General features: G+C 43.4%; 2 long non-coding RNA genes across 2 annotated transcripts in view; one reads left to right on the plus strand and one right to left on the minus strand.

The window, feature by feature from the left end:
* LOC134945001 (uncharacterized) overlaps positions 1-317 on the plus strand; it is an 8,827-nt gene extending 8,510 nt beyond the window's left edge. The window contains exon 3 of the long non-coding RNA XR_010182014.1: positions 234-317. This is a non-coding gene — a long non-coding RNA (uncharacterized LOC134945001). The remainder of the gene's footprint in view (positions 1-233) is intronic.
* A 21,144-nt stretch (positions 318-21,461) lies between these two features.
* On the minus strand, positions 21,462-47,099 carry LOC134943542 (uncharacterized). The gene is made up of 4 exons (XR_010181600.1): positions 46,930-47,099; positions 22,444-22,879; positions 21,889-21,972; positions 21,462-21,563 (listed from the first exon to the last, which is right to left on the minus strand). It is a non-coding gene; the product is annotated as an uncharacterized LOC134943542 (long non-coding RNA).
* Between the last annotated feature and the right edge of the window lie 24,990 nt (positions 47,100-72,089).

Here is a 72,089-nt window from a genome sequence, read left to right on the forward strand (position 1 = left end):
GAAGCAGTCCAAGGTTGATATATTCTATAACTGAGACAGTATAACTGTAGCATGTAACAACTCGGAAACCATGGGCCCCAACAGTGCACGAATGTTTGTATAAACACCCGGGTCGATCTCATTTTTAAAAGATCTGATATGGTACCAGAGGTATTTTTTTTGTACTGCATGCGAATACATTGTATAGGACGGGGAGAGTATAGTGATTAACTTGTGTAATAATTATTTTATAGGTGGGAATGTTTGTTGGAACGGTCTAAAGAATTTATTGACGCTGATAACCCAACTATAGTTGTACAATAAAGCTGTTATACTTACCACTGCCTGACTCTTTTGCTAGGGGACCCGACAGGCCTAATGGAGAGAAAACAGGTAAATGAATTATTGGATTGTGTGTAATGCATTATCTATACACATAGGCGCATACACATTAGATACGGCTTACCCAAACAAGCCGGGTGATATAACACAATAGTTAAAAGTTTGGGTGGAGGCACAAAGGTAGTTGATAGTAACTCTCTCGAACAGCTACCCCAGAGCAGAGCAAGGGGGTTACATATATATATATATATATATCCCACAGAAAAGGCGGCACTCAGAGACTTAGTGAATAACAGAAATTCTTTAGTGAACAAACTGCATGGTTACATCATCAACGTTTCTGGGCGTGTAGCCCCTTCATCAGGTACACCCCACACTGCAAATCAACAAACATTTATAGGTGCACTCACCCCTCAAAGCTGTCCCCCACTGGCTGCCGCCGCCGCCATGTCCCAGGCCCGGGGTCCGTCCCCACGAGCAGAACACTTCCGCCGGAAGTGACGTCGCGGGTCCCGGTCACATTGCCGCGGCAACCTAACAAACCAAAACAAACAACATGTACGTATGAGCGCTCCGATCTGTCAGTTCCCATACATATTACACTGAAACTGTGCCACGTTTCAAGTCCCCTCTCTCCAATGTATCCCTAAAGTGCAACGTGCAAAACATACTTTACTAAAAAACAGTTCGTTTTTTAGTAAAGTATGTTTTGCACGTTGCACTTTAGGGATACATTGGAGAGAGGAGACTTGAAACGTGGCACAGTTTCAGTGTAATATGTGTGGGAACTGACAAATCAGAGCGCTCATACGTACATGTTGTTTGTTTTGGTTTGTTAGGTTGCCGCGGCAACGTGACCGGGACCCGCGACGTCACTTCCGGCGGAAGTGTTCTGCTCGTGGGGACGGACGCCGGGCCTGGGACACGGCGGCGGCGGCAGCCAGTGGGGGACAGCTTTGAGGGGTGGGTGCACCTATAAATGTTTGTTGATTTGCAGTGTGGGGTTATCCTGATGAAGGGGCTACACGCCCCGAAACGTTGATGATGTAACCATGCAGTTTGTTCACTAAAGAATTTCTGTTATTCACTAAGTCTCTGAGTGCCGCCTTTTCTGTGGGATATGAATAGAGGTGAAACCTCAGAGGATGGCACCTGAGCCAGAAAGCCCACGGAGGCCTTCCGAGTGCCGGCCACTTCATGGACATTTATATATATATATATATATATATATATAAGATGGCATTTATAGCGCTGGTTATTATAACATGGAGTATTAGCACATAAAATGTATATATATATATATATATATATATCAGAGTGGAATCACAGCAACTTAATTGGCGCTTGTAAGCACTAGATCCTCCTTGGATAATTCGGGATCTCTGCTCCCCTTCAATCAGTCCGAATTCCCACGGAGGTAAGTATCTATCAATAAAGCATATATACAGTGGGGATCGAAAGTTTGGGCACCCCAGGCAAAAATTCATTTTAATGTGCAAAAAGAAGCCAAGGAAAGATGGAAATATCTCCAAAAGGCATCAAATTACAGATTAGACATTCTTATAACATGTCAAAAAAAGTTTGATTTTATTTCCATCATTTACACTATCAAAAGAACAGAAAACAAAAAATGGCGTCTGCAAAAGTTTGGGCACCCTGCAGAGTTCTGGTTTTTGGACAAATGCTTGCCATAGCATCCTAGTGGTTCTGGTTTTTAGATCCCTTCACAGGTTATCATGTCATCATCATCGCCACCGGGAGCTCTGTTATTCATCGATCTCAAACAACACTTAGCTATAATGATGAACAAGCTAATCAGATCCTGTTTGGTGAAGACCTCAGCGTCAAACCTGAACCATCTTCTACGGACGAGATCTACCAAACACTCCTTAAATTACGTAACAAAGAGACCGATTACCTCCTACACGGAACATCACTATCGGATTATTTCCGTGCTAAAATGATACCACGCGGCTATAGAATAAAAAACATGCCAACCATTGGCCGCAACAGTGCGGACTTTTGCCGGAAATGGGTATCCATACTCAATAAGTGCAGCTCAGATTTGATGCTGCTGGTGATCGAAGAGGCAAGAACAATACTATCTGACACCAGGTCAAAACTTTCGGCAGCCACTTTAAAATTTAAAACCCAATTAGATGACAAAAGGCTTTAAGCACAATGGGACCGGTTGGACCAACACTGCAACACATACAGACAAGACCTTTTAAAATTTAAACAAAAAAAATTAGTTACTGTACAATCCAACTACGAAGACCAGAGGGTGTACCGGTGGCTGAATGTAACAGAATCATCGTTCCGTTCTAGATCCCGAATCACCTGGAAGGATAGGAACCCACCACCCAGGAGGAATCGCTCGCAGTCTAACAGCGATAGTGATTGCCAGAACCAAAAACCAGAACCACCCTCATTGATCATATCAACAGCGAGGATTCCCCCATTAAATTTACGCATCAGATCAGCACCACAAGTATTAACTATTTGGACGTCACCATTGAGATCAAACAGAACCTTATACACACCAAGCTCTTTTCAAAGCCCACAGACTGCAATACGTTGCTCCACCATAGCAGCTGTCATCCTCCTGCACTAATACGTGGGTTACCCAGATCACAAATGCTCAGGGCAGCCCGCATTTCGAGTGACCAAACCACCCTAGCAACCACGTTGGATCAAATGATCCACAAGTTTGCACACAGAGGTTATAGATTACGTGACTAAATGAACTCTAGGGACGAAGTATTAAAAATTACTAGAGAACAGCTGTTATACAACATGCCTCGACAACCGTTGAAATCACGGATCCCCTTTGTGACCCGGTACACGACTGCTAGCAAAGTTATCCCACGTGCAACAAAAGGCCTGTGGCCCATTGTCTCTGGTGACAAAGAGTTACCTTGCTTTAAAAACACTTCCCTGATGCCCAGTTAAAAGAGGGGACCCAACCTAAGGGACTTTTTGGTGAAAACTAACATCACTCCAACCTTACATGCTCCTTCTACACAAGTCAAAAAACCCGGGTGCTATAGGTGTGCTTCCTGCACCACATGTAAATATTTATAAACTGGCCATAACTTCAATAATCCACATAGCGGTGAGCAATACAAAATCTGACATGTGCTGACGTGCACTACATCATTCATAGTGTACATAATTATCTGCCCATGTGGCTTACTGTACCTGGGACAGACCATTAGAAACCTCAGGGATCGGATGGCGTTACATCGATCGGCCATCAAAGCATCACTTGAAGGCAAACCGGTAGATCAACCGGTAGCACGCCATTTTAAACAAAGTGGTCACCCGCTATCCAACCTCCGGTATAAGATTATCAACCACATCCCGAGCCCAGTGAGAGGTGGAGAATGACATAGAGCCATATCCAAATGTGAATACAAATGGATTTTCTTTTAAGATGCATTGTCACCTAAAGGACTTAATGAAGTATTCACCTGGAATGTATTTCTCTAATATCTGCCACTACATTAGCTGCCTTTGTTCTATCTTTTGAGCTTGTTTTCCCCTGCGTCTCCCCTCCCCCCCTTTCCCCTCCCCCCTCCCCCATTTTCCCCTTTTCCCCCTTCTTTTAATCCCTCCCCTCCTCCCCCCCCCCCCCTCCTGTTTTGATTAGATGTACCTGTTTGGGAATTAATCAATACCCAGCCATTATGTTTAAGCCAATTCATTGATCAGGCCATATGCTGTATACTTTTTGCACAATACCTAGTTATCACTTTTTAGCCAACTATTTGATCTGGCTTTATGCTGTACATTTCTTGCACGATGCTATGGCAAGCATTTGGCTTTGTCTACCACATTGGATATACTTCAGCTGTATATAAGTAATTTTTTATTTATTTTTTTTAATCATTTCGTTTTCCACTTTATACACTAGTCGCCCGCTTTCTTGGGTGTCGTTGCATGTACTCTGCATGCCTTATCACACAGTGTCTTAACATCTACACACCTTAATTGACAGGTCTCCCCGGCGCCTGCTTTGTTAGCGCAGCCGTTGCTAAGCAACAGATACGTCACCCATGCGCCGCTCGCGTGATGTACCCGGAAGTCTCGGGCACAGACACCGGGAACACCTGCTTCTGCACGCTTCTTAAATGGTGAGTGTTTCATGCTCCGGTTTGGTTCTTTTATCACTTATGTTTTCACTACACATGGGTATTCTTACCTGAGGAAAAGGCTTTTATGCCTTGAAACGTCGTAAGCAACCTGCCATGTTTTCTTTGCTGTTATGAACACGTTTGTTCTTTTTTCACAATGATTTGAATACAAGCTTCTACAAGTCCTTGGAGTGCAGCCTCTTTTTCCTTTGCTGCATACACCTGAGCCACAGGTGGGGAAGGATATGCCATTGTATCATCATCAGGAGAGCACCCAGGCATTTATTCCTTATTATTGAGTGCCGGATGTGTGCACCAGGATATATATATACGTGGCGGATCTGGGGGGGGGCACTCGGGCCCGTACCCCCCCTGTCATTTGTGACCTTCTGTCCCCCGTCCCCCCACCCCACCGGCGCCGCACAGGGAGATGACGGGCGCACGCTGAGATTGTGTTACCAGCGGGCGCCCGTCTCCCTGCACAGCGGCAGCCGGAGGCAAGAGCTCAGTACTGAGCTCCTGCCTCCGGCGCTGTCACTGTGCGCCGTGCGCTATGGGAGAGACGTCAGTCATGACGTCTCTCTCATAGTGCTGACTGAGGAGCGGACGCCCAGGGAGGAGGACTGCAGCGGTCTGGAAGCGGGAACGGGGCTCGGTAAGTATGTTTTTTTCTTCCTTAATGCAGCGGGGGCATCTACTGGGGGCAATCTACGGGGGACATTACTACTGGGGGGGCATCAATAAGGGGCATTACTACTGGGGGGCATTATAACTGGCGGGAATCACTACTGAGGGGTCATCTATTGGGGGCAGCTACTGGGGGACATTTTTACTGGGGGCCATCTACTGGGGGCATTACTACAGGGGGGTCATCTATTGGGGCAAACTCATAGGGGGCATTATTACTGGGGGGTCATCTATTGGGGGCAGCTACTGGGGCATTATTACTGGGGGGCATCTACTGGGGGCATTACTACTGGGGGGTCATCTTTTGGGGGCAGCTACTGGGGGACATTTTACTGGGGGACATCTACTTGGGGCATTATTACTTGGGGGCATCTACTGGGGGCATTACTACTGGGGGGTCATCTATTGGGGGCAAACTCCTAGGGGGTATTACTACTGGGGGCAAACTACTGGAGGACATTATTACTGGGGGGCATCTACAGGGGGCAAACTGCTGGGGGACATTATTACTGGGGGGCATCTACTGGGGGCAAACTGCTGGGGGACATTATTACTGGGGTGCATCTACTGGGGGCAAACTACTGGGGAACATTATTACTGGGGGGCATCTACTGGGGGCAAACTGCTGGGGGACATTATTACTGGGTGGCATCTACTGGGGGCAAACTACTGGGGGACAATTACTGGGGGCCAACTACAAAGGTGCTAACTACTGGCGGCGTAACTACAGGCGCATTACTACTGGCGGCTTAACTACAGGGGCATTACTACTTGGGGGCTAAACTACAGGGGGGCCAAACTACTGGGGGCTTAACTACAGGGGCCAAACTACTGGGGGATAACTACAGGGGCCAAACTACTGGGGGCATTACTACTGAAGGCTAAGCTACAAGGGGGCATAACTACAGGGGCTAAACTACAATGGGGCAAACTACAGGGGGGCATTACTACTGGTGGCTAAACTACTGGGGGCATTACCACTGGGAGGCTAAACTAAAGGGGGGGGGGTAAACTACTGGGGTCATAACTGCAGGGGAATTACCACTGGGGGCATAATGACTGGGGGCATTACTACAGGCAACATTACTACTGGGGGCAATATGGGCATTGCAAAAGGGGCACCACTACTATGGGGTCTATATAAGGGGCACAACCAGTACAGTGGACATTGCATAATGAGCGCTACAACTGTGGGCATTGTATAAGAAGTGCCACCTCACATGCACCGAAGCCGCACGCAAATGTACTTACCCCTTCCATGGTGCCCCCCCTATCATTTTCTTCTGGATCCACGTGTGTGTGTGTGTGTGTGTGTGTGTGTGTGTGTGTGTGTGTGTGTGTGTGTGTGTGTGTGTGTGTGTGTGTGTGCTTGGCTGCCATGGGTTAGGGAGGCTGCTGCCGGTGTCAGCATTATCCTCTGCCTGCAGGTAGGGGGAACATTTGCACTGATAATAATAAAAATGAATTATGCGCAATCCGTGCATTGAGGACATAGTTGTGTCAGATGCAACGTGCCCCACCGGCAGCTGCTGAAAGGCCTTATCTTGTGTTTTTTTGTGGGAACTATGCTAAAATGCTGCATCTCTACTTTTTTTTAGATAAAAATAAAATAAACATGTCCCTAAAATGTACTTGGTTGAAATTATATAGATTTGCTCGATATACAGTAGATGTATAGGGCTGCCTATTTCAAAAATGCACACATTATATCTAAGTTCCCTATTAATTGAGGGTATCAAATACCTCAAGAACTAGAGCCAATTTGAAAAACAAAACTTCTTTCATTTTTGAATTCAGCAGCCAAAAAAATTCCCTAAATTAATTCAAATATCCTTAGCAACTAAACAATTTATTTTCCCCTTGGATGGGGGATGTGTTATTAATTGACCAAAAAGGAGATTTTAGGGAGGAGTTAAATGAGGGTTGGAAATGGGGAGAGGAAGCATTACAAAAGATTATCAACATTTATAGGAAATATGTATGCGGCACAACAACCACCCCCAAGTGTTTTGGTTCGAATTTGGTTTTTGGTCCTGCTAAAAATCATCAATCATTGCTAAAAATCGATAAAAACAGCTAAAATCAATCTAATCCAAAAATCGAAATTCGGATTTAAAATCTGAATTCTGAACCTCAGGAAGATCGGAACTGGAACTTGGATCAGATCTTCTCGGGAGATACAGACTGGTTTTTGGTTCAGTTCGGATTCACATAATTCAGATGGATACAAATTTCTGGAGAACCAAACCACACAACTCCAATTTAGAGCATAGTGGCTGGTCCCAATTCACAGTTTCAGGATTACTGCTCTAGACTGTAAATTTGTATCTTTTTTTTTTTTACCAGTGATTTATATAGTGCACATATTCTGCAGCACTTCACAGAGAATATTTGTCCATTCACAAATGTTCCTGCCCTATTGGAGTGTACATACACATACAGTATACACTAGGGTTGATTTTTTCAGAAAGCAATCAACCTACTGGTATGTTTTTTGAGAGTGGGAAGAAGCCAGAATACCTGGAGGAAACTCACACAAGCATGTGGAGAACATTAAAACTTTACAAGGTTAGGGTCTTGTGGAAATTGGACCCAAGACAGCAGTGCTATGAGGCAGTCTTGTTAACCATTACATCCTTTGTGCTGCCCATAAGTACTGGGCACTTCCTAACCTTTGCCACATGTCTGTACCTCTTTTTTCAGCCTAATCCCTACTTGTTCTTGATTTATGTAAATTTGTATTTTGTACAATTTTTCATTCTGACTGCAGAATTTAGCACTTTAATAGTTTACAATGTAGTTACTTAAAAACTATTATTTTTAAATTTGCATGTACAGTATTATTTTGTTTGACTTTATCATGGGAGTTGGATTAAGACATCATATGGGAAAAAAATGTAGAAATATGTGGTAGCTTTAGGAGTAGCGCCCCTTGGCATATCCTCTCTCTCCAGGGTTCCTGTTGGATCTGCTGCAGTGCTCTTTCCCTCTCGGTCACATGATCTCCAGCTGCCGCCACTCAGCCAATCAGGTCCCTGTGGGAGGGTCTAAGAACATTGCAAAGGGGCAATATGAATATCCCCTCAGCAGCTGCCTCCCAATGCTATGACCAGGGCCACTGCTGAGCCCCTCCAACAAGTTCATGCCAGATAACTTATCTGCCACCCCCCACCCAGAGACCTGTTATAAGCACAAACATGTTCACCAAACGTCTATTACTGTACATTCACTGTGAGGGGCACTGCTAGACAATGTATTAAGGAGGCAAATGTCATATACTGTACAAACATGTTAAAAGCTGAGTATCCCATATCCAAAATGCTTGGGACCAGAAGTATTTTGGATATTGGATTAGTCCATATTTTGGAGCATTTGCATACCATACTGAGTTATCTTGGGGATGGGACCCAAGTCTAAACATGTAATGCATTTATGTTTCAGGCACAAATTAAACACAAAGCCTGAAGGTAATTTTATACAATATATTTTATAATTTAGTGCATGAAGCAAAGTTTGTGTACATACACAAAATTTATTTATGTTTCATATGCATTTTATAATCACGGCGCCCTAAAGTGTCATAATGTTTTTCACGGCACCCCTAGGCTAAAAGTTTCTTATTGAGAAATTTAGAAAGAAATATCAAATTAAGTAAATTGTGTTTATATCTAATCCTTAGGTTCAATTGTGTGATGAGGGAAAATATTTGCTTCTGTTTGTCCATATATTTTATGATTAGCAGCCACCAGCACTGGTTTTGTCTATTATATTGAGCATAAATTATTGGAATTGGTCCTGGACCACCAATTCAAAGCACCCCTGCAAGTGTCTCGAGGTACCCCAGGGTGCCAAAGCACACAGTTTGAGAACCATTGTTAGAAACACATCTTGAAGGTAACTTTATACAATATTTTTATTAATTGTGTGCATTAAATAAAGTTTGTGCACATTCAACCATCAGAAAGCAAAGATTTTAGTATCTCAGTCATGCACAATAAATTCTGCATAGCTGTCCTCTACTTTACACCAAAAGGATTAAAGAACAAATAATTTTGCTCACAGGGAATAGAGTTTTTTTAATAAGAATTTAGAAAATATTTAACCTATCATATACAATGGCAAACATCCCTGCTAGTTGGCTTGAAACCGTCCTTATTGATTTGCATATACCATTGTTTTACATGTAAAGAATAAGGACCGAGCGATCGGATGAGTTTCCCACCCTCCCGACCCTTAGTTAAGCTTAGTAGCTTTATTGTGGTGGGAAAGAACGGCAGTTTCACCAGTCCATGTGCAATTGGTGATCTGAGGTGCGCTCCCCTCGTGACTGTAAGTTAGCTGCACCACTCTGACGGGGGGCAGTATCCCCAACTGACAGGTGGGTAGTCAAGTTGAGGCTGAGTCGACACCTTCTGATTTATGGTACTGGTGATGGTACCATTGTTATATGGGCACACTGGGCGATCTACGCGTGCAATGCTTGTTTTGTTGTTGTGGATTGAGCATTGCAGACTGGGGATTTCTGGCCATCCTTTCTTTGCCACCTTACATTTTTAATACAGCTTTATACCATTAATAATTATGCCTTAAATAAATTTGCTAACAGTTTCTCTGCCAAATCTATGTCTCCGTGTCTTCTTTTACGAGAGTTTGGTTTAAGTGATTGTATGCACCAATGATACACATCAGCCGATAGAAAGTTTATAGCACCACAAAACAATTCTACAGTGTTCACCTAAAGCTTACTATCACTAAGGGGCATTTTCATTATCACTTAAATTCTACAAAGTAGCTAAAAATGAACACATTTTGGGGTCATTCATCATGAGGATAACGCAGGAGATATCACATATATCTACTGCTTACCTTCTCTCCTGAGCTTGCTCAGAGGCCAGCTGTCTCCACACTGGAGCAGTGATGTATTGCTGTGGATCTCACAGCGAGTGAGAATATTTATGTTTGTGTGCGGCCCGATAAGTAACATGATGTATTTGCCCCTAAAAGATGCCACGTACATTCCTATGCTCCAGTGGTGGCATTAGTAATTCATTTACCTTTCTGTAGAAATAGTAATCTAGAGTACATCTCTATTTTTTAGCTAAAGTATCATATAGGTCACCTACCAGGCAGAGGTGCACGCTTGATCAACCCGCACGCTGGATGCGCACTTTCAGTGAAACGGGGCATGGCAGTGTATAGAGTAGGTGTGGCCAAATAGAGGAGGTATGGCCTCACAGGGATCAAGAATTCATCACTAGGGCAGTACGGATGGTGTAATGGTTAGCATTACTGCCTCACAGCGCTGAGGTCATGGGTTCGAGTCCCACCATGGCCCTAACTGTGCGGAGTTTGTATATTCTCCACGTACTTGCGTGGGTTTCCTCCGGGTACTCCGGTTTCCTCCCACAATCCAAAAATATACTGGTAGGTTAATTGACTCCCAACAAAATTAACCCTAGCGTGAATGTGTCTTTGTGTGCATGTGATAGGGAATATAGATTGAAAGCTCCACTGGGGCAGGGACTGATGTGAATGGGCAAATATTCTCTGTACAGCGCTGCGGAATATGTGTGCGCTATATAAATAACTGGTAATAATAATAATCATCACTTCGGGGGCGTGTCCAGCATCTACGGAGATACTGGGCTGACCATGGAGACAGTCTTCCTGCACTGTCGCCTCCTCTTCTATGACAGGAACCAGGTGCTCTAGTAGACTTTCAGCACCCAGCTACTGTCACTGTGGAGGAGCTGACATTTTGGTGTCACCTTTTCCAGGGGTGACACCCGGGTGCGGGCCGCACCCCCCGAATCCCCTTTGTGACACCACTGCTAACAGGATAGGTTTCTGAAACATAGGTTTAACAGGATCCCCAGGAAAGTAATGTGACTTCACCTCTCTGCACCGACAACAACCAGAAATTGTTGTTATAAATGTTTGTTAAGGCAAAAAGAACATAAATAGAATAGACTTTGACAGGCGAATGCAGCAGTTTTATGTTGTCTAATCGATGTCTCCATATGGTAACATGACAGCTTTTAGTAGAAATTCTTTTGAAATATGATGAAAGCCAAAAGCATTGTAAAAATGTTTGGTATAAATATTTGTAACTCTCTTTATTTTCATGTTTCATAATTAGTTTTCTGAGAAAAAAAATTGCTTAGTAGCATAGAAGAAAATGTTAGTCAGAAAGTCAGCTGTATGATACCAACTCTTCAATACTTAATATATACGACAATAAAGTCGTATGCCCAAAGAAACTTGGTTTTCTCAAATCTTTTATTGCATAATATACAAATCATAAACTTACAATAGAAGTGTCACAAAGAAGATTGCAAAATTAAATGTAATTTACTATATACTGTATATATACACATATAATAAAATATTTTAATTGTATTTATGCTATTCCTTTAACCTTAACCTATCAGGCCACATTATGGATCATACCAGCGTTGGGTTTGTAGTTGTACAATAGTTTATGTCGCAGCATCAGCAGCTATAATACAGGATCTAAACAGCAGCAGTCACCTCGTTTCCAGCCAGGTAAAAAATCAGTGGAATAAAGAAAAACGAAACGTATTTCACATCTCTAGACCCAGTAGATACTGTAATGTACACAGTTTAAAAGGGCATAATGCATCTATTTATGAAGCAGTGAAACAGAAACTTTCCACAGGCTTATTTTGGCAGAGAAAGAGGGTGTCACTGCTTCATCATACTGTATCTAAGATGATGGATACTGCAGAGAAATCATTGGTTTCTCCTGTGGGGTTTTCGATGTTTGTTAGTTACAACATCATCATACAATGGGACTGTGGTGTCTGCCCATCTTAACAAACAGTGGTAAGCATTGCTTTTGAGTTGGTGTTAGAGTACCCACACTACAGTATATCCGGCAATGGGTAACCCTGAAACTGGATTCCCTCCAGGTCAAATGTACAGGTATATGTGAATATGCAATCACCTGCCACCCCTGTGCATTTTACTGGAGCCCTTTGTCGGCAGTGCTGTGCTGCTGGTGAAGGGAGAAAACTAGGAGACAAGGATTGCTAAATTGTTATAAAAAAAAAAAAGACATTCCAAATTAGGGCTTTATGTGGAATATTAATTTTCACCAATTTTCATAAATAAACATCTAAGCAAAGTCACATTTTTTTATTTTTTTATGGAAGTGATTCAGACCTGATCGCATGCGGGCAATTTTTTGCAGTGCTGTGATCAGGTAGTTGCCGCCTACAGGGGTAGGGGGTAATCGCAAACAAAACAAAAAACAAAACAGCTTTTGGATTTTTTTAAAGTTTTGCTTATATTCCAAAGGAAGCAAGTACAGTAACAGAACATCTAAATCATTAGCAAACTGTGGTGGCAGATGTATTAACCTGGAGAAGGCATAAAGAAGTGATAAACCAGTGATATATGCAAGGTGATAAAGGCACCAGCCAATCCGCTCCAAGATGTAAATTAACAGTTGGGAGCTGATTGGCTGGTGTGTTTATCACCTTGCACATATCACTGGTTTATCACTTCCTTATGCCTTCTCCAGGTTAATACATCTGCCTCTTTGTGTGGCAGATGACTTCATTTTGTGAACTACTGCAGTTTTGTTATTATTGGAGCAACAGTTATACAAGAAAGACTTTATGGGGGAGATTCAAATGTTTGAAAATTCAGTTGGGAGTCTGTTTTTTTCCTAACTAATAGACAGGAAAAAACAGACACCCAACTGACTTTTCAAACATTTGAATCTCACCCCATTGACTTTATATTGACTGAATCTACATAAACATAAATGTATAAATAAGGTGCTACCACAGTAATATATTTTCATACTCATGCACGTATTGTGCGATGCTGTGGGTGAAGGTGGTACTAGAGATGTGCACTTGAAATTTTTCGGGTTTTGTGTTTTTGTTTTGGGTTCGGTTCCGCGGCCGTGTTTTGGGTTCGACCGCGTTTTGGCAAAACCTCACCGAATTTTTTTTGTCGGATTCGGGTGTGTTTTGGATTCGGGTGTTTTTTTCAAAAAACACTAAAAAACAGCTTAAATCATAGAATTTGGGGGTCATTTTGATCCCAAAGTATTATTAACCTCAAAAACCATAATTTCCACTCATTTTCAGTCTATTCTGAATACCTCACACCTCACAATATTATTTTTAGTCCTAAAATTTGCACCGAGGTCGCTGGATGACTAAGCTAAGCGACCCTAGTGGCCGACACAAACACCGGGCCCATCTAGGAGTGGCACTGCAGTGTCACGCAGGATGTCCCTTCCAAAAAACCCTCCTTAAACAGCACATGACGCAAAGAAAAAAAGAGGCGCAATGAGGTAGCTGTGTGAGTAAGATAAGCGACCCTAGTGGCCGACACAAACACCGGGCCCATCTAGGAGTGGCACTGCAGTGTCACGCAGGATGTCCCTTCCAAAAAACCCTCCCCAAACAGCACATGACGCAAAGAAAAAAAGAGGCGCAATGAGGTAGCTGTGTGAGTAAGATAAGCGACCCTAGTGGCCGACACAAACACCGGGCCCATCTAGGAGTGGCACTGCAGTGTCACGCAGGATGTTCCTTCCAAAAAACCCTCCCCAAACAGCACATGACGCAAAGAAAAAAAAGAGGCGCAATGAGGTAGCTGTGTGAGTAAGATAAGCGACCCTAGTGGCCGACACAAACACCGGGCCCATCTAGGAGTGGCACTGCAGTGTCACGCAGGATGTCCCTTCCAAAAAACCCTCCCCAAACAGCACATGACGCAAAGAAAAAAAGAGGCGCAATGAGGTAGCTGTGTGAGTAAGATAAGCGACCCTAGTGGCCGACACAAACAACGGGCCCATCTAGGAGTGGCACTGCAGTGTCACGCAGGATGTCCCTTCCAAAAAACCCTCCCCAAACAGCACATGACGCAAAGAAAAAAAGAGGCGCAATGAGGTAGCTGTGTGAGTAAGATAAGCGACCCTAGTGGCCGACACAAACACCGGGCCCATCTAGGAGTGGCACTGCAGTGTCACGCAGGATGTCCCTTCCAAAAAACCCTCCCCAAACAGCACATGACGCAAAGAAAAAAAGAGGCGCAATGAGGTAGCTGTGTGAGTAAGATAAGCGACCCTAGTGGCCGACACAAACACCGGGCCCATCTAGGAGTGGCACTGCAGTGTCACGCAGGATGGCCCTTCCAAAAAACACTCCCCAAACAGCACATGACGCAAATAAAAATGAAAGAAAAAAGAGGTGCAAGATGGAATTGTCCTTGGGCCCTCCCACCCACCCTTATGTTGTATAAACAGGACATGCACACTTTAACCAACCCATCATTTCAGTGACAGGGTCTGCCACACGACTGTGACTGAAATGACGGGTTGGTTTGGACCCCCACCTAAAAAGAAGCAATTAATCTCTCCTTGCACAAACTGGCTCTACAGAGGCAAGATGTCCACCTCATCATCATCCTCCGATATATCACCGTGTACATCCCCCTCCTCACAGATTATCAATTCGTCCCCACTGGAATCCACCATCTCAGCTCCCTGTGTACTTTGTGGAGGCAATTGCTGCTGGTCAATGTCTCCACGGAGGAATTGATTATAATTCATTTTAATGAACATCATCTTCTCCACATTTTCTGGATGTAACCTCGTACGCCGATTGCTGACAAGGTGAGCGGCGGCACTAAACACTCTTTCGGAGTACACACTTGTGGGAGGGCAACTTAGGTAGAATAAAGCCAGTTTGTGCAAGGGCCTCCAAATTGCCTCTTTTTCCTGCCAGTATAAGTACGGACTGTGTGACGTGCCTACTTGGATGCGGTCACTCATATAATCCGCCACCATTCTTTCAATGGTGAGAGAATCATATGCAGTGACAGTAGACGACATGTCCGTAATCGTTGTCAGGTCCTTCAGTCCGGACCAGATGTCAGCATCAGCAGTCGCTCCAGACTGCCCTGCATCATCGCCAGCGGGTGGGCTCGGAATTCTGAGCCTTTTCCTCGCACCTCCAGTTGCGGGAGAATGTGAAGGAGGAGATGTTGACAGGTCGCGTTCCGCTTGACTTGACAATTTTCTCACCAGCAGGTCTTTGAACCCCAGCAGACTTGTGTCTGCCGGAAAGAGAGATCCAAGGTAGGCTTTAAATCTAGGATCGAGCATGGTGGCCAAAATGTAGTGCTCTGATTTCAACAGATTGACCACCCGTGAATCCTTGTTAAGCAAATTAAGGGCTCCATCCACAAGTCCCACATGCCTAGCGGAATCGCTCTGTGTTAGCTCCTCCTTCAATGTCTCCAGCTTCTTCTGCAAAAGCCTGATGAGGGGAATGACCTGACTCAGGCTGGCAGTGTCTGAACTGACTTCACGTGTGGCAAGTTCAAAGGGCATCAGATCCTTGCACAATGTTGAAATCATTCTCCACTGCGCTTGAGACAGGTGCATTCCACCTCCTATATCGTGCTGAATTGTATAGGCTTGAATGGCCTTTTGCTGCTCCTCCAACCTCTGAAGCATATAGAGGGTTGAATTCCACCTCGTTACCACTTCTTGCTTCAGATGATGGCAGGGCAGGTTCAGTTGTTTTTGGTGGTGCTCCAGTCTTCTGTACGTGGTGCCTGTACGCCGAAAGTGTCCCGCAATTCTTCTGGCCACCGACAGCATCTCTTGCACACCCCTGTCGTTTTTTAAAAAATTCTGCACCACCAAATTCAAGGTATGTGCAAAACATGGGACGTGCTGGAATTTGCCCATATTTAATGCACACACAATATTGCTGGCGTTGTCCGATGCCACAAATCCACAGAATAGTCCAATTGGGGTAAGCCATTCCGCGATGATCTTCCTCAGTTGCCGTAAGAGGTTTTCAGCTGTGTGCGTATTCTGGAAAGCGGTGATACAAAGCGTAGCCTGCCTAGGAAAGAGTTGGCGTTTGCGAGATGCTGCTACTGGTGCCGCCGCTGCTGTTCTTGCGGCGGGAGTCCATACATCTACCCAGTGGGCTGTCACAGTCATATAGTCCTGACCCTGCTCTGCTCCACTTGTCCACATGTCCGTGGTTAAGTGGACATTGGGTACAACTGCATTTTTTAGGACACTGGTGAGTCTTTTTCTGACGTCCGTGTACATTCTCGGTATCGCCTGCCTAGAGAAGTGGAACCTAGATGGTATTTGGTAACGGGGGCACACTGCCTCAATAAATTGTCTAGTTCCCTGTGAACTAACGGCGGATACCGGACGCACGTCTAACACCAACATAGTTGTCAAGGCCTCAGTTATCCGCTTTGCAGCAGGATGACTGCTGTGATATTTCATCTTCCTCGCAAAGGACTGTTGGACAGTCAATTGCTTACTGGAAGTAGTACAAGTGGGCTTACGACTTCCCCTCTGGGATGACGATCGACTCCCAGCAGCAACAACAGCAGCGCCAGCAGCAGTAGGCATTACACTCAAGGATGCATCGGAGGAATCCCAGGCAGGAGAGGACTCGTCAGAATTGCCAGTGACATGGACTGCAGGACTATTGGCATTCCTGGGGAAGGAGGAAATTGACACTGAGGGAGTTGGTGGGGTGGTTTGCGTGAGCTTGGTTACAAGAGGAAGGGATTTACTGGTCAGTGGACTGCTTCCGCTGTCGCCCAAAGTTTTTGAACTTGTCACTGACTTATTATGAATGCGCTGCAGGTGACGTATAAGGGAGGATGTTCCGAGGTGGTTAACGTCCTTACCCCTACTTATTACAGCTTGACAAAGGCAACACACGGCTTGACAAATGTTGTCCGCATTTCTGGTGAAATACTTCCACACCGAAGAGCTGATTTTTTTGGTATTTTCACCAGGCATGTCAACGGCCCTATTCCTCCCACGGACAACAGGTGTCTCCCCGGGTGCCTGACTTAAACAAACCACCTCACCATCAGAATCCTCCTGGTCAATTTCCTCCCCAGCGCCAGCAACACCCATATCCTCCTCATCCTGGTGTACTTCAACACTGACATCTTCAATCTGACTATCAGGAAATGGACTGCGGGTGCTCCTTCCAGCACTTGCAGGGGGCGTGCAAATGGTGGAAGGCGCATGCTCTTCACGTCCAGTGTTGGGAAGGTCAGGCATCGCAACCGACACAATTGGACTCTCCTTGTGGATTTGGGATTTCGAAGAACGCACAGTTCTTTGCGGTGCTTTTGCCAGCTTGAGTCTTTTCATTTTTCTAGCGAGAGGCTGAGTGCTTCCATCCTCATGTGAAGTTGAACCACTAGCCATGAACATAGGCCAGGGCCTCAGCCGTTCCTTGCCACTCCGTGTGGTAAATGGCATATTGGCAAGTTTACGCTTCTCCTCCGACAATTTTATTTTAGGTTTTGGAGTCCTTTTTTTACTGATATTTGGTGTTTTGGATTTTACATGCTCTGTACTATGACATTGGGCATCGGCCTTGGCAGACGACGTTGCTGGCATTTCATCGTCTCGGCCATGACTAGTGGCAGCAGCTTCAGCACGAGGTGGAAGTGGATCTTGATCTTTCCCTAATTTTGTAACCTCAACATTTTTGTTCTCCATATTTTAATAGGCACAACTAAAAGGCACCTTAGGTAAACAATGGAGATGGATGGATACTAGTATACTTATGGATGGACTGCCGAGTGCCAACACAGAGGTAGCTACAGCCGTGGACTACCGTACTGTGTCTGCTGCTAATATAGACTGGATGATAATGAGATGAAATCAATATATATGTATATATAATATCACTAGTACTGCAGCCGGACAAGTATATATATTTATTATGTAATGACTGATGACGGACCTGCTGGACACTGTCAGCTCAGCAGCACCGCAGACTGCTACAGTAAGCTACTATAGTAGTATGTATAAAGAAGAAATAAAAAAAAAACAACCACGGGTAGGTGGTATACAATTATGGATGGACTGCCGAGTGCCGACACAGAGGTAGCTACAGCCGTGGACTAACGTACTGTGTCTGCTGATAATATAGACTGGATGATAATGAGATGAAATCAATATATATGTATATATAATATCACTAGTACTGCAGCCGGAAAGGTATATATATTTATTATGTAATGACTGATGACGGACCTGCTGGACACTGTCAGCTCAGCAGCACCGCAGACTGCTACAGTAAGCTACTATAGTAGTATGTATAAAGAAGAATGAAAAAAACAACAACCACGGGTAGGTGGTATACAATTATGGATGGACTGCCGAGTGCCGACACAGAGGTAGCTACAACCGTGGACTAACGTACTGTGTCTGCTGATAATATAGACTGGATGATAATGAGATGAAATCAATATATATGTATATATAATATCACTAGTACTGCAGCCGGACAGGTATATATTATATATTTATTATGTAATGACTGATGACGGACCTGCTGGACACTGTCAGCTCAGCAGCACCGCAGACTGCTACAGTAAGCTACTATAGTAGTATGTATAAAGAAGAAAGAAAAAAAAAACAACCACGGGTAGGTGGTATACAATTATGGATGGACTGCCGAGTGCCGACACAGAGGTAGCTACAACCGTGGACTAACGTACTGTGTCTGCTGATAATATAGACTGGATGATAATGAGATGAAATCAATATATATGTATATATAATATCACTAGTACTGCAGCCGGACAGGTATATATTATATATTTATTATGTAATGACTGATGACGGACCTGCTGGACACTGTCAGCTCAGCAGCACCGCAGACTGCTACAGTAAGCTACTATAGTAGTATGTATAAAGAAGAAAGAAAAAAAAAACAACCACGGGTAGGTGGTATACAATTATGGATGGACTGCCGAGTGCCGACACAGAGGTAGCTACAGCCGTGGACTAACGTACTGTGTCTGCTGATAATATAGACTGGATGATAATGAGATGAAATCAATATATATGTATATATAATATCACTAGTACTGCAGCCGGACAGGTATATATATTATATATTTATTATGTAATGACTGATGACGGACCTGCTGGACACTGTCAGCTCAGCAGCACCGCAGACTGCTACAGTAAGCTACTATAGTAGTATGTATAAAGAAGAATGAAAAAAACAACAACCACGGGTAGGTGGTATACAATTATGGATGGACTGCCGAGTGCCGACACAGAGGTAGCTACAACCGTGGACTAACGTACTGTGTCTGCTGATAATATAGACTGGATGATAATGAGATGAAATCAATATATATGTATATATAATATCACTAGTACTGCAGCCGGACAGGTATATATATTATATATTTATTATGTAATGACTGATGACGGACCTGCTGGACACTGTCAGCTCAGCAGCACCGCAGACTGCTACAGTAAGCTACTATAGTAGTATGTATAAAGAAGAAAGAAAAAAAAAAACACGGGTAGGTGCTAGGTGGTATACAATATTATATATATATTATATACAATTATATATATATATATATATATAATATATATTAAACTCATAAACTGGTGGTGATTATTAAACTGGTGGTCAGGTCACTGGTCACACTATCAGCAACTTGCAAGTAGTACTCCTGAGTCCTAAGCAGACAATCACAATATATATTATACTGGTGGTCAGTGTGGTCACAAACAATGGCAATGTGGCTGGCACTCTGGCAGCAAAAGTGTGCACTGTACGTTATATTATGTACTCCTGAGTCCTGAGTCCTGCTCTCAGACTCTAACTGCTCCCCACTGTCAGTGTCTCCCCCACAAGTCCGATAATACAGTCACACTATCTCTCTCTATCACTTCAGCAAGTACTAGTAGTAGTAGTACTCCTCCTAATGCTCCCCAAATTACTACTGTGTCTCTCTCTGTCTCACTCTCTTCTCGAATCTCTATAAACGGAGAGGACGCCAGCCACGTCCTCTCCCTATGAATCTCAATGCACGTGTGAAAAATGGCGGCGACGCGCGGCTCCTTATATAGAATCCGAGTCTCGCGAGAATCCGACAGCGTGATGATGACGTTCGGGCGCGCTCGGGTTAACCGAGCAAGGCGGGAAGATCCGAGTCGCTCGGACCCGTGTAAAAAACCGAACCCGCTCATCTCTAGGTGGTACCACATTAATATTTTTTCATACTCATACACATATTGGTCCTAATTCAGACCTGATCGCTGTTCAATGCGCACGCAAGCAGTGGTCGCAAGTGTGCGAACGCAATGCAAGAGTGCAATCAGACAGAAAATCACGCTTACCACGCATGAGTGCACAAAAATGTGCAGCAGTGTACAAAAGGGGTGTTTACTGTTTTGCTTCGCACGGGAGCGATGCGTAGTCAAAGGTTGCTATTCGCATCGCTTGTAACATGGAGCTTGTCGTACATGTGCGTTGGATTCGCTAGCTTGCAAATAATCGCACAATAGTTTTTTTTTATTTAAGAAAACAATTACCCTAAGGAATTGTAATGTGATTGAGCAATTAAGTGATCAAACACTGCAAAATGAAGAGTTTGACAACCTAATTGCCCAATAACATTCAGCAATTAAGACAACAAAGATATCAGTTTAACATTTGTTGTCCTATTTGCACAATACCCAGAAATTTTGAGTTTTATTTTTAATTAAAAAAAACAAAACAATATGGCATTTTTTCTGAGATTGATTTAACCGTGAATGTATGACCAGTAGCGGATCTTGTCACGGACAAGCAGGACTTTTGCCCGGGGGGCCGCCTTCCGGAGGGCGCCGACGCCATCCGGAGGGCGCCGCACCATGGCAAGATCTGCTGCTGCTGTGCCCCCCGCTGCCTGCTTTGTCCTCTGCCGCTGCCCGCTGTCCTGCTGCCGCTGCCCGCTACGCGTCTAGTTTCCCTTCGTGGAGAGGACCTTTACTGTAATGATGTGCGGTGCGCGTTGACGTCATCGCGCACCATACATCATTTCAGTGGTGCTACTACTGTACAGGGGGCATAACTGACCACGCCCCCTGTATGAAGCCACGCCCCTATTTCCGCCAGGGGCGCAAAAATCCCCTGAACCGGCCCTGTGTATGACATACATTATATACACATTAATTACTTTTGTATATATGCTTCATCTTTTTGTAAGTGATGAAAAGGGGAGGGATAAAGTAGCATACATTCTGCTCCTGTCTGCCATGTCACAGTATGTATTTAAAATGGCATTTTGAAGTTTTTTTTATACAACTTTAGCACTCTTCATTTTAACACTTACAAAGTGATGTTTCATCTCAACATATATGATATGCCTTTTAAAAAAAACACAACACAATATTTTGTTTAATTCATTTTTACTTGTAATCTAACTTAAATTACAAATAATTTAGTATTAACAAAAAAAATCAACACAAAATATTTAACAAAAAATAAATTTTGTCAAGGATGCTTCTAACATGATGCTCCATCCTGCGCAGGGACAAAAGTATTGGAGGATTTGGATCTCCAACCTCAGCATCTGCAATTTTTGAACAATTATTATAATTTTATTCAGACATTATGCAATACAGAAGCAATGTACAAAACACACTTCAACAGCTCACTGCGTAGGTCAGGGATGGTGATCCTTTGGCTATCCAGCTGTTGTTGAACTACACATACCAGCATGCCCTGCAACAGATTTATCATGCCTTAATAGAAAAACTGTTGCAGGACATGCTGGGATGTGTAGTTCCACAGCAGCAGGATTGGCGCAGTTTGAAGACACAAGTTGTAGTATATTGATATTTTTTTTATAAAAAAATAAAACATTCTATGAAGTAAAACTAAAAAAAAAAACTTACTCTCCTCCATAGGGCAATACTCCTCTTCATCACCACTGGGGGATGTTGGCGGTATGTCCGCATGGCAAACTTCAACCTCAGCATCTGAAAAAGATGTTTACTAATTTAGCATAAACAATTTCAGTCATTATGCAATACAGAAGCAATGTACAAAGCACACTTTAACAGCTTACTCTCTAGGTCAGACATGGTGAACCTTTGGCTATCCAGCTGACATGGAACTACACAGCCCAGCATGCCCTTCAAGAGTCCAGCAATTTGGCCATGCAAAAGCTGTAGCAGGGTATTCTAGGATGTGTCCTTCAACAACAGCTTGAGGACCAGTTTCCCCATCCCTGGTCTAGGTCCAGGGTCAGCAAACTGCATCTCTCCATATTTTGTTGAACTGCACATCCCAGCATGCCCTGCAAAAGTTTACACATTCCCAAATTGCACAACTGTTGCAGGGCATGCTGGGCTGTGTAGTTTCACAGCAGTTGGATAGCCGCAGGTTGAAGACACATGTTGTAGTATCTTTTTAAAGGCCAAACAAAAACAACAACAAAAAAAACATACTTCCACTCCTCCATAGGCCCAGACTCCTCCTCCTCTTCTTCCCCACTAGGGGGTTGGTTCTTGGATGGGGGAAGGGACTTGAATGGGGCAGGAGGTTGAGGGGTAGAGGGAGGTTGATTGGGGGCGGGAGGTTGAGGGGAAGAGGGAGGTTGAATGGTGGCAGGAGGTTGAGGGGAAGAGGGAGGTTGAATGGGGGTGGGAGGTTGAGGGGGAGAGGGTCGTTGAATGGGGGCGTGAGGTTGATGGGGAGAGGAAGGTTGAATGAGGGATGGTTGCTGAGGGGGAGAGAGAGGTTGAGAGGGAGAGGGAGGTTGAGTGGGCAAGGGAGGTTGAATGGGGGATGGTTGCTGAGGGGGAGAGGGAGGATGAGAGGGAGAGGGATATTGAATGGGGGAGGGAGGTTGTGGGTGGTGGCCACTTCTTCTTTCTGCTCTTTCTAAGGAGAGGAGAGAGGAACACAGTGTGTTGTTTTTTAAAAAAAATCTTAAAAAAAAACCTGCTTAATAATCAACATGAAACGTACTTTTTTTTTTGCATTTAAAAAACAAAATAAAACATTATTATTCTACAAATAAACAGACACTTATTGCTGGTATGCAAAAGAGTACATGTTATTATGTCAGATCTAATGTTTGTACAGTACTCATCATACAACCCACACACATACTCTATACATCCATACAAACATTTATGCATACCAACATACATTTGTCCAGATCTACAGGCTAAACAACATATATACACTTATGAATGCAAATATTACAAAACCTTAAACTGCAAATACACACATGCGCACACAAATGCTAAAGTATGCATTACTTACGGTTGCGAATTTTGTCGTAACTTCGCCAGCAACCATGGCTGTCTTTGGCGCAGGTCGTACCACCATCTTTCTAATTGAATGATTGTCCGCCTGGTGCGGGGCTTCACCCGCAGCTTTTGGCGGACCTCTGCATAGGCCGCACGCTTACGGGTGGTTGACACATAAGGGCCCAGGTGGCCCACGCGGTGGTCCATAACTGAGGTAAGGAGCCACACCTCCCTCACATGCGGCAGCTTGCATGGAGCCAATTGCGTATTAAACATAATTGCAAATATTTATACTGTCTGGCTGTTGTTGATTGGTCGACAGCTGTGATGCTCAGAAATACAAATAAGCTTTTTTACTATTAAGGTACATTAACAGTGTGGTCTGTGTTCTCAGTTGCAAACGCAATTGTGAGTGTATGCTACTGTAAGTAGTGTATTCGCAAATTACTTACCAAACGTCTGTTCCTCACTCAACTATACTTTGCAGGATTTTTGTGTTTGTTTCATTATATATTTTCCAAAAAAATAGGGATAAAAATAAATAAATTACAAACAAACAAACAACACATATGCAACATAGTTTAAACACAATTAAAAGTATTTGAAATTGCTTAAAAAATACATAGCTTCATTGTTCATTAAAAGAACATCTACAGTATGATGCCTACAAAACAATACTTGTACAGTAATGGTGTTCATGGACTAGTGAAATGATTAATTACAACCCCCCCCCCCCAAAAAAAAAAAAAAAAAAAAAAACAAGTTAGCTACTGTACAGCAACTCACTTTGTTGTAAATAGGAATATTTTAGACACAAATGCAGTAATAATGTTTTGAACAAACTTACAATCTACCATGAATATTGTATGGTTTTTTTTTAAGAGTAGATAAATATTCAAATAACACAAAATTCAAATGTGGATTTAACTACACTAATAAACACTTGTCTGATGTGCTCTTAATACCTGAAATATTGAGCCACTATTCTGTCCCTAAGGGCACGGGCGCATTGGTTTTCGGAGCTGCGCCTCCATGTATGGCCAACCCCTGGCTCCTCATCCTCTTGTCCCAAAATATGGTTTTGGACCAGCTCCACACGCTCCTTACAGCAATATTGTGCAGTATTGCATACAGGACCACTATCTTACTAACCATTTTTGGGTGCTCCACCAGTGCGGTGGTCATAGGTTTGCGCAGGGGGGGTGCCTGGTGCGCACAGACACCCCCTAATATCTGGCACCCCGATCTCACATTCCTGATGCAGTGATCGCCAAGCAGGCTGATTACTGTCCCCTCTGCGTTGCACCCTGTCAGGACTGCATTACTGACCAGACGCCTGGGTTAATCAAGGGTGCCACTGCCACCGGCTTTCAAACTCCCGGCTCCATCTCCATGTACAAAAACTGCGTGATGTGACGTGATGACGTCATGCTGCTCGCACGCCCACCTGTCACACCCGCCACATACACACATCTCTCCTTCTATGCTATGCCAACGCCAGCCACTGATGAGGAGCAGCATGCAGCCAGCGTTCCTCTTAGGAAGACAAATTCAATACTGGCAGGCGGTTTGCAGCAGCATTGACACGTCACTCGTTTTTCCAGCAGCAGCAGTACTAGTCTGCGACTGTCAGTGAGTTACTGACTTGTAAGTAAGCTGCTGGAGCTTGCAGGGGAAAGAGAGGGGGAGCCAGACCAGGCTGAGGAGGAGCAGTGTAATTGCAGTGAGCCCCAGCAGGGGTGTTTGTTTGGTGCACACCACAACATCTGACAATGCATCTGCATTATTAGGATTGGTACAAGGGTGGATATTTTATATTGCGTTGACCGTCAATAGATTCTGCTAGACATGCCCAAAAGGCTAGACACACCCCTCCAATTGTGCACCCCCAAATAAAATGTGCTGCGCACGCCTATGGCGGTGGTGCACCTGAAAACATCCTTTTAGGAGCCAATCATGCGCTCCACCACCTGTCTGGTGGCAGTAAGGGCGGAGTTAAATTCTGATTCTGGTCCTGGTGTTGGTGTGCTGTAAGGAGTCATGAGCCAGGGGGTGCAAGAATAGCTATAATCTCCTGCAAAAACACGTAATAAAAAAACACATAAATATGTTTTGCAATTATACAACACAACTGAAACTTTACTACATGATGTGGCTCAAAGTCACCCAAGATCCACACATCTTGGCCTTCCAACATGCTTAATTTTGCCATATCCCTGATTCCCGAATCACGTGGGAATCATGGGCACTTCCTGGGTACTGGGCATTCAGGGAAAGGATCTGAAGGGATGGGCCACAAACAACCATCACATTCAAAGAGTGTAACATTTTTCTGTTCCTAAAGAATATTTCATTATGTGATAGTTCCACAAGTGGAACATGTGTACTATCCACTACCCCAATAACGTGTGGGAATCCACCACCTTTACGGGACTGGCGCTTCAACACAGCTAGGGACTCCACATCCAATGGCATTGATATGAACTGCTTAGTTCTTTTGAGAAACGCAGCAATGACGCGCCTAAGGATCCTTGAGAATGAGGCCTGGGAGACGCCTCCCAGGAATCCAGCTACATGCTGGTAGGGCCCTGAAGTGCAAAAATGTAAGACAATAATAAATTGTGTCAGTGGTGGAATTGCTGTAGGAGTGCGAATTGTACTCTCTAGATCACTCTCTATTATTGAGAGTTTCTAGGATGACATAAGGGGGCAGCTTATAGCGCTGCACCACCACATCATCTGGCATTCCAACAAAGTTGACACGGGTTCGAAAGATACTAGGCCTTGCACACCTCCTTAGCCTTTTAAGGATGCAGAGCAGGTTGGGGTTGGCCGTAAAAGGCATACAGGTATGCTGCCGTTGTCAACTGAAATACACATTTAACAGAGTGTTAATTCATAAACCAATGACCGGTACCAAACATTTTTGACAACCAATTTTAATTAAAAAAAAAAACAATTACAGGTGTGGTGTAATCCAGCTCTAAATTGTGCACAACAGAAGGAAAGGAAAATGTAATACATTTACAAATAAATACAATACAAGTAAAGAACAAAATAAACCACACACAACACACCAACACAGTGAGCATGCATATACTTACCAGACAAAAACACCAGATAAAAAAATAGCAAAAGGCTGCTAATAACTTAAAAGGCCTACTTTGGCCAAAAAAACGTAAAAAAAAAAGAAGGTCCCTTGAGAAGAAAAGAGAAACAAACACTTAACAAGCACACTAAGAGAAAACAACACCACACCAATCAACACACACCTATGAACATGCATATACTTACCTGCAGATGAGTAGACAAATCAAAAGAAAAAGGCAAAAGGCCAGAACAAACAAAGAAAAAGGGCTACGTTGCCAAAAGTCAAAAATAAAATGCTGTTCCCTTCTGGAAAGAGAGAAATAAGCATCATAAGCACACAAAACAACTCCCCAACACCCAACACACACCTATGAACATGTATATATACTTACCCGCAGATGAGTAGACAATTCAAAAGAAAAAGGCAAAAGGCCAGAACAAAGAAAAAGGGCTACTTTGCCAAAAGTCAAAAATAAAATGCTGCTCCCTTCATGAAAGAGAGCAATAAGCATCATAAGCACACTAACAGAAAACAACACCCCAACTCTCAACACACACCTATGAACATGCATATACTTACCCACAGATGGTTAGACAAATCAAAAGAAAAAGGCAAAAGGCCAGAACAAACAAAGAAAAAGGGCTACTTTGCCAAAAGTCAAAAATAAAATGCTGCTCCCTTCATGAAAGAGAGAAATAAGCATCATAAGCACACTAACAGAAAACAACACCCCAACACCCAACACACACCTAGGAACTAGAGATGAGCGTGTTCGGTTTTACTCTGATTTACTCGGATTTACTCAGTTCTCTAAACGGCATCTTATTGACTCATGGATGTCTCTTGTTTTGGATAGCCAATAAGATGCCATTATGAGAACCGAGTAAATCCGAGTAAAACCGAGTAAAACCCGAACCCACTCATCTTTACTAGGAACATGCATATACTTACCTACAGATATATATATTGCTCAAAAAAGCTTAAATAAACTGTTGTTTCCTTGGAATTAAATGACAAATGAGAAATAAAAAAAAAACACATCAGTCAAAAAAGCACACTACAAACATCCTTAAATACAAACATAAAAAGCCATTAACAAAAACAAATACAACATACATTGTTTGTTCTACACGCTGTACAACCGCAAAACACCACATAACCACACCGTATCCCAAAACACACTACAAAAGGCCATGTTGTAAACACGTGTTGAGTCACACGACCATCACCATACCACATACTTAACAGAAGAATGAAAAAAATTAGCACAACCAGCACAACTTTGCATAACACATTACTCCAAGGAAATTTGTAAAAAAACCCTACATGTTTCATTTATTAATTTCATAAAAAAGACCTCACCTCTAAAGACCTCTCAACAACGCACACCTTGACACTCAGCTTCTTCTCCTCCATACACCTACAAACCACGGATGGCTAGAACATGCTTAAATAGTATAGGCAATCACAGCAAATGTACCAATTGTGTATGCATCACCTGTGTGAAGTTACGCTAAGCATGCATACGCAGGAATAAAGCATCACCCACCCGAACCATACGCACATGCTACCAGCATCATAGACTCAGATACTGAGATAACACTTCAAATGAAAAGATTAAAAGCACAATATGCAACCTTTAGCCAAAGACAAAGAGAAAGGACAGAAAGACTAAACCAAATGATACAGCAACAACCACCTGGCTGTGCAGAGGAGAGAGGAGCAGGACCCCGTAGTGAAGTACCCCCATCTACTGGGCAAACACAACAAGAAGCTGGCCTCAGTTCCCTGGCTGAGGAAGATGTGGGGCAAACTGAGGAAGATTCTGTGCCCACTACCCAAACGCAAAAATCTAGCCCACAAACTGAAGAGGAAGGTGTGGCAAGTTCACCGGCTACTGCATTGCAGCCAGGGAAAGAAAAGAGAAGACGCCAACCCTCATTTGGCAGGAGGGAGTTGGACAGTCTTGTCCCACAATCCATTGACAAAATCTATGTTAGAAATAAGAACATGGGAGCTGTGACTAAGGAACTTATCGTGAGAGAAATCACAGACGCTGTGAATGATGTGGCCCCAATTATCCGGAAACCCCAGGAAGTAAGGAGACGGTAAGTACATACTTCATCACACTCAAAAACACTATTGTGTGCATTAACTAAGATGGTATTTCATTTTTAGATGTGATGTTGCCTGTAGCAACCAAGACTATTACATATATAACCTTCTAGAAGGTGTCTGAAAAATGAACAGATTAATGTTTGTTTGCTGTGTGCAAAATTATATATTGAAGTAAAAATATAATCTTACAATATTTACTGCTATGTATGTGTACAAGTAGAAGTTTGCCTAAGTAATTTAGGTTATGATATTTGTGATTGATGTATACAATTGCACCAAAAGCTTAAAAAACAAACAAAACATAGATGGACAGAATCTTAAAAAAGTTAAGTGTAAAAAATGAAAATAATGTAGTAATGTAAATGTTTTATGCATTTTATTTCACCCCAAAACATTTTTAGTTGGGCTGACTTCAAGTGCCGGCTGAAAAACAAGATGTCTGTGCGGTGGAAATATGCAAGGAAGACAGGGGGAGGGATAATCCCTGAGAGTCTGGAAAACACCTCCTTGGAGGAGCAAGCCTTGGTCTGTGTGGCGGATGAGGAGGTGGCAGGTGTGTCCGAAATGGACACAGACATGCCTGTCCTTGAATCTCCACATGCCTTGCCAGGTAAATGTTGAAAAATATTTGTGAATTTTTAAATTCAAACCAAGAAATGGGTTTACTAATTTTTTTGTCTCCTTTTTCAATCACAGCACAGGAGGTGCAGCTCACTGAGGCTGGGGAGGGTGCTAATGATAACAGCTCCAGTGTGGGCCCAGAAAGCCCACCATCACACTGAGGCACCCCCCCCAACCCAGTCTCCAGAAGCTTCTGGTGCAAAGTGAGCACCAAGAGAGAAACAACTCTGCCTTTCAAGACCAGATGCCCCTGGAGGTCCATGAGCTTACATCCATTGTGCGACATGCAGCATGTATGAGATCTCCTCTACTGCCGAAGCCATGCGTGACATATCTGCCTCTATTGGCCAAGGTATAAAAACAATCACAGTCCTCCATGGCCAGACTCTCAGGGAGGTCACAACACCTGCCCCATCCCCTGGCTCTGCCCAGGAACAAGATTTCACTTGGCAAGCCCCTCGCAGAACCACGTGCAGAGCCAACTCTGAAGAACAACCCTTTCAGCCGGCCAAAAAAAGGGGTAGACAGTGATTTGTCTCCAGATGAGGCCCTTGGTTCCAGCACCCATATTCTTATTTCCAAAATGAATTTTGTCAATGCCTTGTTCCCAACAATGTGCAACTCCCTCCTGCCAAACGGGGGTTGGTGTCTTCTCTTTTCTTTCCCTGGTTGTGCTGCAGTAGCCTATGAACTTGCCCCACCTTCCTCTTAAGTTTGTGGGACTGATTGTTATGTTTGGGTACTGGGACCAGTTTCTTTGTCTGTTTGCCTCACATATTCCTCAGCCAGGGTACTGAGACCAGCTTTTTGTTGTGTTTGTTGAAGACTGCAGAGATGGGGGTAACTGACTACTGGGTACTGTAATCCTTTTTTGTGCACAGCCAGGTGCTTGATGCTGTGCCATATGGCATAGCCTTCATTTTTGTTCTCTTTGTCTTTATGTTATGATTTCTAAATTTATGATTTATGATTTGTCCAAAAATAGTGTTGATTTGATTGTGATGCATGGTAATGGCTGTTTTTTTTTGTTACTAAATACTGTATAATGCTATGATTATTTTTTATGAGTTTAAAAAAAAGCCACAATATTAAACTAGTACCTGAAGCATCATTTCTGAACATTATATGTAAATGTGCAGTATGGTGGAAATGTTGTAATATGAGCCACACAACAAATGTATTCCTCCAGAAATCATGGCATGTACTGTATGTGGATGTGATCTATACAGTATGTGTATTTTGTTAGCACAATAAACAGCTTAAAGCAATGTGAACACAAGAAAGAGGGCCTTTAAACTGAGTTAATGTGTTGTGTGTATGGTATACAATTGTTTGTCAAATAACACATGTAGTACATGTGCAGTACACATTTTATATTTATAAAACTAACCAGTGGCATAACTAGAAATTTTTCTCCCCCAAGCCAAAAAATTCTCCGGCGCCCCCCATCCCCCATAATTGGCACTAGCAAAGGGATAAACATGCGCACAAAAAAGGGGCGTGGTTTCACTGAAATGGGTGTGGCTTCACATAAAGGGGCGTGTCATTGCAGGAAAAGACTACCTTATACCCCAGTTTTGCAACCTGCACGCCCAGACGTTGGCCACCACAGGAAAGATAAATAATCCTGATTCATGCCCCTTACATTATTTGTCATTTTTCCTCCTTAGTAATGCCCAGTATACATTATGCCACATACTGCAATGGCCCTTAGACATTATGCCACACACAATAATGCATATGACACAATATGCACACACCATAATGCCCCCGACACATTATGCCACACACCGTAATGCCTGTGACACATTATGACAGGAATCGCAATGCCCGTTATACATTATGCTACACACTGCAATGCCCCTGATACATTATAGCACATACAATGTCTGTGACACATTATTACACACACCACAATGACTCTGAGACATTATACCACATACCACAATGCCCGAGATATAGTATACAACACACCGTAATGCCTGACACATTATGACACATACCGCAATGTCCGTGATACATTATGCTTAATGGGGTCATACAGTTTATTAAACTACCATCCTGTCTACCACTGCAGTGTCATTTGATTTCCTAGATGTGCCATGTTGGAAGTTTAAGAGCCACATGTTTGTGCCGCCCACTGCTGTCGCTTAGCTTAGTCATCCAACTACCTTGCTGCAGCCTTTAGGCCTAAAGTAGATAAAAACAATATTGTGAGCTGTGAGGTGGTCAAAATTGACTGGAAATGAATGGGCATTAATGCCATTGATGTTAATAATACTCTAGGAACAAAAACAGATGATTTTAGCTGTTTTTATGAATTAAAAAAAATACAGCTCCAAAACACAAAGGAGATACAGATCCAAAACCAACACACACACACACACGTGTGTGTGTGTGTGTGTGTGTGTGTGTGCGTATATATATATATATATATATATATATATATATATATACTAGCTGGAGTACCTGGCATTGCCTGGGAATTTAAGTATGTTTGTTACAAAAATCAATGTAAACATTAAACACACAGGTTGCCGCTAACATTTTATTTCCACCATTTGTAGCTGTTTTCTTTGGTGGATTTTTATTGTTTTTAACTTCAAAACAATAGAACATTTTGTAAATCACTGACATATTATGCATGCCTTGAAATAGTCTGTGCTGCTGGTCCCCCCCTAGGGGTGTGTTACCCCCACAGTGTTTGTTCCCAGAGTCCCAGAGTCATATGTGTACCAAGTTTGTTGTAAATTGCGGCAGGCATTCCAGAGTTATGCTGTCTGCTGAAATACACAGTGCTGGTGCCTCACCACTGGGTATAGTATGTGATGCCGGCAGACGGGTTCCTGGCGGCCAGCATACTGGCGCCGGAATCCTGACTGCTGGCATACGGACCGCTGGACAAGTGCAAATGAGCTGCGCTCGCCACACTGTGCTCGCCACGCTGTGCTCGCCACGCTGTGCTCGCCACGCTGCGGGCACGGTGGAGTGCTACGTGTGCCACGCTATCTATTCTTCCTCCAGGGGGGTCGTGGACCCCAAAGAGGGAGAAAAGCTGTCAATATGCTGGTGGTCAGGATTCCGGCGCTGGTATGATGGTCATCGGGAGCCCGGCCACCAGCAACCTGAAGACTATTCCTCACCACTAGGAGTGCAAGGGGTGTTTTCCCCCCACAGTGTTTGTTCCCAGAGTGTAAGTCATATGTGTACCAAGTTTGTTGTAAATTGCTGCAGGCATTCCAGAGTTATGCTGTCTGCTGAAATACTCAGTGCTGCTGCCTCACCCCTAGAGGTGCTAGGGGTGTTTTTTTCCCCCACAGTGTTTGTTCCCAGACTGTGAGGCATATGTGTACCAATTTGTGAGTACATGGCTCCAGCAATTCCGGAGTTATGCTGTCTCCTGATACACTGTGTACTGCTTTCTCCCCCCTAGGGGTGCTAGGGATTTCTAATTTTTTTAGTTGCCTCTGCTGTGTTTTAATATGCTTGTATTTCAAATTTCACGCTCTTCATTTGTAAACTGTGGATTTGTATAGCAAAACAGAGAGAAAATTTTTCACTTATATATATATATATATATATATATATATATAATAAGGTGACAACAGGCGCTGAACCTTCCCTCTGAATGTATAATGAATATTAGTCTTAATGTAGTCTTTAAGTACACTCCCCTTTATGTTCTCTTCCTTATTCTTTTCCGGGGTGGCTGCCATTTCTTTGATGGTCTGCTGTTCCATCAAGCCTAATAATCTGAAATAACAAATGAGAATGGTCACCTCCTAGTGTATTACCATAACAGTTTGTTACCCTCCATCACTCTTATCACCCTATAAGTGGGAGGTGTACAGTTTAATGTGGAATTCCAACCACCTTTAGACCAAGCATGTGCCGTAAATCACAAATCACATTCCCAGTGCTCGTTCCAGCATCAAAGGATTCTACTTTGATGCTGGAACGAGCACTGGGAACGTGATTTGTGATTTACGGTACATGCTTGGTCTAAAGGTGGTTGGAATTCCACCTTAAACGTTACACCTCCCACATAAAGGGTGATGAGAGTGGTGGAGGGTACCAAACTGTTACGGTAATAAACTAGCAGGTGCCCATTCTCATTATTTTCTGTACTATATTATGCTATGTATCTGTTAAGCGCCTTGAGTCCTATTGGAGAAAGAGCACTATATAAATACATTTTTTATTATTATTATTATTATTATTATTATCTAAAGTGTCAGTTCATAAGCAGCACATGGTGTATTGTGTGACTCACTGTCAGAAGTTCTTCTATTGTTCGCACTGTTTGGTGCACATTACCCTAGTGCGCTTTGTTCACATGCATATATAAGCTCTGTGCCTCCACACAAGTTGACTTAAGCTGCAAGTTGAAAAATAGAAAAGAATATAGATCTATTGTTTGTACTGATTGGTGCGCTTTACCAGAGTGCACATTTAGCCAAGTGCTTGGTTTGTTAAACTGTGCATGTCCTTTTTAATATCAAACATAAAACTGGGTGGGAAGAAACAAGGACAATTCCATCTTACACCACTTTTCAAAATGGTCTGTAATTTTGGGGGGCATTAGAGATGGACTTTTATGCATAGATATTTTTATTGGTTATATGTTGCTCTATTTTCTTTATGGGCTTTATTTTGGGGGGCATTAGCGACTGTCTTACTCTTTTATTGTCTCACAGAGAATATGGACCATACATTTGCCAGTGCCTACCACAATCAATCAATCAATCAATCATTCTTTGTTTAGTCTTGATTTGCTGCTAGGCCTCTCAGAGAATAGTTAATTCACATCAGTGTCTTTCTTAGTGGACAATGCAGTTGCCAATGCCTACCACAAGCAATCAATCAATATTTTTTTATTTATTCTTCTTTTATTATTGACATAATAAATATAAGTGGGGTGATTCGCCTCTGTAAAAGTAAAAAAGAAATGCTATTTTTGATTGTACAACTGAGTTCATCAATATGGATAACGAGGAGCATCCAGTTGCCAACAATAATCAGTTAATCAATCTATTTTTTATTCTTCTTTTTATTGTCTTTTTGCCGCTAGTCTTCACCTCACTGTCACTTAGCTTACTCAGCCAGCTAGCTCGGTGCAACCTTTTGGCCTAAACTGGATGCAAACAATATTGTCAGCTGTGAGGTTGTTAAAATTTAATGAAAATTACTGGAAAATAATGTTATTTAGGTTAATAATACTCTAGGAACAAAACAGTTCCAAATTCTGTGATTTTAGATTTTTTTGTACATTTTATTAAAAAAATGTGGAAAATAAAACCAGTCACGGTCAAAATCCAAAACCAAAGGTTCTGCACTCACATCTCTCAAATATAAAACAGTGGGGTGCTACACACTAACCTCAGTAGGTAGTGGGCTCAGAATAATATAATCCAAATTAGTGGGCACTCACCAAATTTTCAGCAGTGCATCCTGTTTTAACTAGAGATGAGCGGGTTCGGTTCCTCGGAATCCGAACCCGCCCGAACTTCATGTTTTTTTTCACGGGTCCGAGCGACTCGGATCTTCCCGCCTTGCTCGGTTAACCCGAGCGCGCCCGAACGTCATCATGACGCTGTCGGATTCTCGCGAGGCTCGGATTCTATCGCGAGACTCGGATTCTATATAAGGAGCCGCGCGTCGCCGCCATTTTCACTCGTGCATTGAGATTGATAGGGAGAGGACGTGTCTGGCGTCCTCTCCATTAGAATAGAGATAGATTAGATAGAGAGAGAGAGATTGTGCAGAGTCGCAGACAGAGTTAGTTTACCACAGTCAGTGACCAGTGCAGTTGCTAGTTAACTTTTATTTAATATAATATATCCGATTATCCGTTCACTTCTCTCTGCTATATCCGTTCTCTGCCTGAAAAAAAAAACGATACACAGCACAGTCAGTCACACAGTGTGACTCAGTCTGTGTGCACTCAGCTCAGCCCAGTGTGCTGCACAGTCATCAATGTATAAATTAAAAGCTTATAATTAATTGTGGGGGAGACTGGGGAGCACTGCAGGTTGTTAGCAGGAGCCAGGAGTACAATTATATTAATTAACAGTGCACACTTTTGCTGCAGGAGTGGTGACCAGTGCCTGACCACCAGTATAGTATTGTTGTATACTACTAATATCTCTTTAAATATCAACCAGTCTATATTAGCAGCAGACACAGTACAGTGCGGTAGTTCACGGCTGTGGCTACCTCTGTGTCGGCACACGGCAGGCAGTCCGTCCGACCAGAATTGTATTATTTATTATTATATACCTACCACCTAACCGTGGTTTTTTTTTCATTCTTTATACCGTCATAGTGTCATCCTAATTGTTACGAGTATACTACTATCTCTTTATCAACCAGTGTACACGGCTGTGGCTACCTCTGTGTCGGCACACGGCAGGCAGTCCGTCCGACCAGAATTGTATTATTTATTATTATATACCTACCACCTAACCGTGGTTTTTTTTTTCATTCTTTATACCGTCATAGTGTCATCCTAATTGTTACGAGTATACTACTATCTCTTTATCAACCAGTGTACAGTGCGGTAGTTCACGGCTGTGGCTACCTCTGTGTCGGCACACGGCAGGCAGTCCGTCCGACCAGAATTGTATTATTTATTATTATATACCTACCACCTAACCGTGGTTTTTTTTTTCATTCTTTATACCGTCATAGTGTCATCCTAATTGTTACGAGTATACTACTATCTCTTTATCAACCAGTGTACAGTGCGGTAGTTCACGGCTGTGGCTACCTCTGTGTCGGCACACGGCAGGCAGTCCGTCCGACCAGAATTGTATTATTTATTATTATATACCTACCACCTAACCGTGGTTTTTTTTTCATTCTTTATACCGTCATAGTGTCATCCTAATTGTTACGAGTATACTACTATCTCTTTATCAACCAGTGTACAGTGCGGTAGTTCACGGCTGTGGCTACCTCTGTGTCGGCACACGGCAGGCAGTCCGTCCGACCAGAATTGTATTATTTATTATTATATACCTACCACCTAACCGTGGTTTTTTTTTCATTCTTTATACCGTCATAGTGTCATCCTAATTGTTACGAGTATACTACTATCTCTTTATCAACCAGTGTACAGTGCGGTAGTTCACGGCTGTGGCTACCTCTGTGTCGGCACACGGCAGGCAGTCCGTCCGACCAGAATTGTATTATTTATTATTATATACCTACCACCTAACCGTGGTTTTTTTTTTCATTCTTTATACCGTCATAGTGTCATCCTAATTGTTACGAGTATACTACTATCTCTTTATCAACCAGTGTACAGTGCGGTAGTTCACGGCTGTGGCTACCTCTGTGTCGGCACACGGCAGGCAGTCCGTCCGACCAGAATTGTATTATTTATTATTATATACCTACCACCTAACCGTGGTTTTTTTTTTCATTCTTTATACCGTCATAGTGTCATCCTAATTGTTACGAGTATACTACTATCTCTTTATCAACCAGTGTACAGTGCGGTAGTTCACGGCTGTGGCTACCTCTGTGTCGGCACACGGCAGGCAGTCCGTCCGACCAGAATTGTATTATTTATTATTATATACCTACCACCTAACCGTGGTTTTTTTTTCATTCTTTATACCGTCATAGTGTCATCCTAATTGTTACGAGTATACTACTATCTCTTTATCAACCAGTGTACAGTGCGGTAGTTCACGGCTGTGGCTACCTCTGTGTCGGCACACGGCAGGCAGTCCGTCCGACCAGAATTGTATTATTTATTATTATATACCTACCACCTAACCGTGGTTTTTTTTTCATTCTTTATACCGTCATAGTGTCATCCTAATTGTTACGAGTATACTACTATCTCTTTATCAACCAGTGTACAGTGCGGTAGTTCACGGCTGTGGCTACCTCTGTGTCGGCACACGGCAGGCAGTCCGTCCGACCAGAATTGTATTATTTATTATTATATACCTACCACCTAACCGTGGTTTTTTTTTTCATTCTTTATACCGTCATAGTGTCATCCTAATTGTTACGAGTATACTACTATCTCTTTATCAACCAGTGTACAGTGCGGTAGTTCACGGCTGTGGCTACCTCTGTGTCGGCACACGGCAGGCAGTCCGTCCGACCAGAATTGTATTATTTATTATTATATACCTACCACCTAACCGTGGTTTTTTTTTTCATTCTTTATACCGTCATAGTGTCATCCTAATTGTTACGAGTATACTACTATCTCTTTATCAACCAGTGTACAGTGCGGTAGTTCACGGCTGTGGCTACCTCTGTGTCGGCACACGGCAGGCAGTCCGTCCGACCAGAATTGTATTATTTATTATTATATACCTACCACCTAACCGTGGTTTTTTTTTTCATTCTTTATACCGTCATAGTGTCATCCTAATTGTTACGAGTATACTACTATCTCTTTATCAACCAGTGTACAGTGCGGTAGTTCACGGCTGTGGCTACCTCTGTGTCGGCACACGGCAGGCAGTCCGTCCGACCAGAATTGTATTATTTATTATTATATACCTACCACCTAACCGTGGTTTTTTTTTCATTCTTTATACCGTCATAGTGTCATCCTAATTGTTACGAGTATACTACTATCTCTTTATCAACCAGTGTACAGTGCGGTAGTTCACGGCTGTGGCTACCTCTGTGTCGGCAGTCGGCAGGCAGTCCGTCCATCCATAATTGTATTATTATTATAATATATACCACCTAACCGTGGGTTTTTTTTCATTCTTTATACCGTCATAGTGTCATCCTAATTGTTACGAGTATACTACTATCTCTTTATCAACCAGTGTACAGTGCGGTAGTTCACGGCTGTGGCTACCTCTGTGTCGGCAGTCGGCAGGCAGTCCGTCCATCCATAATTGTATTATTATTATAATATATACCACCTAACCGTGGTTTTTTTTTCATTCTTTATACCGTCGTCATAGTGTCATACTAGTTGTTACGAGTATACTACTATCTCTTTATCAACCAGTGTACAGTGCGGTAGTTCACGGCTGTGGCTACCTCTGTGTCGGCAGTCGGCAGGCAGTCCGTCCATCCATAATTGTATTATTATTATAATATATACCACCTAACCGTGGTTTTTTTTTCATTCTTTATACCGTCATAGTGTCATCCTAATTGTTACAAGTATACTACTATCTCTTTATCAACCAGTGTACAGTGCGGTAGTTCACGGCTGTGGCTACCTCTGTGTCGGCAGTCGGCAGGCAGTCCGTCCATCCATAATTGTATTATTATTATAATATATACCACCTAACCGTGGTTTTTTTTTCATTCTTTATACCGTCGTCATAGTGTCATACTAGTTGTTACGAGTATACTACTATCTCTTTATCAACCAGTGTACAGTGCGGTAGTTCACGGCTGTGGCTACCTCTGTGTCGGCAGTCGGCAGGCAGTCCGTCCATCCATAATTGTATTATTATTATAATATATACCACCTAACCGTGGTTTTTTTTCCATTCTTTATACCGTCGTCATAGTGTCATACTAGTTGTTACGAGTATACTACTATCTCTTTATCAACCAGTGTACAGTGCGGTAGTTCACGGCTGTGGCTACCTCTGTGTCGGCAGTCGGCAGGCAGTCCGTCCATCCATAATTGTATTATTATTATAATATATACCACCTAACCGTGGTTTTTTTTCCATTCTTTATACCGTCGTCATAGTGTCATACTAGTTGTTACGAGTATACTACTATCTCTTTATCAACCAGTGTACAGTGCGGTAGTTCACGGCTGTGGCTACCTCTGTGTCGGCAGTCAGCAGGCAGTCCGTCCATCCATAATTGTATTATTATTATAATATATACCACCTAACCGTGGTTTTTTTTCCATTCTTTATACCGTCGTCATAGTGTCATACTAGTTGTTACGAGTATACTACTATCTCTTTATCAACCAGTGTACAGTGCGGTAGTTCACGGCTGTGGCTACCTCTGTGTCGGCAGTCGGCAGGCAGTCCGTCCATCCATAATTGTATTATTATTATAATATATACCACCTAACCGTGGTTTTTTTATACCACCTAACCGTGGCAGTCCGTCCATAATTGTATACTAGTATCCAATCCATCCATCTCCATTGTTTACCTGAGGTGCCTTTTAGTTCTGCCTATAAAATATGGAGAACAAAAAAGTTGAGGTTCCAAAATTAGGGAAAGATCAAGATCCACTTCCACCTCGTGCTGAAGCTGCTGCCACTAGTCATGGCCGAGACGATGAAATGCCAGCAACGTCGTCTGCCAAGGCCGATGCCCAATGTCATAGTACAGAGCATGTCAAATCCAAAACACCAAATATCAGAAAAAAAAGGACTCCAAAACCTAAAATAAAATTGTCGGAGGAGAAGCGTAAACTTGCCAATATGCCATTTACCACACGGAGTGGCAAGGAACGGCTGAGGCCCTGGCCTATGTTCATGGCTAGTGGTTCAGCTTCACATGAGGATGGAAGCACTCAGCCTCTCGCTAGAAAACTGAAAAGACTCAAGCTGGCAAAAGCACCGCAAAGAACTGTGCGTTCTTTGAAATCCCAAATCCACAAGGAGAGTCCAATTGTGTCGTTTGCGATGCCTGACCTTCCCAACACTGGACGTGAAGAGCATGCGCCTTCCACTATTTGCATGCCCCCTGCAAGTGCTGGAAGGAGCACCCGCAGTCCAGTTCCTGATAGTCAGATTGAAGATGTCAGTGTTGAAGTACACCAGGATGAGGAGGATATGGGTGTTGCTGGCGCTGGGGAGGAAATTGACCAGGAGGATTCTGATGGTGAGGTGGTTTGTTTAAGTCAGGCACCCGGGGAGACACCTGTTGTCCGTGGGAGGAATATGGCCGTTGACATGCCAGGTGAAAATACCAAAAAAATCAGCTCTTCGGTGTGGAGGTATTTCACCAGAAATGCGGACAACAGGTGTCAAGCCGTGTGTTCCCTTTGTCAAGCTGTAATAAGTAGGGGTAAGGACGTTAACCACCTCGGAACATCCTCCCTTATACGTCACCTGCAGCGCATTCATAATAAGTCAGTGACAAGTTCAAAAACTTTGGGTGACAGCGGAAGCAGTCCACTGACCAGTAAATCCCTTCCTCTTGTAACCAAGCTCACGCAAACCACCCCACCAACTCCCTCAGTGTCAATTTCCTCCTTCCCCAGGAATGCCAATAGTCCTGCAGGCCATGTCACTGGCAAGTCTGACGAGTCCTTTCCTGCCTTGGATTCCTCCGATGCATCCTTGCGTGTAACGCCTACTGCTGCTGGCGCTGCTGTTGTTGCCGCTGGGAGTCGATGGTCATCCCAGAGGGGAAGTCGTAAGCCCACTTGTACTACTTCCAGTAAGCAATTGACTGTTCAACAGTCCTTTGCGAGGAAGATGAAATATCACAGCAGTCATCCTACTGCAAAGCGGATAACTGAGTCCTTGACAACTATGTTGGTGTTAGACGTGCGTCCGGTATCCGCCGTTAGTTCACAGGGAACTAGACAATTTATTGAGGCAGTGTGCCCCCGTTACCAAATACCATCTAGGTTCCACTTCTCTAGGCAGGCGATACCGAGAATGTACACGGACGTCAGAAAAAGACTCACCAGTGTCCTAAAAAATGCAGTTGTACCCAATGTCCACTTAACCACGGACATGTGGACAAGTGGAGCAGGGCAGGGTCAGGACTATATGACTGTGACAGCCCACTGGGTAGATGTATGGACTCCCGCCGCAAGAACAGCAGCGGCGGCACCAGTAGCAGCATCTCGCAAACGCCAACTCTTTCCTAGGCAGGCTACGCTTTGTATCACCGCTTTCCAGAATACGCACACAGCTGAAAACCTCTTACGGCAACTGAGGAAGATCATCGCGGAATGGCTTACCCCAATTGGACTCTCCTGTGGATTTGTGGCATCGGACAACGCCAGCAATATTGTGTGTGCATTAAATATGGGCAAATTCCAGCACGTCCCATGTTTTGCACATACCTTGAATTTGGTGGTGCAGAATTTTTTAAAAAACGACAGGGGCGTGCAAGAGATGCTGTCGGTGGCCAGAAAAATTGCGGGACACTTTCGGCGTACAGGCACCACGTACAGAAGACTGGAGCACCACCAAAAACTACTGAACCTGCCCTGCCATCATCTGAAGCAAGAAGTGGTAACGAGGTGGAATTCAACCCTCTATATGCTTCAGAGGTTGGAGGAGCAGCAAAAGGCCATTCAAGCCTATACAATTGAGCACGATATAGGAGATGGAATGCACCTGTCTCAAGTGCAGTGGAGAATGATTTCAACGTTGTGCAAGGTTCTGATGCCCTTTGAACTTGCCACACGTGAAGTCAGTTCAGACACTGCCAGCCTGAGTCAGGTCATTCCCCTCATCAGGCTTTTGCAGAAGAAGCTGGAGGCATTGAAGAAGGAGCTAACACGGAGCGATTCCGCTAGGCATGTGGGACTTGTGGATGCAGCCCTTAATTCGCTTAACAAGGATTCACGGGTGGTCAATCTGTTGAAATCAGAGCACTACATTTTGCCCACCGTGCTCGATCCTAGATTTAAAGCCTACCTTGGATCTCTCTTTCCGGCAGACACAGGTCTGCTGGGGTTGAAAGACCTGCTGGTGACAAAATTGTCAAGTCAAGCGGAACGCGACCTGTCAACATCTCCTCCTTCACATTCTCCCGCAACTGGGGGTGCGAGGAAAAGGCTCAGAATTCCGAGCCCACCCGCTGGCGGTGATGCAGGGCAGTCTGGAGCGACTGCTGATGCTGACATCTGGTCCGGACTGAAGGACCTGACAACGATTACGGACATGTCGTCTACTGTCACTGCATATGATTCTCTCAACATTGATAGAATGGTGGAGGATTATATGAGTGACCGCATCCAAGTAGGCACGTCACACAGTCCGTACTTATACTGGCAGGAAAAAGTGGCAATTTGGAGGCCCTTGCACAAACTGGCTTTATTCTACCTAAGTTGCCCTCCCACAAGTGTGTACTCCGAAAGAGTGTTTAGTGCCGCCGCTCACCTTGTCAGCAATCGGCGTACGAGGTTACATCCAGAAAATGTGGAGAAGATGATGTTCATTAAAATGAATTATAATCAATTCCTCCGCGGAGACATTGACCAGCAGCAATTGCCTCCACAAAGTACACAGGGAGCTGAGATGGTGGATTCCAGTGGGGACGAATTGATAATCTGTGAGGAGGGGGATGTACACGGTGATATATCGGAGGGTGAAGATGAGGTGGACATCTTGCCTCTGTAGAGCCAGTTTGTGCAAGGAGAGATTAATTGCTTCTTTTTTGGGGGGGGTCCAAACCAACCCGTCATATCAGTCACAGTCGTGTGGCAGACCCTGTCACTGAAATGATGGGTTGGTTAAAGTGTGCATGTCCTGTTTTGTTTATACAACATAAGGGTGGGTGGGAGGGCCCAAGGATAATTCCATCTTGCACCTCTTTTTTCTTTTCTTTTTCTTTGCATCATGTGCTGATTGGGGAGGGTTTTTTGGAAGGGACATCCTGCGTGACACTGCAGTGCCACTCCTAGATGGGCCCGGTGTTTGTGTCGGCCACTAGGGTCGCTAATCTTACTCACACAGTCAGCTACCTCATTGCGCCTCTTTTTTTCTTTGCGTCATGTGCTGTTTGGGGAGGGTTTTTTGGAAGGGACATCCTGCGTGACACTGCAGTGCCACTCCTAGATGTGCCCGGTGTTTGTGTCGGCCACTAGGGTCGCTAATCTTACTCACACAGTCAGCTACCTCATTGCGCCTCTTTTTTTCTTTGCGTCATGTGCTGTTTGGGGAGGGTTTTTTGGAAGGGCCATCCTGCGTGACACTGCAGTGCCACTCCTAGATGGGCCCGGTGTTTGTGTCGGCCACTAGGGTCGCTTATCTTACTCACACAGCGACCTCGGTGCAAATTTTAGGACTAAAAATAATATTGTGAGGTGTGATGTGTTCAGAATAGGCTGAAAATGAGTGTAAATTATGTTTTTTGAGGTTAATAATACTTTGGGATCAAAATTACCCCCAAATTCTATGATTTAAGCTGTTTTTTAGGGTTTTTTGAAAAAAACACCCGAATCCAAAACACACCCGAATCCGACAAAAAAAATTCGGTGAGGTTTTGCCAAAACGCGGTCGAACCCAAAACACGGCCGCGGAACCGAACCCAAAACCAAAACACAAAACCCGAAAAATTTCCGGCGCTCATCTCTAGTTTTAACAGGAAATCTCAGGTTATATACTGTACAGTACTGTACATACATTTTTGTAGTTCTGCAAAGTTTCTGTCTTGAACAGACCTTTGTCATAGCCTATGCTGCTTGGAGATGGCGCATTGATTATATATATATATATATATATATATATATATACACACTGTATATATGTAAAACACTCTGACTATACTGAGAATATACTGCAGCAAGAAAATCACCCAGAGCAGCAGATTCCTGTAAATTTGCAAATCCCAGTGATATGCATATATCAAGCACAAAGTTTACATTCATTATTCTTGCTAAGGTTCAACTGAAATCTCTGGCAAAATCAGTGACCGAGTTGTAATGTGTTTTATAGTTGAGCATTTCCTTCAATCTATTCCACTTTACTATGTTTATACGCTCTAAATACTTTTATTAATATATATATGAGAAGCAAAAATTTGAGTCAGTGTGTTAAAAGTCACTGAAATACGCAAGTATTATTATTAACACAGTTAGTTAATCCCTAGCACAACATTTACATTTTCTGGTGTTAGACATGGATTTCTATATATTTCTGATAACATTTCAGATCCAGAGACATTCTGAAGACGCTCTAATAAAGAGATCACAGTGGCATATTTATGCATTACATAGTTCATGCCCGTCTGAATAATAAACATAACACACTGATATAAAAAGAGTATAACTGAAGAACTAACAATGACATTAACAGTGCAATTTAATGAATAACTAGCTGTTCTACCCGTTCTTCACATGGAAGTTTCTGATTTTCACAGTTGTAAATATAAATGAGTGTTAAAAATTTGGTAATCTATAGAGATGTAAATTTGAGACATCTTAATGTAAGTATATATTAATCCGTGGTTCTTGGCATTACCCAAGTTGCACCCATAGCAAATACAGTAAAACGTGACAGGACCATTTTAGTAGTTTATTAAATTCTACACACTGAAGGTGCAATCCAAATTTTGATCCGATTGTCCATTTTGGCATTATAGTTCATGCAATGCAAGCCATGCATCGGTAATGATGTCATTATGTCAACACCCTTTTCATCCCCTTAGGAGAGTTTTATTAAAATTCTAATTATGTTGTTTTTCTATTTCACACCTGCAGAAAACCTATGTTAAATGTCCTCTTCTTAGCATATCAGGAAGAGAATTAGTTATGAGTGAGTGAGTGAGTGAGTGAGTGAGTGAGTGAGTGAGTGAGTCAGTGAGTCAGTGAGGGCTTTTGCATTTTTGTAGTCTATTAAATTCTATACACTGGAGGTGCAATCCAAATTTTGATCTGATTGTCCGTTTGGGCATTATCGTTCACGCAACACAATCCACACATCGGTAATGACGTCATTATGATAACCCCCTTTTCATCCCCTTAGGGGAGGTTTATTAAAATTCTAATTACATAGGTTACCTATTTCCCAGCTGAAGAATACCTATGTTAAATGTCAGTTTCCTAACGTATTGGGAAGGAAGAAAATTAGAGATGAGTCAGTGAGTGAGTGAGGGTTTTTTGTATATTTATATATATATATATATATATATATATATACACACACACACACAGGTTGAGTATCCCATATCCAAATATTCCGAAATACGGAATATTCCGAAATACAGACTTTTTTGAGTGAGAGTGAAATAGTGAAACCTTTGTTTTTTGATGACTCAATGTACACAAATTTTGTTTAATACACAAAGTTATTAAAAATATTGTATTAAATGACCTTCAGGCTGTGTGTATAAGGTGTATTTGAAACATAAATGAATTATGTGCTTAGATTTAGGTCCCAGTAATAAGTAGTAATTAGTAATAATAATATTATACTCAAAGTATGTTTCAATCACGTATCTCTGCCAAATATAGGATAGAAATTAAAATGTACTGTACAGTATCAATAGCTAACAATCTTAATGTTCTAACACACGCAGTTCACAAAACCAGTCACTTAAGATTTACTCTATAATTTGGATACTATAGTCACTAAATAATATCATACCCTCCAGCTGTACCTTTTTGGCAGGTACAGTACCTTTTTTATGGTCTGTACCAATTTTTGGCTCTCCAAACTTCCATTGAAAGTATAGGAAAAGGGCAGTGGCCACGCCCCCTATACCCGCGGCAACGACCCTTTACCTGTGGTCACGCTCCTTTTCCTAATTTGTACCGGTTTTTATGTGTAACATGTTGGAGGGTATGTAATTTAGCTGACTGTCTTTTAAATTTATAGTGCACTTTTAGTCGTTCATTAACGTTGCCCGGGATAGATTAAATGTTGAGGTATACCTTTCTGTATCACTGTATCCACAATCCTAGTATTTTGTTACAGAGGTTCCTGAATGCTAAATAGTCCTCTTAATAAAGCAATAATTTACTATACAAATGTTTGTATGGACCGTGCGATCCTCCAAGCAACAGAAGTGACTTCTTCCTAAAGTCTTGACTGACCCTAGCAAAATAGCTCTAGTCCTGTAGTACATCTTATTGATGTATCCTTGCAGAGAATTTACGTTTTTGGGGAATGCAGCTCTCATATATGCTCCAAGGATCCTCACTTGTGTACTATTAAAGTCACAGCCAAGCTACTTTATTTTTCTATTAGACACTGTGTGTGACACAACATTATGATGATAGGAATTCCTTTACTGAAGAAAAGTAGGGCTACAACACTGTCTGTTTCCCTATTATGCATGCGACAACTGGGCACATTATCCCTCACAGGGTTTAGCAATAGCAAGGGCTGCTGAGACTTCCTGAGTTTCTGTTCTCTCGCTTTAATATCAGTGTCAGTACTATGGATAAAGAGGGACACATGCTCTACCACTATCATCTTATGCAGAGGAAAAGCAATGGGTACTTTACATACTGTATATACTCACAGAGCACTTGAAAGGGAATAGCTGTATTTTAATGTCAAGCGTTCTGTCAGGGTGCAGCTTTACTACTTAAATGTGATATGAGGTGTCCTGCTGGCTCAGTATACCTCCCCTGTAGTTATTGTCAGCAGCTGTCAGCCGAAATTTGTATAATGCTGGACGCTTCCCTCCATGAGGCGGTCCACCCGGGTGCTGTCCATCACTATATTGCTGCAGCCCCAGACTTGCTTTCCCTATTACAGGCTGAACAGGGGGCCAGTGCTTGTGTCTGTGCTCCATCCGCTGCTGTTAATCTTCACAAGGCCGCTCCTTAAGGTGGGTACACACTAATATATCTATGGACGGATCGAGCAGTGTGTTCAGCATACACACTGCCCGATCCGTCGGGGACTGACGTCATGAACTGGGCGGGCATGTACACACGCCCGCCCAGTTCAGCTGTCAGTCACCGCCGGCCGCCGCAGCATGTGTACAGGCGGTCGGCCGACCGCCCAGTACACACACAGCAAAGCGCCAATATATCGGTAGATATATTGGCCATCGGCTGTGCTGCGGAGCCAACGCGATACGTCTGTGAACGACGGAGTTCACAGACGTATCGGCCGTGCACACTGGCCGACGGTCCCGCGATATAACGGACGATATATCGACCAGTGTGTACGGGCCTTTAGACTCTCTTTGTCAGCTGCAGGACTCTGATAAGGTGACTCCCCTACTCCTTACCGCTCACTAGCTGCCTTGCTAAAGAAGGGACCGCCTTTGTGCCTATCAGATTAGGAGCCTCCTCCGGTTCACCAGGGACTCCACCAAATCATGTTAGGTACACCTCAGCACCTTCTGCTCCAAGGTGCGGTTCCACTCTCCCCCAACCTCCTAAGATGGCTGCTGCCCAACTGCCAACAGACCCAGCACCCGGCTGTTAACTGTCCCAGCACATGCCAGCTACAGCACAGAAAATGTTCTTAACCCTTTCCCTGCTGAGGTCTCAAAGTGTTTAGCCAGGTTGTATTTTGTAGAAGGGGAAAAAAGGGCACAGAAATAAGTTAAATGTCCGTGGCAAATCTGATGGGGTGCCATAGAGGCAATCACTTACAAGGTATGGTTTTGCCTTGTATAAGATTGCCCCTTTTAAAAAAGTCAGAATTTGGCAGGTATTCCGCACAGCTGCCGAACTCAGGTGTCTTTACATCTGGCCAAAGTACCAGTCAACAGCTCCTGTCAGTTTTCAATCACAGTCTCTAACATGGCAGTCACTTTATCTCCATCTACTTTATCTTTTTCCAAGGCTTAGTACATAGAGGCTATTTACTGAGCCTTGGGGCCGGGAGATAATGACGCCCGAGATTGCCGGAGGTGCAAGGTGCCGGCCAATCTCAGACTTTTATTTAAAGGGGCAATCACTTACAAGGCATGGTTTTGTCTTGTAAGTGATTACCCCTTTAAAAAAAACATCTGAGATCGGCCGGTATCTTGCACCTCTGGCGTCATTGCTTCCAGCCCTTGGAGAGAGATAAAGTGGAAGGCGGTAAAGTACTGGTCAATCAGCTACTAACTGTCATTTTTCAAACACAGTCTTTAACTTGGCAGTTAGGAGCTGATTGGCTGGGACTTCATCTGTGTCTACTTTATCTCTCTCCATAGACACCTATGTCCATAGACCCAATAGTTTAATATAGCTATCAAGCCACTGTTATATCACTACACATTAAATATACATATTGGTGCTTACCTTATGAAAGTTTCTTGAACTGTAGTCATGGATGTATACTGTACAACAAAGGTATGAACAAGCTGTGTAAACTTTGGTGTAGAATTGCGTTTGATACCACATCAAATGGACAGGAGACTCATAATACTACACTATACTCTCAGTCAGTGGCATCCCGCTAGCTTCACAACATGACTCTGTCCTTTTCACATGTACTGTACTCCCAGACAGGCTTGGGTTACAGACAGCAGGGACAGCTTGAGATGACTATAATCAATTTTCTATGTATTGCCCAAAGAAATTTATGATTAGCTTTTTCACATTGCATGGGGAACCGATGTACAGTTGCATATTGTTTACATGCATGGATGAAGCAGTCTTCATATCTACAAATAGTATAAGTCTGCATCACTTCCATTTAAGAACTCCATATCTAATCTCAATGTAATCCTATGACTCTGAGTGGGTTGTGCCAATCTGGTGCCTATCCTTCATGTAATTATACATCATATTGAGATCTTCATCTGTACTCCTGGATTTTGCAGCACATTCCAGATTAATTTTCCTAGAAAAGAAAATTTTATATTTCATTTCTGTTTCTCTTCAAATGATAAAATGCCAGGACATATTTCTATCTAGATCCTCTGTTAGCTTGGCCTGTGTAAGCAACAGTTACAGTATCTGAAGCATGGGGATGGATTTTTTTTTTAAACAAATATTAGTTCGGAGTACTCTTACTCTCAGGGCTGTACAATAAACAAATGTTTCTTCTATTTCTTTTTATAAATTCTAAACACTTTCCTAAAACTACAGAGGGAAATCCCAAAGTGCCCTCAATCTGCTCGTTGAACAGTAATTAGCTCAACTGCTTGTCCTTCATTCCCAACCTGCACCCCGACAGCTGCTGAATTTCAGCAATGTATAATTCAGATTGAATTGTTAAGATAAACTGTATTTTGAATATACCCAGCAAACACAATAATAATAGTAAACTATACATTTTTCCTGTCAAAGGGAATAGTTACCAAATGTCTCTGCTTTCTGCAACAGTCTCAAGTTCATGTTTACCTCTTACACTGCAGTTTCTGTGCAATTATGTAGGTAGAGGCAACTGCATAGTACCATTCCTCTTGTTAGGACAACTTTATGCAGTTTTTTGTGCTTTGAGAAGAGACCAAGGGGGTCATTCAGACCTGAATGCTTGCTAGCTGTTTCTTATAGTTCTGCGTTCGCATAGTCGCCGCCCACCGGGGAGCGTATTTTAGCTCAGTAAGTGTGCAATCGCATGTGCAGCCGAGCGGTACAAAAAAACTTTGTGCAGTTTCTGAGTAGCTCAGGACTTACTCAGCCACTGTGATCACTTCAGCCTGTCCGGTCCCGGAATTGACGTCAGACACCCGCCCTGCAAACGCTTGGGCATGCCTGCGTTTTTCCAACCACACCCTCAAAACAGTTAGTTGCCACCAACCAGGGCCGGCTCCAGGCCTACTAGCACCCTGTGCGAGAAAATGTAAAAGCGCCCCCTAACCCCTATGCGCGAGCGAAGGCGCGCGCGCTTCGGGAAAAGTGGCCGTGGCCTCCTGGGAAAGTGGGTGTGGCCTCGTAACTTCATATTATTAAACTATAAATAAATATATTTTTTCACACCCCCTCTATGCACACAATTAGCAGCCTTATGCAGAACAGCCACAGTAGTGTTCCTTACACACAATGTCTCCAGTGTAGTGCCAGCTACACATGACATGCCCCGCAGCAGTGCCAGCAACACATGACATGCCCCGCAGCAGTGCCAGCTACACATGACATGCCCCGCAGCAGTGCCAGCTACACATGACATGCCCCGCAGCAGTGCCAGCTACACATGACATGCCCCTCAACAGTGCCAGCTACACACAATAGACCCCCAGCAGTGCCAGCTACACATGATAGTGTTCACGTTTTAGGGCAGGGTGCTGATCACAAGGAGGGCACATTTTTAAGTAAGGAGGGCAAAATGATGTACATACTGTAATGCTTGGTGCTCCTCCACCCACATGCTGAAGCAGGGACAATGAGCGCCGAAGGCGCGCAGCAAAAATTTAGGGCCGTTGCTTCGTGGGGAAGGTGCATGACCACAGAGTAGTGGCAATTCGCATTACACCACATAGTAGTGCAGCTAATACACATTGCACCAGGTAGAACCTCCTATACACTTTGCGCCAGGCAGAGCACGTTAGACACTTTGCGCCAGGCAGAGCACGATAGACACTTTGCGCCAGGCAGAGCACGATAGACACTTTGCGCCAGGCAGCACACGATAGACACTTTGCGCCAGGCAGCGCACGATAGACACATTGCCTAGCCACAGACGCCTAGTAGATACACTACATGATATGCCCCCCAGCAGTGCCAGCTACACGTGACATGCCCCCCAGCAATGCCAGCTACACGTGACATACCCCCCAGCAGTGCCAGCTACACGTGACATGCCCCCCAGCAGTGCCAGATACATAAATGGCCACACAGTGCAGATATGCCCCCAGTGCCAGATACATAAATGCCCCCACAATGCCAGATACATAAATGACCACACAATGCCAGATACATAAGTGCCCCCACAGTGCCAGATGCATCAATGACCCCACAGTGCCAGATACATAAGTGCCAGATACATAAATGCCCCCAGTGCCACAAAACATAAATGCCCCCACAGTGCCAGATAAATAAATGCCCGCCGTGCCACAAAACATAAAAGCCCCCGCAGTGCAGATATGCCCCCACAGTGCCAGATACATAAATGCCCCCAGTGCCAGAAACATAAATGCCCCCACAGTGCAGATATGCCCCCACAGTGCCAGAAAAATAATGCCCCCACAGTGCAGATATGCCCCCACAGTGCCAGAAAAATAATGCCCCCACAGTGCAGATATGCCCCCACAGTGCCAGAAAAATAATGCCCCCACAGTGCAGATATGCCCCCACAGTGCCAGAAAAATAATGCCCCCACAGTGCAGATATGCCCCCACAGTGCCAGAAAAATAATGCCCCCACAGTGCAGATATGCCCCCACAGTGCCAGAAAAATAATGCCCACAGTGCAGATATGCCCCCACAGTGCCAGAAAAATAATGCCCCCACAGTGCCAGAAAAATAATGCCCCCACAGTGCAGATATGCCCCCACAGTGCCAGAAAAATAATGCCCCCACAGTGCCAGAAACATAATGCCCCCACAGTGCAGATATGCCCCCACAGTGCCAGAAAAATAATGCCCCCACAGTGCCAGAAAAATAATGCCCCCCCAGTGCAGATATGCCCCCACAGTGCCAGAAAAATAATGCCCCCACAGTGCCAGAAACATAATGCCCCCACAGTGCAGATATGCCCCCACAGTGCCAGAAAAATAATGCCCCCACAGTGCAGATATGCCCCCACAGTGCCAGAAAAATAATGCCCCCACAGTGCAGATATGCCCCCACAGTGCCAGAAAAACAATGCCCCCACAGTGCCAGAAAAATAATGCCCCCACAGTGCAGATATGCCCCCACAGTGCCAGAAAAATAATGCCCCCACAGTGCCAGAAAAATAAACGGCCCCACACAGTGCCAGACAGATTTTAACTTACCTGTCTGTCACTGACACTGCGGTGCTGCTGGGAGCCGGGAATACTGCTGTGGGCGGGCCGCAGATGGAGGAACAAAACTGTGTGCGCGCTATGCACGCTGCGTGGCGCCGGCGTCCAACGTCAGACGCCGGCGCCGCACAGCGCGCTGCATAGCGCGCACACAAGCGGCCGGGAGTCGGAGTCGGACACACAGAGGCTGGCTCCAGGCAGGAAAATGGCGGCCGCAGCGTGCGGCGCCCTGTAAGAGTGGCGCCCCGCGCGGCCGCTCTAGTCGAACATGCCTGGAGCCGGCCCTGCCACCAACAAACGCCTTCTTCCTGTCAATCTCCTTGCGATTGGCTGTGTGAATGGATTCTTCATAAAACCTTTCGCACAGCAATGATCTGCTTTGTACCTGTGCTACATGCCTGTGCATTGCGGTGCATATGCATGTGCAGTTCTGACCTGATCGTAGCACTGCAAAAAATTCTAGCGAGTGATCAGGTCTGAGTGACCCCCCAAGTGTAGTGTGCCAATGTAAATTCCGCAGCTACAATTTTACTAGGTACACACCTATATAATTATTGGGCTGATAAACCGATATAGGCTGATCTGCCAGATAATTGTATAGATGTCTGTGCAGGAGATTTAGCCGACAGATAGCTTAAAATGCTCCTACGCTTCATCCCATCTCTCTGTCTTTCATCTTTATGCCACTCAAACCCATTTCTCAATGTCACCTCTGCAGGTCTACTGTAGAATCGCAGTCTAGATACCAAAAGTTAAATAATCCAATTAATTACCTGTCCTGCATCACCAATTCTACTTCTCAAAGCTTTACTTCTCTGCTGTCACCACAAGCAGATCCGGCTTGCATGGGTGTGCCGCTGGAGTTTAGGGTGAAGATAACCTCACAGCAGCCAAGAAATAAATTTTTCTTAACTATTTATCTCACATTTTGTTACATGGAGAGGTCTCACATGGGAACAGCTAAAGATGTGATACTGCTATAGATCACATTGTGCTTGTCCCCAGTGCTTAAAGTGGTACTAGAGAGGTGGTGGAACTCACCCCCCCCACCCCCTGGCATCCATGCAATGAAGGTATTACGCGCCCCTGATAATTATCTGTAATGAATAATCATTAATTACATGTCCTGGGTCTCCTACTGCTTTGGGTCATCTTTGATCATTACCATGAGAAGTTTGGAGTCAAGGTAGCTTCCAAGTGCAGCTGTAATCACAAAAATATGGCTAGTTACTGTAAGTAGCTTTTGATTGTGCATGATTGGCAGAAAGTGTCATATGTAGGAGTGTCATGTCACAGGCATATAAATACTCCCCAAACCATCCAAACCTTGGGGGTTTAGTTAGACAAGTGTGGAGAGGTTGTGGTTTGTGGAGTTGGTGAGAAGTGTTGTATTGTGTCTGTTGCTATGGACAACGGGGGTCATTCCGAGTTGTTCGCTCACAAGCTGCTTTTAGCAGCTTTGCACACGCTAAGCTGCCGCCTACTGGGAGTGAATCTAATCTTATCAAAATTGCGAACGAAAGATTAGCAGAATTGCGAATAGACACTTCTTAGCAGTTTCTGAGTAGCTCCAGACTTACTCAGCATCTGCGATCAGTTCAGTCAGTTTCGTTCCTGGTTTGACATCACAAACACACCCAGCGTTCGCCCAGACACTCCTCCGTTTCTCCAGCCACTCCCGCGTTTTTCCCAGAAACGGTAGCGTTTTTTCGCACACACCCATAAAACGGCCAGTTTCCGCCCAGAAACACCCACTTCCTGTCAATCACATTACGATCACCAGAACGAAGAAAAAACCTTGTAATGCCGTGAGTAAAATATCTAACTGCATAAAAAATTTACTTGGCGCAGTCGCACTGCGGACATTGCGCATGCGCATTAACGACTAATCGCTTCGTTGCGAGAAAAAAATAACGAGCGAACAACTCGGAATGACCCTCAACATCTCTACTTCTAAAAACCCACACCTTGCTAAATATACCCCAAGGCTTTGATTAATTAACACATTAAAGTTACCATACTTACAGTAGGGGTACAAGACTCTAAAAATGAAAAGTGGAGGTGTTGCCCATAGCAACCAATCAGATTCTATCATTTCCTAGCATGCAAAAGAGAAAAATTAGACAGAATCTCTTTAGTTACTATGGGCAACACCACCACTTTTCATTTGTAGAAGCTTTGTAAATGCACACCTTAAAACAAACACTTTTACAGAAAAAAAGCAGCTAACATTACAAATTAAATCTTAAACACAACTCTACTTCCTGAGGAGGACATTCAAGAGGCATCACAGCCTGCAGAAGAGAGGGATCTTGAAATACAAGAAACGTTTAACCTCAGTCTGACAGAAATTCCTCCATGTATGCCAACACCACCAATTTTGAGAAGCCCAGTAACCCAGATGAGTCTGGCTTCACCTGCACCCCCAACACAAGAATAAGTTTTTTGGTCCATCTGGTCCCATCAAGTTATCTTAAATGGCTCAAAAAACAGGTGACACACATGGTAAGCCAGGCCAAGAACATGCACAAACTTAACAGAAATTTTAATCAGCAAAATGCTCAGCTGACACAACTGGCTAATACTGTGGAACTCATGTGGGACGATCACAATAGGTTCCATGATAGTTTTGTTTAGTCCATGGAGGATAAACAAATATGGCATCAAACTTACCTCCATATGGATGAGGCAAATCTCACCATAAAACAAAATATGTTAAGGCTCATGGAGTGCCAGAGTGCAGCCACAAAATACCTAAATGCCACTATAGCTAATGTTTATACAACAACTGGTGGCCCAACATACAGAACAGCAAACAAGTAGTTATGGGGTAACAAATCCACAAACCACCCCAATTACCCCTCCTCAAAGGTGGTTGTCCCGCATCTGCACCACCAGCACAACACCAGCCAGCAGCTCTAGGACTGGACACCTAGCACCCATCTGTTTAAAAAGGTTAAATAACACAATAAGGTCAGTTTTTTGTTAATATCAAAATTAATAAACGTTTATGTAATGTTTGCAATGTTTAATTATTTTAACAAACAATTTCAAACAAACAGTTTGAACTAATTTATTATGTTTTTGCACAAACATTGAGTAAAGCAGTAAAAACCACAAAAATGTTGTTTGTTTGTTTCTTAATATAAACTCAGTTGTCTTAAGTTGGTTTGTTATATGGGCTGATTAAAAAATGTACATACAGGTTAATTACACATACTGCAGCATTATGTTGAGACGTGAGCCATAACAAACAAAGTGAAAAAAAAACAAAAAACATTAGGCATTGATATACAGTATATGAAGTACAGGTAGTTCAAAATTGTGTTTGATATGGACAAATACAGTTGAAGGTGTATGCAAAATATTAGTAATACAGTAATGTTTTTAACACACATAGGGGGTAATTCAGAATTGATCGTAGCAGCATATTTGTTAGCAGATGGACAAAACCATATGCACTGCAGGTGTGGCAGCAGGGGCGGTTCTGGCTGTGGTTGCGCCACGGGCAAAACTATAGGGGCGTGGCTTCACACAGGGACGTGGTCAGTAACGCCCCCATTTGTGCCCCCTGTAGCGCCACTGTAATAAAAAAATAAAAAAAGTATACTTAGTTTCCCCGTTCCTGATCCAGACCGCTGCAGACAGCCGCCGGCGCCGCTCCTCTCCTCGATCAGCATAGACACTAGAGGTCAATTATGACCCCTAGCATCTGTGCCACAATGCTGTGCGGTGCGCGATGACGTAATCGCGCACCGCACAGCAAAGGTCCCCTCCACGAAAGGAAACTAGACACGTAGCATCTGGTTCCCTTCAGAGCGGGGGACCAGCGGGGGGCACAGCGGCGGGGGGGCACAGTAGCGGATCTTGCCATGGTGCGGCGCCCTCCAGATGGCGCCGCCACCCTCTGGAAGGCAGCGCCCCGGGCAAAAGTCCTGCTTGCCCGTGGCAAGATCCGCTACTGTGTGGCAGATATACTGTAACATTTGCAGAGAGAGTTAGATTTGGGTGGGTTATTTTGTTTCTGTGCAGGATAAACACTAGCTGCTTTCTATTTACACTGCAATTTAGAATTCAGTTTTAACACACCATGCCCAACTCTAACTCTGCACATGTTATATCTGTCCCCCCCCCCCCCTACAGTGCACATGGTTTTTTCCCAACTGCAACACATTTGCTCCTGCGATCAACTCTGAATTAGGCCCACAGCGATATGTCAGAGCAGGCCTGGCAAACCTGTGGCTCTCCAGATGTTGTGAAACTACATATCCCAGAATGCCCAGCCAAGGTTTTAGCACCCCCTAAGAGCAAAACTGTGGCAGGGCATGCTGGGACTTGTAGTTTCACAACACCTGGAGAGTCATAGGTTGGCCAAGCTAGTGTTAAAGGATAGTTTGTAGCTAATAAAAATATTTATAAATTTTTTGGTGACTGTATGGCCACAATAATAGATCTATATTTTTTTTAATCCTTTTGAAAAAGGAATAATGGCCGATATACTTACTGCTGAAGTATTTATCAATGACTTTTCCTGCATCCTTAATTTTTCTGTACTCAAACTGTCATTAGATACTACTTACTAACTTCTTGCTGACTGTCTCCATCGACATGTGGCAGATGAAACACGTTATGAAGAACACAGCAGCTGAATACATATTTTATCACCTTTAAGGGACTATACAACAAAAGGCCATTTGATTTATCCAAGCACTGAAACCAAAATTTCGTCATGCCAAAACATCTTGCTGTCACTGACCAAGTGAATGTATGTGCATGATTGTGCTTGTGCTTAGCAGGGGAATCAGGAAGCGACAATACAGTCATATGCCAGGAAAAAAGCCATACCCCGCATCACCTGAAACACACACTGTAGATAGTATACAGATGGAGCCACGCTCATTAAGCATGATTGCATAGCAGGTGAGGCCTGCGCCTCGGCACACCACCTAGCATACAGAGATGCTCCCATTCACTTTGAATGGGGCGCATGTGCATCTACAACACACAAGCGTCCCATTCGATCCCGGCAGTGCACCTCGCCGTGCATACCTAGTCACAGATTGAGCCATGATTAGCGTGGCTCTATCTGTAGTTTGAAATATAAGTATAGAGTAGAGAGTAGTATAGAGTAGCATAGAGTATTGGCCCTCATTCCGAGTTGTTCGCTCGTTGCCGATTTTCTCTATTTTGCGATTAGTCGCTTACTGCGCATGCGCAATGTTCGCAGAGCGCATGCGCTTAGTTATTTTACTCAACAGTTAGGTATTTTACTCACGGCATTACGAGGAATTTTCTTCGTTCTGGTGATCGGAGTGTGATTGACAGGAAGTGGGTGTTTCTGGGCGGAAACTGACCGTTTTATGGGTGTGTGTGAAAAAACGCTGCAGTTTCTGGGAAAAATGCGGGAGTGGCTGGAGAAACGGGGGAGTGTCTGGGCGAACGCTGGGTGTGTTTGTGACGTCAAACCAGGAACGAAACTGACTGAACTGATCGCAGTGGCAGAGTAAGTGTCGAGCTACTCAGAAACTGCTAAGAAATTTCTATTCGCAATTTTGAGAATCTTTCGTTCGCAATTCTGCTATGCTAAGATTTACTCCCAGTAGGCGGTGGCTTAGCGTGTGCAATGCTGCTAAAAGCAGCTTGCGAGCGAACAACTCGGAATGAGAGCCATAGAGTAGTGGTTTGTGTGTTTGCATTACAGGGAAAATGCTATGGTTACGTACCCAGCAGCCACCCCTCTGGTATTTGTCTGGCTTCAAATTTGTCACAGAGGGATGGCTGGGATTGAAGGAGTCGTGACATGTTCCAGGGTAACCTGCCACAACACTCATGATAGTGAGATTTGTATCCCACACCACTTGCACATTAGTAGAGTGTATGTGATGGCTATTGAGGTAGATATATTGCCTCCCCCTAGGTGGTTTCAGCCCATTGTGTGTGCAATCAATTACATCCAGGACATTGGTCATGCATGTAATGTGAAACAAAAGCTACCCTGACTGCATGCCACTATGACTACTGGCCAGGTAAGCAGATAGAGGCATTTATGTTGGGCTGAAAATCCTCCAGCACCTGGTTGAGGTAGTGGGACAAGGTGGACTGTATGACCCCAATAACTCTGCCAGTGACAGACTAAAAGTTGTCAGTAGCCAGAAAGTGCAACACAGCCAGCTGTTTATGGAGGTCTGAGACAGAGTGTGAGTGTGCAGTCTCAGGGTATAGGTCCAGTCTGACTAGGTCATACATATGGAAATTATTGTTACCATTGAGCCAGAAACATTTGTATTACATCATTATCATGCTCAGTGTTGCAGGAGTCTCTCCCACGTCTCTCATCACAGCCCCATTCAATCCCCTCCTGCCTTACTTTCTCTCATCTCTGTTCTCATTACTACCGAGTCCAGTGATCAAAATACTTGCTATAGTGCATATTTTACCCAGTATTCAGGACCATGGACTCACTTTTACAGAATGAGTGTGTCACCAGGAATGTGCTCTACTGCAGCCAATCCCTGGTTTTGGATTAAGTGAATGAGCTATCCTGGCCTGGCTGCAGACTATTAAAAGCAGAGGTGGAGCCAGGCCAGACCTTTTTTGCAACTTTCCTATATTATGCAGTGGACCCACTGGCACTATGCAGTTTCGTGACCTAACGTAAAAATGGCCCTGGTGTGAACATGGCCCACGCACCCTGAGTGAAGATGGCCCCTGCACCCAGAGTGATTGAAGATTGCCCTGGCAAGCAGCATCTAGCGTGCTACAATGTAGGAGGCTGAGATGATGATGATATCTGGTATGGCTGCATTGACAAGGTAAGTGCAAATAATTCAGCAGGTGGAGGTTTGGTGCTGTGGGGGTCAAATCTGTTGGCAAGAACATTTACAGCTTTACAGATAGTCTATTTAAATGTACATAGTGTGAACCAGGTTTCTCAACTCCAGTCCTCAATATGCCCACCATCTCAACCCTGTTTTGTGGATTTCTTTAATCATTCACAGTTGAGTTCACCTATTTATTCTGGAATTTTCCCACCAGCTTCCAAAGACAGACCTCAAAAGCTTGACCCTTTTGGAAAACTTGCTGGTTAAGAACCACTTTGTGTAAACTGTGGGGTCTATTCACATAAATCCCTGTATCCCCTTTGTCATCTCACTATGTACTAGTGGGAGGTGTGACATTGCTGGGGGCAGAATGAACAGGCAGTGGGGGCAGCAATCGATTGAGGTGACCCGACATATGCACACTCACATTAATATATATGTATTAATCGGAGTGTCAGCGTGCGTGGGAGTGGGGGATAGAGCGAGCGGGCAGTGGGCAGAGTGAAGTGACCAGACATATGCTGGGTCACTTCACTAAAATACAGTATACTCTCCAGGAAATTCTTGTTTCCCAGTTACATGGGGAGTAGCGGCAGTTTATTTTCTCTGCCACTTTCTCCCTGGGCCAGTCAGAGAAGGGAGAGTACAGGGAGGAGGCGAGAGACAGCTGTCTTCACTGCTCTTCTCCCCTAACAAGCCTCCTTAAGCCATCATGAGATGGTGTAAGCTTTTTGAGAAGCAAAATCGAAACTGTGCTTCTATGAATTGCTCTACCCTACTCTACTCTTTGAATACTACTGAATAAGAAAGCGATGTCCACACTTACCATGGTTTCCTACTGTTAATGGGATGAAGCTGAAAAACATTTATAAAGGGCCTTTCACTACTACCTGAATAGACTATATGGGGTCTATTCATACAGAAAGTGAAAAGATAATTGTTATTTGTTTCACTATCACATTGGTTCAATAAGTAGCAATTTATGTATACTTACCAATTTATGTACAGTATACTTACCTTTCCGACGAAGCTATCCGGTATCCAGCGCTCCGACGGATCCTGTCTTCAGCTGCAGTCCTCTGCGAAGCGTAGAGTTGGTAGCCAGGTCTGTTCTGCATGTGCACCAGCAGCTAAGACCTGGGGAGACTGCAGAAGCTGCTGGGATTTCAAGGGGGAACAGCAACTGCCCGCCACAGAGCAGAAAAGCATTAAACTTCCCTGCCATTTTCAAACTGAAGTACAGTATCTTGCAAGCGCTCAAGCCATTGTGCAAAATATGCATTGATAATGATAATCAGCAGCCATTTCTGAGTGAGTGAATGCAGCTTGATCACTCCCACTAATACTATATTAATTGTTAGTGCAACTGCAGCAGTCAGTTTGCATTATTTAATTGATATTTGCAAGATAGTGGGTGTATTTCTTTGGATTTTATTAGTACTTTTATTTTGCATTTGCATCTGTATGTAATTGTATTTATTACTAACACTGTCAAGCTACATCTCCTGGGCATTAGGTTGAGAAGACTTAGGTTGACAGTCATTTAGTCGAACCCTATTGGTCGACATGCACTAGGTGGACATGGTCATTAGGTCAACATGGAAAAAGGTCGACATGAGTCTTTCAAAGAAAATTCATATTTTTTTTTTACTTTTTCATACTTTATGATCCACATGGACTACATTTGGGAACGGTAACCTGTGCCGAGCGCAGCGGTAGTGGAGCAAGGCACGTTGCCCGAAGCATGGTGAGTGAAGCGAGCCATGCGAGCGTTCATGGTGCAGTAATTGGGGTTCCCCATCACTTTCCGAAGAAAACAACACCCCAAAAATGTAAAAAAGCTAATGTCGACCTTTTTCCATATCAACCTTGTTCACGTCGACCTAATGACCATGTCGACTTAGTCACCCTGTCGACCTAGTGCATGTTGACCAATAGTGGTCGGCCTAATGACTGTTGGCCTAAATCTTGTCGACCTAATTACCCATACCCATCTCCTGGAAACAACTATTGTTTTCTCTTGGCCTAAGCAATGCACATATACTACTGTTGTCTCTTATTGTACACCTAGCACATACACTAGTGTTATTTCCTTTTGTATACCTGGCACATATACTACTGTTATCACCTGTCATACACTTGGCACATGTATTACTGTTGTTGTACATCTGGCACATACACTACTGTTATCTCCTGTTGTATACCTGGCACATACATGTGTCCTTATACATCTTTGCTACAGTCATGCCAAACAGCCCCTTTGCCACACCAGGTGGCATGAGAATCTTCCAGCATCAGGCATCTTTCTTGCTACTTTTTGATGAAAATGCATCTTAGTCACAATGCATTGCAACTAGTAAGGTCTAAACAAGGCACATATACTACTGTTGTCTCTTATTGTACACCTGGCACAAACACTAGTGTTATCTACTGTTGTATACCTGCCACATATACCTCTGTTATTGCCTGTAATACACCTGGCACATACATGTGTCCTCATACATCTTTGCTGCAGTCATACCACCTGAATCTTCTAGCATCAGGCATCTTTTTCCTCGAAAATGCATCTTATTCACAATGCACTGGTATGCATGAAGAGACTGTGCTGATTAAACTGATATATGACACTCGTATAAAGTGGCGTAACTCCCAGATACAGTGCAAGCACTGGCCTCCAGGCTCCAGCTGTCACAGGGGCACCTAGGAGGAAAGGCAGGGGGGCTGCTGAACTAGTACAGATCTCTCTCGACTCAATTCATAGTGATTTGCTGAAGTCTGTTGACTGCTGTTTTTGCTCGCAAGCCCCTTTGTAGTCCCTTTGAGCTGAAAAATCTTTGAATGTTTGATAGCTCTGCTATTGTGTCTTATATGATGAAAAAAAGGAGAGCAGATTTTGTTTTAAGGAAGTACATTAATTGTTAAAATGAAACTTTTAGACCTCCATTTATTATCATTTGCAGCCAGCACCAAAAAATAAAGATTCCACCACAATTAGCACCAATAAGGAATCTTTACTCTCCCAAATGTACTCTTGGTGAGTTGCTGAGACATAGGCTCCAATAAGAGCCAATCCCAGCAACCATTAAGAAGTAGACATGTGCACCGGAAATTTTTCAGGTTTTGTGTTCTGGTTTTGGATTCGGTTCCGCGGCCATGCTTTGGATTCGGACGCGTTTTGGCAAAACCTCCCTGAAAATGTTTTGTCGGATTCGGGTGTGTTTTGGATTCGGGTGGGTTTTTTTTCTCCAAAAAACCCTCAAAAACAGCCTAAATCATAGAATTTGGAGGTAATTTTGATCCTATAGTATTATTAACCTCAATAACCATAATTTCCATTCATTTCCAGTCTATTCTGAACACCTCACAATACTATTTTTAGTCCTAAAATTTGCACCAAGGTCGCTGGATGACTAAGCTAAGCAACCAAAGAGATTGGCACAAACACCTGGCCCATCTAGGAGTGGCAATGCAGTATCAGACAGGATGGCACTTAAAAAAATTGGCCCCAAACAGCACATGATGCAAAGAAAAGAGAAAAAGAGGTGCACTGTGGTCGCTGGATGGCTAAGCTAAGCGACGCAAACACCTCAATATCACAGGAATTATTCGTTCTAATCAATGGTATTATTGGTCCAAATCACTGGAAGAAAATGACAAAATCAAAGGAATTATTCGTTCTAATCAATGGTATTATTGGTCCAAATCACTGGAAGAAAATGACAAAATCACAGGAATTATTTGTTCTAATCAGTGGTATTGGTCCAAATCACTGGAAGAAAATGACAAAATCACAGGAATTATTCGTTCTAATCAATGGTATTACAGGTTGAGTATCCCATATCCAAATATTCCGAAATACGGAATATTCCGAAATACAGACTTTTTTGATTGACAGTGAGATAGTGAAACCTTTGTTTTTTGATGGCTCAATGTACACAAACTTTGTTTAATAGACAAAGTTATTAAAAATATTGTATTAAATGACCTTCAGGCTGTGTGCAAAAGGTGTATATGAAACATAAATGAATTGTGTGAATGTAGACACACTTTGTTTAATGCACAAAGTTATAAAAAATATTGGCTAAAATTACCTTCAGGCTGTGTGTATAAGGTGTATATGAAATATAAATGCATTCTGTGCTTAGACTTAGGTCCCATCTCCATGATATCTCATTATGGTATGCAATTATTCCAAAATACGAAAAAATCCCATATCCAAAATACCTCTGGTCCCAAGCATTTTGGATAAGGGATACTCAACCTGTATTGGTCCAAATCACTGGAAGAAAATTACAAAATCACTGGAATCATTTGGCAAGATCACTGTAATTAATAATTAATTATAAATCACTGATATTAATTGGTAAAATCTCGCCTAGTGAAGTGGAATCTAGATGGGATTTTGTACCGGGGACACAATAACTTCATCAATTGTCTAAATCCCAATGCACTAATGGCGAAAAACGGGCGCACGTCTAAAAGCGCACTGATTATACTGATAACTGATTCTACTGATCAATCACTGATTATATTGAGCACTGATTTTGCTGAGCACTGATGATACTATGGAGAACTGACACTGAGCAGTGAGAACAGCACTGGACTATTGTACTGTAGTATACTGGTCACCACAATGCTGCACTGTACTACTATATACTGCTCACAACAATGCAGCACAGATATGGATACTTGAAGTGACATGGAGCTGCAAGATACAGCAATGGTCTACTGTACTGTACAACTATATACTGGTGGTCACCAAAATGCTGCACTGTACTACTATATATATATATATATATATATATATATATATATATATACTGCTCACAACAATGCAGCACAGATATGGATACTTGAAGTGACACGGAGCTGCAAAATAAAGCAATGGCCTACTGTGGTGTACAACTTTATACTGTTGGTCACCAAAATGCTGCACTGTACTACTATATATATATATATATATATATATATATACTGCTCACAACAATGCAGCACAGATATGGATACTTGAAGTGACACTGAGCTGCAAGATACAGCAATGGCCTACTGTACTGTACAACTATATACTGGTGGTCACCAAAATACTGCACTGTACTACTATATATATATATATATATACTGCTCACAACAATGCAGTACAGATATGGATACTTGAAGTGACACAGAGATGCAAGATACAGCAATGGCCTACTGTACTGTACAGCTATATACTGGTGGTCACCAAAATGCTGCACTGTATTACTATACATATACTGCTCACAACAATGCAGTACAGATATGGATACTTGAAGTGACACGGAGCTGCAAGATACAGCAATGGCCTACTGTACTGTACAACTATACACTGGTGGTCACCAAAATGCTACACTGTACTACTATATATATATATATATATATATACTATATACTGGTCACACAACAATGCAGCAGATATTGAGCACTGATCAGGATACTGTCTAGAACTGAGTCTGACACGGAGCTGCAAGATACAGCAATGGCCTACTGTACTGTACTAATATAATATACTGGTGGTCCCCACAATGCAGCACACTGAGCGCAGATATTTGCAGCACACTGAGCACAGATATGGAGCTTTTCAGGGAGAGAACGTAGCCACATCCTCTCCATTCAATCACCAATGCACGAGTGAAAATGGCGGTGATGCGCGGCTATTTATATGGAATACGAATCTCGCGAGAATCCGACAGCGGGATGATGACGTTTGGCCTCGTTCGGGTTAACCGAGCAAGGCGGGAAGATCTGGGGCTGCCTCGGACCCATGTAAAATACGTGAAGTTCGGGGGGGTTCGGATCTCGCCGAACCGAACCCGCTCATCTCTATTAAGAAGTAATATGATTGCATCAAAATCAAATTACTTCCTCCTTTGCCTGACAGCTGTTTTACTAATGTCAGCACATGAGCAAACCAGAACCACTGAGGGGCCTCCTCTTCGATTTTGCCCCAGGCACCTGGTCTGAACTTATGTCCCTGCTTGTATATCTGTATGCAACTAAGTCTCTGAATCTGTACCAGTGTTAATTACACCAATGAAAATTTAGACTAAAAGTATTGCTCTACGAAGGGTTTTTTCTTTACTAAAATGTACAGATAATGAAAATAGGAAATTCTTAATAACGAAAATTATGATGAAATCTGAGTTCATGATATCCTGACGAATAATGGTGTTTGGACACCGCCGTCCTCCCCCGCCTGGTGAGTTTAGCGTGCATGAGCAGGATCTCGCAATAGTTATGTAATGTACCCAGGAAGCACTGCAGGATGCTGGAAGTGGGATACAGGTCATGACTCGTGGTGTGGACTCGGAGTGGACTTGTGGTTGTGGAGATTGAGTCCTTGGTCACCAGAGATGATGGCTTGTAGCTCAGCAACACAGATCGAGCAGCAGTGCAACGTGCGCCACCAGAGCACTGACCCAGAGTCGGGAGTGGGACACTCTTTTACCTTCATTTCAGGGTAAGTACCTAGAGGAGATGCTGTTACCTATTTGTTCCCTTTGCTAATGGCATGCACATAACACTATTATTATTGCATAGTGGCATGCACAGACAGTGTGGCATATATACAGGATGATTCAGACAGACATATGCAGTTTTGCACGTGGGCCTTATAGCAACATCTACAGGATCCCTATTTTGCACAAGGCAGCTTGTTCAGTGACGAGACCAACTTGTATGTCAGTGGTGAAGTTAACCGTCAAAACCACAGGTACTGGAGTGACCAGTATCCACATTGGATGGAACCTTACAAGGTTGTTGGTAATGTAAAGGTTATGCTGTGGTGTGGGATATGGGGTACCCGTGTAATTGGACCCATTTTCATTAACCAGAACCTAAATGCACAACGCTACCTCAAAATGCTGCAAGAAGTGGTGTTCCCCTCAGTTCTGAATGAAGATGGCAGCTTCCCCTGTTACTTTCAACAGGATAGAGCTCCACCACACTACGAAGCAGTTATTTTTCAGTGATTAGATGGTCAATATCCTGGTCATTGGATTGGCCAATGTGGTTCTGTGGAATGGCCACCCAGATCACTTGACCTCACACCACTTGACATTTATCTGTCGGGTCATTTAAAACAACTTGTGTATGCAGAGAAAATAAGAAACAGACATCATCTCCAGCAACACATTGAAGAAGCGTGTGCCAGCATGTCTTCGGAAAATCCTTCTGCGAGTGCATGACGATTGTATCCAGCGCCTTCGAATTTGTGTTGACAAAGAAGAACAACATGTTGAACACATTAAATGACTGTCCTTTATGGAGAACAGTTCAGCCTGTAATTCTAACAAAAAAGTGTTGACCTCAAAGTGGTACAATGTCTCTGTCTTTCTTTGGTAGTGCTGGCCTTACTGGACTTGATTACTCACCTCGTCCAGTTCTCTCTGGTATCAGTTTACAAGCATGGACTGGCAGACAAAATGAACATAAACCTGGAACAATGCTTCATCTGCTTCCTATTTACCAATGAGGCACAGTTCTCTCCACTTGCAGCAACTGCTTGTTTTATAGACCCAAAAGAAGAAGAAGATGACGACACTTAAAACACAGATGATGGAATCAATGAACTTTTGGAAGAAGCAGAAAAATGTGTCTTCCTCAGTGTATCCCTACCAACAACACAGGGGGAGGATGACTTGAAGAAAGGTGATGGGGATGCATAAATGAAGGATGATGATGTTGAAGAAGAGGTGCCCTAAAGACTAAAGCAACCATGATTTAGGTTTTTGTCTACAATCGGCAACTTTACTGTCAAAACCACCAAGGAAGTGCTGAACAGTAGATTTGGAAATACAAAGATGAGAGTTCATCTCAGAAGATCTCAGATTTTGAATGTGGGATAGACTTTTGGTTGCACAGATTTCTGTGACATATGTGAATTTGAAGCCTTTGACCCAGATTTACTTGCAATGCCTGCATCACAGTCTTTTTTGAGCAGGTGTTTAGTGTAACAGGGGACCTGACAAGGGCCCATCACAACAGGACAAGGGTATTCTTGGAGAGAAGTGCTTTCTGAAATTAAACAGAGATAAGTAACGTCAACTGTAAGTCATGAAAATCACACAGTTTAGCTATATAGCTATATATTATGCCCCACAAGCCTTAATTGTTTGTAGTATCTGTGGTAGTGCTGTAATCTATCAACCAGTTTGTATTTTAGTAATCTATTGTATTTTTTAATACTGTTTTTTTATACAGTTTCATCAAGCTTCTCTGGCCCTAGATTTACTTGCAACTAGAGATGAGTGGGTTCGGTTCACCGAGAACCGAACCCCCCCGAACTTCACGTGGTTTACATGGGTCCGAGGCAGCCTTGGTTATTCCCGCCTTACTCGCAAAACCCGAACGGGGGAAAACGTCATCATCTATATAAAGAGCTGCGCGTCGCTGCCATTTTCACTCGTGCATTGTAGATTGAGCGGAGAGGACATGGCTACGTTCTCTGCCTGAAAAGCCCATTATCAGCTAATATCAGCTCAATATCTGTGCTCAGCATCAGTGCTGCATTGTGGTGACCAGTATATAATACTGCAGTACAATAGTCCATTGCTGTATCTTGCTGCTCCGTGTCAGTTCTAGTATCCTCAACAGTGCTTATTATCTGTGCTCAGTATCAGTGGTGCATTGTGGTGACCAGTATATAATACTGCAGTACAATAGTCCATTGCTGTATCTTGCTGCTCCGTGTCAGTTCTAGTATCCTCAACAGTGCTCAAAGGTGGTCATTCCGAGATGTTTGCTTTTTGACGTTTTTCGCAACGGAGCAATTAGGTAGAAAATGCGCATGCACATGGTACGCAGCGCGCATGCACTTAGTTATTTAACACTAAACTTAGTAGATTTATGCACGCGCGAGCAACGTTTTTTCAACGCTCGAGTGATCGTAGTGTGATTGACAGTAAGTGGGTGTTTCTGGGCGGCAACATGGCGTTTTCAGGGAGTGTGCTAAAAAACGCAGGCGTGTCAGGTAAAAATGAAGGAATGGCTGGCCGAATGCAGGGCGTGTTTGTGACGTCAAACCAGGAACTAAATGGACCGAACTGAACGCAATCTAGGAGTAGGTCTGGAGCTACTCAGAAACTGCAAATAATTATTTTGTAGCACTTCTGCTAATCTTTCGTTCGCTATTCTGCTAAGCTAAGATACACTCCCAGAGGGGGCGGCGGCCTAGCGTGTGCAATGCTGCTAAAAGCAACTAGCGAGCGAACAACTCGGAATGACCACCAATATCTGTGCTCAATATCAGTGCTGCATTGTCGTGACCAGTATATAATACTGCAGTACAATAGTCCATTCCTGTATCTTGCTGCTCCCTGTCAGTTCTAGTATCCTCAACAGTGCTTATTATCTGTGCTCAATATCAGTGATGCATTGTGGTGACCAGTATATAATACTGCAGTACAATAGTTCATTGCTCAGTATCAGTGCTGCATTGTGGTGGCCAGTATATAATACTGCAGTACAATAGTCCATTGGTGCATCTTGCTGCTCCATGTCAGTTCTAGTATCCTCAACAGTGCTCAATATCTGTGCTCAGTATCAGTGCTGCATTGTGGTGACCAGTATATAATACTGCAGTACAATAGTCTATTGCTGCATCTTGCTGCTCCATGTCAGTTCTAGTATCCTCAACAGTGCTCAATATCTGTGCTCAGTATCAGTGCTGCATTGTGGTGACCAGTATATAATACTGCAGTACAATAGTCCATTGCTGTATCTTGCTGCTCCATATCAGTTCTAGTATTCTCAACAGTGCTCAATATCTGTGCTCAGTATCAGTGCTGCATTGTGGTGACCAGTATATAATACTGCAGTACAATAGTCCATTGCTGTATCTTGCTGCTCCATGTCAGTTTTAGTATCCTCAACAGTGCTTATTGTCTGTGCTCAGTATCAGTGCTGCATTGTAGTGACCAGTATATAATACTGCAGTACAATAGTCCATTGCTGTATCTTGCTGCTCCATGTCAGTTCTAGTATCCTCAACAGTGCTCAATATCTGTGCTCAGTATCAGTGCTGCATTGTGGTGACCAGTATATAATACTGCAGTACAATAGTCCATTGCTGTATCTTGCTGCTCCGTGTCATTTCTAGTATCCTCAACACTGCTCAATATCTGTGCTCAGTATCAGTGCTGCATTGTGGTGACCAGTATATAATACTACAGTACAATAATCTAGTGCTGTTCTCGCTGCCCAGTGTCAGTTCTAGTATCCTCATCAGTGCTCAGTATCACTACTCATTGTCTTGTGCTGCATTGTGGTGAATAAAAGTCCAGTGTCTTGTGCTGCATCTTGCTTCTGTAGGGTGCTGTGGTAGTGTCCTGTCACTGTGCATAGGTCATCATCATTCCAGTCACAGTGGTATCTGGTATCTATCTAGTGGTATCTAATTCCAGACATTTGTGCCGTCTAATTCCAGATATATTACTGGCATATAATTCCACACATTAAAAAATGGAGAACAAAAATTTGGATGGTAAAATAGTGAAAGATCAAGATCCATTTCCACCTAGTGCTGAAGCTGCTGCCACTAGTCATGGCAGAGATGATGAAATGCCATCAACGTTGTCTGCCAAGGCCGATGCCCAATGTCATAGTTGAGAGCATATAAAATCCAAAAACAAAAGTTTAGTTAAATGACCCAAAAATCTAAATTAAAAGCGTCTGAGGAGAAGCGTAAACTTGCCAATATGCCATTTACGACATGGAGTGGCAAGGAACGGCTGAGGCCCTGGCCTATGTTCATGGCTAGTGATTCAGCTTCACATGAGGATGGAAGCTCTCATCCTCCTGCTAGAAAAATTAAGAGTTAAGATGGCAAAAGCACAGCAAAGAACTGTGCGTTCTTCTAAATCACAAATCCCCAAGGAGAGTCCAATTGTGTCGGTAGCGATGCCTGACCTTCCCAACACTGGACGGGAAGAGGTGGCTCCTTACACCATTTGCACGCCCCCTGCAAGTGCTGGAAGGAGCACCCACAGTCCAGTTCCTGATAGTCAAATTGAAGATGTCACTGTTGAAGTACACCAGGATGAGGATATGGGTGTTGCTGGCGCTGAGGAGGAAATTGACAAGGAGGATTCTGATGGTGAGGTGGTTTGTTTAAGTCAGGCACCCGGGGAGACACCTGTTGTCCATGGGATGAAGAAGGCCATTGACATGCCTGGTCAAAATACAAAAAAAATCACCTCTTCGGTGTGGAATTATTTTAACAGAAATGCGGACAACTGGTGTCAAGCCGTGTGTTGCCTTTGTCAAGCTGTAATAAGTAGGGGTAAGGACGTTAACCACCTAGGAACATCCTCCCTTATATGTCACCTGGAGCGCATTCATCAGAAATCATTGACAAGTTCAAAAACTGTGGGTGATAGCGGAAGCAGTCCACTGACAACTAAATCCCTTCTTCCTCTTGTACCCAAGCTCCTGCAAACCACACCACCAACTCCCTCAGTGTCAATTTCCTCCTTAGACAGGAACGCCAATAGTCCTGCAGGCCATGTCACTGGCAAGTAGAGATGTGCACCGGAAATTTTTGCGAGTTTTGTGTTTTGGTTTTGGATTCAGTTTGGCAAAACCTCCCTGAAAATTGTTTGTCGGAATCGGGTGTTTTTTTTTATATTCGGGTGTGTTTTTTTTCAACAACCCTCAAAAACAGCTTAAATCATAGAATTTGGGGGTAATTTTGATCCTATAGTATTATTAACCTCAATAACCACAATTTCCACTCATTTCCAGTCTATTCTGAACACCTCACACCTCACAATACTATTTTTAGTCCTAAAATTTGCACCAAGGTCGCTGGATGACTAAGCAAAACTACCCAAGAGGGCGGCACAAACACCTGGCACATCTAGGAGTGGCACTGCAGTGTCAGACAGGATGGCACTTCAAAAAATTGGCCCCAAACAGCACATGATGCAAAGAAAAGAGAAAAAGAGGTGCACTGTGGTCGCTGGACGGCTAAGCTAAGCAACACAAACACGTCAATATCACAGGAATTATTTGTTCTAATCAATGGTATTATTGGTCCAAATCACTGGAAGAAAATGACAAAATCACTGGAATTATTCGTTCTAATCAATGGTATTATTGGTCCAAATCACTGGAAGAAAATGGAATGGATGGATACTTGCAGTGACACAGAGCTGTAAGATACAGCAATGGCCTACTGTACAACTATATACTGTTAGTCACCAAAATGCTGCACTGCAATACTAGAAGCTATAGAAAAGTATATATATTATTGTATATATCAGTACAGAGCAGTGTAACTGTGACACATGTGTCCTGACAAGCAGTATAGAAGCTATAGAAAAGTATACATATTATTGTATATATCAGTACAGAGTGGTGTAACTGTGACCCATGTGTCCTGACAAGCAGTATAGAAGCTATAGAAAAGTATATATAATATTACTGTATATCAGTACAGAGCGGTGTAACTGTGACACATGTGTCCTGACAAGCAGTATAGAAGCTATAGAAAATAAGAAAAGTGTATATATTATTGTATATATCAGTACAGACAGAGCGGTGTAACTGTGACCCATGTGTCCTGACAAGCAGTATAGAAGCTATAGAAAAGTATATATAATATTACTGTATATCAGTACAGAGCGGTGTAACTGTGACACATGTGTCCTGACAAGCAGTATAAAAGCTATAGAAAAGTATATATATTATTGTATATATCAGTACAGACAGAGTGGTGTAACTGTGACACATGTGTCCTGACAAGCAGTATAGAAGCTATAGAAAAGTATATATAATATTACTGTATATCAGTACAGAGTGGTGTAACTGTGACACATGTCTTGACAAGCAGTACAGAAGCTATAGAAAAGTATAATATTACTGTATATCAGTACAGAGCGGTGTAATTGTGACACATGTGTCCTGACGAGCCGTATAGAAGCTATAGAAAAGTATATATATTATCGTATATATCAGTACAGAGCTGTGTAACTGTGACCCATGTGTGTCCTGACAAGCAGTATAGAAGATATAGAAAAGTATATATTATATACTGGTGGTCCCCAGTCCCCACAATGCAGCACACTGATCAGATATTTGCAGCACACTGAGCACAGATATGGAGCGTTTTCAGGCAGAGAACGTAGATATTTTCAGCACACTGAGCACAGATTATTTGCAGCACACTGAGCACAGATATTTTCAGCACACTGAGCACAGATTACAGAGCTTTTCAGGGAGAGAACGCAGCCACGTCCTCTCCATTCAATCTCCAAAGCACGAGTGAAAACGGCTCCTTATATAGAATACGAATCTCGCGAGAATCCGACAGCGGGATGATGACGTTCGGGCGCATTCTGGTTAACCGAGCAAGCGGGAAGATCCGAGGCTGCCTCGGAACCGGGTAAATAGGTGAAGTTCAGGGGGTTCGGATCCCGAGGAACCGAACCTGCTCATCTCCACTGGCAAGTCTGACGAGTCCTCTCCTAACTGGGATTCCTCTGATGGATCCTTGAGTGTAACATCTACTACTGCTGGCGCTGCTGTTGTTACTGCTGGGAGTCGAGCGTCATCCCAGAGGGGTAGTCGGAAGACCACTTGTACTACTTCCAGTAAGCAATTGACTGTCCAACAGTCCTTTGCGAGGAAGATGAAATAACACAGCAGTCATCCTGTTGCAAAGCGGATTACTCAGGCCTTGACAACTATGTTGGTGTTAGACGTGCATCCAGTATCCGCCGTTAGTTCA

The sequence above is a fragment of the Pseudophryne corroboree genome, chromosome 7 (genome assembly GCF_028390025.1).
Source record: "Pseudophryne corroboree isolate aPseCor3 chromosome 7, aPseCor3.hap2, whole genome shotgun sequence".
Lineage (NCBI taxonomy): Eukaryota > Metazoa > Chordata > Amphibia > Anura > Myobatrachidae > Pseudophryne > Pseudophryne corroboree.